The sequence below is a fragment of the Papaver somniferum genome, chromosome 3, assembly GCF_003573695.1.
Source record: "Papaver somniferum cultivar HN1 chromosome 3, ASM357369v1, whole genome shotgun sequence".
NCBI lineage: Eukaryota > Viridiplantae > Streptophyta > Magnoliopsida > Ranunculales > Papaveraceae > Papaver > Papaver somniferum.
Window position 1 is genome coordinate 92,478,305 of NC_039360.1, and position 72,089 is coordinate 92,550,393.

The 72,089-nt window shown below is 36.8% G+C and overlaps 2 protein-coding genes across 2 annotated transcripts; both read right to left on the reverse strand.

The window, feature by feature from the left end:
- Window positions 1-26,564: 26,564 nt before the first annotated feature.
- LOC113361481 lies at window positions 26,565-27,521 on the reverse strand. Its single transcript, XM_026604720.1, has 2 exons — window positions 26,922-27,521; window positions 26,565-26,820 (listed from the first exon to the last, which is right to left on the reverse strand). The coding sequence occupies exons 1-2, from the start codon at window positions 27,453-27,455 to the stop codon at window positions 26,749-26,751; spliced, it is 606 nt and encodes a 201-aa protein (XP_026460505.1). The 5' UTR covers window positions 27,456-27,521; the 3' UTR covers window positions 26,565-26,748.
- A 3,336-nt stretch (window positions 27,522-30,857) lies between these two features.
- On the reverse strand, window positions 30,858-38,889 carry LOC113356830 (protein CHROMATIN REMODELING 25-like). The gene is made up of 21 exons (XM_026600055.1): window positions 38,580-38,889; window positions 38,074-38,451; window positions 37,701-37,784; window positions 37,359-37,599; window positions 37,159-37,284; window positions 37,008-37,064; window positions 36,828-36,914; window positions 36,631-36,726; window positions 36,436-36,486; window positions 35,784-35,858; window positions 35,581-35,667; window positions 34,955-35,043; window positions 34,739-34,871; window positions 34,076-34,195; window positions 33,887-34,000; window positions 33,695-33,778; window positions 33,506-33,583; window positions 33,321-33,379; window positions 32,540-32,720; window positions 32,353-32,451; window positions 30,858-31,402 (listed from the first exon to the last, which is right to left on the reverse strand). The coding sequence occupies exons 1-21, from the start codon at window positions 38,765-38,767 to the stop codon at window positions 31,028-31,030; spliced, it is 2,802 nt and encodes a 933-aa protein (XP_026455840.1). The 5' UTR covers window positions 38,768-38,889; the 3' UTR covers window positions 30,858-31,027.
- Window positions 38,890-72,089: the final 33,200 nt, after the last annotated feature.

Consider the following 72,089-nt stretch of genomic DNA (forward strand, 5'->3'; position numbering starts at 1 on the left):
TGCCTTGACCAAGGCATCAATCCATTACATCATGATTAGTAATTATCTTAGTAGACACCAAGTAATATCTTAAGTTGATAGATCCCGGATAAGTAATCACAGACAAATGAGATTTGAAAAATATACCATCAAGCTCAAATAAATAGAAATCCATTTGAATTTGTCTAAGGAGGGTAAGAAATGAAATCACAACAATAGGAGAAAGATAAAAAGTCGTGTGAAGGATGTACATATTACACAACTGGAGCTAGGGAAAAAGTATCAATGATCAAGGATATCTGAGAAATGAAGTCCAATGACTGGAGCGCAAGTCGAAACCCTTGATATATCGCCAAAGCAACCAGGGGATCTAAATGTTTGAATAGTACATTCTCATATAAAATTACTTCTCATCCAAATAAGAGGGCCCAACAAAACCCTCAAATACTAGTAAACCCAAAAGTAAACTTCGAAATTAACCCTAGACTCATAATTAGAATAAGCCAAACTACAAGTAAAGCTTAAGTCAAAATAAGTGACTTGATCAAAAACTAGGTCACCTGAATCCCCATACTTCACTGCCTGAAAACTGTTATAAATCATAGTTTTATCATTCTCTTCGGGACTCTTCAAGTCTGTTATCATGATGACATGCTTGGACCTTTTGTCTACTTTACCGATATCTACGTCACCGAAAAAATTGACTTCAGGCGCCGAAATACCGATATAGTTCTCAGAATCTTCGGAAACACACATTGAAAGAGGTTCAATAACTTCGCCAGTAATAGTATCTTGTCCAGAAATCAGGTCACCAAAGACCACAAACCCTTCAGCTTGAACATGATTATTAACACCATCGTCTATATGGAGACCCTCAAAGATATTACATAGAAAACTAACCTCAATGAAAGAAATTAGAGATTGTCAATGGGAAACATATTCAAAATCAAGGTTCTTAAACATATAACACATTAACTCAACCTTCATGATGAACTAAAAAACAAGACCTTTATTGAGCTTTATTAGAGGCTCAAAAAGAAAACATGAGTCATTGTTCAAAGATGATTACTTCCACCAACAGATCTAAAGAAACCGAGAGAAAAGGAAAGAAAGATAAGAAAATGGTTTTTTAAAGGGGTACTGAGAGGAAGTGAGGTGATTCAGGACAAACCTAGCGGTATTGGGATAAGGCTAAGTGGCTCCTGAAAAGATACAGAGGTTTTGACCGGAAGTTACATAGGCTAGACTGAGATATTTAGGGACGGTGAAAAGTGTACGACTTCATCTCTATGTTAATTTGTTGTATTGATCCATGTACAATATCATATTTTAAATGCATATTCGGGATCCAATTCATAATAAAACTAATGATTGTGAAAAGAAGATGGTGCCCAAATACACAACAATCTTTTAATTTTTCAACCTATAAGTCCTTTACCAAGTGTGGTCGTCTATGGACAGAGTCGAGACAATACAACAACTTCGGCACACACTTTGTGTGATCGTCTATGGATACGAGATCGAGATAATAAAATAACAAGATCACTTGTGTGATTGATTATGGATTCAAGATCGAGACGATACGAAAACAAAGTGTTCACTTGATAATAGGTACGTTACTAAACCACAACTCTATGGGATCAATATCAAGTGTTATGGAGTTAACGTGTGTGTGTAATTTACTTAATTATAATAACAATTATTATGCGAAAAACAAAGTAAATAACACAACAAGATTTTGTTTACTAGGAAACTGCAAATGCAGAAAAACCCTGGGACCTAGTCCAGTTTTGAATACTTCTCAGAATTAAGCCGTTAATACCAACTTCGTATAGTTGAGACCAAGTAGACTACCCTTAGCTACTTAGTTTCCTCGGTATCCATGCGCCTTCGACTTCTGTTGTCACGCACATGAATAACAAGTTTCTTGGATCGTGTTCCAAACAAAAAAGGAAGAATATGTTTGGTAACGACTCTAATCAATCTTTACTATAAAGATATGTGAGTTGTTGGCAAAGGCTCTTCCGTTTAAACTAATAAACTCCTTTGTCTAGTTAGATCAATCTAGACTTTGATTACCGAAATAATCAATTTCCAGATTCGCATACAATCAATATATATCTCAAAGAGAAACTATAAGGCGATGTCAATCTCACGCAACTAGCTAATCAAGTCTATCAAAGATAAACACGATTCTAGTTGGATCCCAGCCGATCAAGGTTTGTGCACTAAATACACAAGATACTGAAATGACGAGGGTACCCAAGTATAACAAATCTTTTCGTTTGATCATAACATGTTCAAGACCCACCGTGTATAAACTTATTTAAGCAACAATCACTAAAGGAATATTTCAACACGGGGTCCACTTGGAACAGGGTTAGTCCGGTGTATTAGTTGGTTCCTGTTCACCTTGATCTTTGTATCAAAAATAGAACAAAAAAAATAAAATAGATATATCTGTGGGAGACAAATTGTTTATAAGTCTTCGAGTTTTGGTCGTAGAAAGTCTTATTTGTGGGTGATATCAATTAAGGGAATCAACTGCGAAGAATCCGGCGTGGTTCTGAAGGCGTAAGGAACGCGACTGTACATTAATCGGTGTGAGACTTAGTTAGGGCTCAACTACATTTCAGTCAGAAGTAAACTTGTAGTAGGCTAGTGTCTGTAGCGGCTTAATATAGTGTGGTGTTCAAATCTGGACTAGGTCCGGGTTTTTTTTTTTGTATTTGTAGTTTCCTCGTTAACAAAATTTCTGGTGTCCGTGTTATTTTTTTCCGCATTATATTTGTTTATATAATTGAAATATCACAGGTTGTGCGTAGTTCAATCAATTGATAAATCCGACCTTGATTGTTGGATATAACTTGATTGACACTTAGGCATTGGTCTTTGGTACCGCCCAAATTATTTCTCATATCAATCAGGCTCATAGATTTCTATATGTTTGATTTGCTGATTGTATTGAGAAACAAAGATAAATCTCTTTGATATATCTCTTGATTGAGCTCACTTTTAAGTTGGTGCTCTAGGAATTATATTGGAGTTTAGTCCATAAATATTTCTGAACGAATTATTTATTGGGTGTGGTTGTTATACCCCCGCTTTTCAATTGGTATCAGAGCATGCAAACACGATAAACCTAATAAGTTTGTGTTTGTTTGATCCTAAAGTCTGTCATGATGGGAAATCACCTTGGGAAACTTGTTCTATGCATCTGTAACGCACACCAGAAATCCTTAAAGATTGTTCAGAGTTTATTTTCTACAAGGCCTCCCAAGATAATCTCGAGTCATCTAAGACATTAGAAATCTTAGATGATGGAAAACAATATGAAGGAAAAAGTAAAGGTTCCTCTAAAAAGGTTCGTTGCAGGAAACGTGTAAACAAAAGCTCAAGGATATGGAACCTCACTAGACTGCTTCTCAATCTATTTGAGGGATACTATCATGATGGATCAATTGACACATATATATTTAAGGCTTTTGAAAACGTTTTTAAATCTTTGGAACGACTTAATTCGATTAAGGAAAAGGTTTGTTCTTGTGATATTTTCGATTGTGTAAATTCATGTATCCATGATGTGCGGTCTGGTATTGATGATATCTCTGGTAAAATCGATAAAATGTTTCTGCTAAGTTTGTTGCAAGTTCCAAACGTCGGAAAACTCCATTCCTTAATCGTAAGAAAGAGGAGTCAAGAAGATCAATTAACCTTGAGTATCATCATTACTATGATTATATTTCTGGTACATATCACAAATATCAACCGGAGATGGTGTGCGAGCTTCCTCTTGCCCATCTAGCCTCTTGGTAACAAGATTGGCTCCACCCCATCTGTATATAACTTGAGATGGGGCAAGTAACAGTTTGATTATCTTTGTGTTTATGTATTATGGGTTAGTTTTGCTTTTGAAATGTAAATTTTGTTTTCAAGAAAAGATCCTTTGACATAATTTTTCTGTCCACCTGAGGATAAATAATGTTATACAGTTTTCTACTATCTTATTTACCACACTGTGACGTGATAAAAATATCAATTATTCTTGTGTTTTGAATGTTTTTGAACTGTTCATTGAGCTAAGAATAAATGTGATTATCCTTTTACTCGGATATAAAATTCTCTCAGTGTGCGAACCTCATGGTTCAGGATTTAATCTTGGTTGGTTGAACCATCTAGGAATCCTGCTTTCCTTTTATGGGTCACGGTACATGCACAGGTCCAAGCCCTCTACCGGGTATATAATGGACACGGTACGCATACCTTTCTTCTTCATCTCCTTGTCCGCGTATGTGAACATGGAATTTTCTAGGGTTCGTGTACTATCTCCATTAAAGTATTTTTGGAGGTCTAGAGAAGGTGAAGGAAGCAATCTCTCAAGGAAGCTCATCAAGTGAGTTTCTTATCTGGTTCTTCTTATCTTAATATTCTATTGATTTCTATAATTGAAAGGTCCAACGGTGATGATAAGAAATCAAGGAAAACTTCTAAGGATTTTGTTTCATCCACTCTCTCAAGTAAGATTGTTCCAAAAGACCAAGACTCTATTAGAATTATATTCATCAATAATTCTTGTAGTAAGACCTTTGAAAAGATTTCTTCTAGTGGACTCATACTAGAGAAGAAATTGGTAAAGGAAAGTGGTCATAAAGAAGACTTGGTGTATTTTGAGAAATATAATCTTGGTAACATCTTCAATATAATCCATGATGTTAATATTGATATCTTGGAATTCAAGACTATGATAAATAGTAAAAAGATTCTAGTTGATAGAGAGTTGATTTCAAAGATTACCAAAATCCCTTTGGGTAATTTTCGTATACCTAGACCACGAGAAGAAATACCATCTTAAGAGGCCATTTCCTTTGGTCTTTGTCGCAAGAAGTTCGATTGGATTGAAGGGAAATTTCCTACTCAAGATCTTAGTATTGCCTTGAGGATCTTCGGAAAACTTGGCATTTCTAACCTTTGTCCCTCCACGATTGAGAACTCTCGTTGGAGTCGTGAATTTGCGGAGTTGGTCTATTTCCTTGAAATGGGTGCTCAAGGTATTGATATTTGTGGATTTATTATTCTTTAAATAGTATCGATGGCGTCACTCAACAAGAAGTTAGGATTTCCATGCTTAATTAGGTAAATTTGTAGTGAACATTCCATTGCTCCCATTGGCAACTCTGTCGGAACTGCCAAACTTGTTCGTCCAAGTATTTTCAATCGTATGAAGATGAACTTCTACAAAAGACAAAGATGTGATACTCTTGACGGTTCTTGTGATTATACCACCTTGGGACTTCTTCAACAAATTCACAAGGGTGTGTGTAAGGTCAATTCCAAGGTAAAATGTGTGCAAGAACAATTGTGTGTGATTGCTACAAAGTTTCTCGAAATCAAGGAAGAAATGGATAAAGTTCAAACCTCTTGGATGAATTCCGATGATGATGAAGATGATGATTAAATTATTTATCTTTTGTTTTATTATGTCTAGGAAACTTCTTATGATAAGTTATTATTTTGTTTTAAGAAGGATAACTAGGGTTTGGAATAGCAAATATTGTGATTACACATAGATATTTCAACGATTTTCATCTTGCAATGTTTTTATATTTATTTATTTATTTAAATTCTTAGTTATTTTGAAGATGATTTTGCAGTATTTAATCTTTATTGGTTTCATATACTACAAACTTTTTTATGGGACATGTTGGGTTTACGTCCGTGAACTATGATTATCTCATATATGCTCATAATCTGTCTTTATGAAAATATTGATAAAAGATAGAATGAACTTTTGAGAATTCCGCAGTATTGATCTTTCCCTGATCCACTTTTATGTGAAAGTACTGTATGGCTCCGTAAGTTTTCTTATATTGAGCGTTTCCGAATAAATTAATCTATAAGGTCTTCTTGTGATCAATTTATTCGAGTTTAATGGATACAAATCCATGTGATTTGTTAATTCCAAAGAAATACTTATTTTCTTGTAAAAGTAAGGTCGCTCATGTTGTTCTCTTGGGAATGACATCAAATGGGAGAGAGTTCTTATTTGAACTTGTGCTTAATTGCCAATTTTTTTTGGGGAGTGCGGCTGTGGAATATTGTAGGAGTTATCTTGTATCTTTATAAACTCCTTAGTGAATACACTAAGTTTCGACTATGTGAAATCATCGAAACAACGTTGATATGTTCTCTTTTAGTCATGAATTATCTATTTGATAATTTCATCATGATCCCGTAGTTTTCGTACCTTTGCCAATTTATATTGACAAAAGGGGGGAGATTTATTTGGTAGTTCACACTACATACATATGGTTTACGGATCATTATGTAAGGGGGAGTGGTTTTCATTGTGATATGGAAGTATTGACTAAGGAGAGTGATACATATCACCATAGTATTATCTCAAAGTTGTGATGCAATTAGACTTTGATTCTTATAATAATATTATGACACTGTATAACAATGATTGAGAACATCTGTTTTCCTATTATTATGGCTATGGATCTTCAACAACAATGATGCTGAGTTGAACACGATCAGAATCGTTGGAGTACTTGGAGTAGCGAAGAATTCAAGGAATGTTTAAGAGCCAAGGAAATCAAGCATGATGGATGAGAAGCTACAAAGTTTATTTATTTTGTAATCCATATGTATTGATAGTTTTGTCACTAAAATTGACAAAGGGGGGATTCTTCTTAGAGCACTGCTCGGTCGAACTCGCAAGCGTTGCTATCTCAAGCATGTTTGTCAAGTTTAGTTGATCAAAACTATATACTTGATTTCTAGTCTACTTATATCTATGTCTCGGATTAGGATAGAATGTGTAGTTGAGGTTTAGATTTCACGGCGTTCACCAATTGAAAAAGAAGATCTACTGAGGGGAGCTTAGAGGAACTTCATCAACAAAAGGTATGTGGAGACTAAAAATTATCTATCACTCAGAAGTCTATTCTATTCTATCTTATAATGAGACTAAGTCGTATATAGCTATATAGATTTTTATATTAAACACATTTGATATTTCGAGCCGAGTTTATCTCGCTTATCTATTTCTCGAAATATGTGTTGGAAGCTTTTTGCTTTAGCTATGTTCATCATATTCTTTACGAGTTTAGTTGGAAACAATTTATTTGTTGGAAACTAAATATTAAGTCAAAAGATGATCATGTGAAAGTTACCTTGAACATCTTACATGATTCATGTGAGACAGTCATTTGATGTTTGCTTGACAAGTTTCGTATTGATCATTCGATCACTTGAAAATAACTTATAAGCTAATGGTATGTGTGAGATATCCATTGTCTTCTTTTAAGGATGTTTCAATGATTGAAACGAGAGTTCAGAAAAATTACCTATGTCTGGATGCAACACGGTATGCATACCTAGTATGCGAACTTTTTTGTAATGATTCAGGTCCAGGAACCTTGTTTGCGTACCTAGTATGCGAACGGTTTTATCTGAGTTAGGTCCGGGATGGCTATTTGCGAACCGGGTTTGCGAATGGCTTGACATGCCAAGGTCCGGAGCTACTGTCCGCGTACCTGGTTTGCGAACACAGTGGTTAAGTTCTAAAATCGGTTATGTATGATTCTCATACTCATGAACTAAAACATTTATGATTTAAGGAATGCAAATTAACTTTGCAAACCTTGGCTTAATGTTCATGAATTGATTCTTGTATAAGTACTTTGTACAATTACGAATCAATCCGATTTTGTTTCAATTTGTTCATATATATTTCTATGAGATAGTGAACAATTGAACAACTCTATTTGAAGGACAATTAGATTCATTTGATTATCTTTCATTGTTGATTAATCATCATAATTGATCTAGAAGTATTAGATGAATAAGGATAAGACATAAATGTTCACATGGCTAACTTCAGTTAACTATTATTGAGCCAACTCAATATACACTTTAGGTACGGTTACCCATATCTAAATGAAGGTATATTTCATTTGTGTGTAACAAGCTAAGACAACCTAATGATGGAGATTAATTGCTTAATTTCTAAGGAGACTTAGCTTGAATCTTAAATCAGGATTTCATCTAACGGTGAATATTAAATGCTTTGTTACTAAGCTATCTTAGATTTGATTATAAGCAAACCCTGATTTGAAAGACTATATAAGGGAGAACTCTAGCAACTGGAAAACCTAATCCCGGCACTTTCCTGTGTCCTAGTTGCGTAATAGAGTCGATTCTCCTTTAACCTAGGTTCTTCCACAACCATATTAGGTTAACGACTTGAAGACTTCATTTGGGATTCGTGAAGCCAGATCCAACTATTTTCTACGTAGTTGCGTATTCTGATCTTACTTGTTCTATCGTGTTGAGTATTATCTTCTCTAAGATTTGATCGAGATTTATCTCCGATAGGTAAGATATAAAAAGTCATCACAATAGTTCTTCGTCTCAGATTTTGTGATTCTGCAGTAACTTCTTCTATCACCATATAATTAAGTTATCGTGAGGTGAATGATATTTTTAGGCTGCTTTTTGGGAATATAAGACCGTATTATCAATTGGTTCATGTTCACCTTGATTTATCAAAAGACGTAACAAAAAGAATAAAGGATAGACATATTTTTGGGAGACAAATTTGTTTATAAGTCTTCGACATTGGGTCGTAGCAACTCTTAGTTGTGGGTGAGGTTAACTAAGGGAATCAAGTGTGCAGAATCCGGCGTGGTTCTGGAGGCGTAAGAAAAGAACTGTACCTTTATCGGTGTGAGACTTGGTTAGGGCTCAACTACATTCCAGTCTGAAGTTAACTTGTAGTAGGCTAGTGTCTGTAGCGGCTTAATACAGTGTGGTGTTCAAATCTGGACTAGGTCCCGGGGTTTTTCTGCATTTGAGGTTTCCTCGTTAACAAAATTTCTGGTGTCTGTGTTATTTCTTTTTTGCATTATATTTTCTGTATAACTGAAATATCACAACTTGTGTGTAGTTCAATCAATTGGTAAATCCTGACCTTTGGTTGTTGGATAAAAATTGATTGACGCTTGGACATTGGTTTTTCATACCGTCCAAGTTATTTTCATACCAATCAGTTTAGGGATTCATTCATGTTGATTTGTTGACTGATCTGAGGAAGAGATATAACTCTTGGATATCTTTCCTTGATTGAGTTTGACTGTCTAGTTGATTCTCTTGGAATTATATTGGAGTTAGTCCATACATATTTGTGAATGAAATATTGGGTGTGGTTGTAAGACCCCCGCTTTTTCAATTGGTATGAGAGCAGGCAAAGATACTAAGACCTCATAAGTCTATGTTTGGAGCAATCTTATTTTTATGGACGGAAGTTTATCTCGTGATTACGCACATAAAAATGTCCTCCAAAGTTTTTGATTATGCCAAATGTCTCGGGCTTACCTCAAAGCTTAGCTGATTCTTCTGAATTCCGAGGTAAAAAAATTTTGCTATCAGATTCTGATAACAAAGTGACAGGTGGCACTATGTCTGAATCTGAAATGGAGCTCACCAGAACTTTAAATATATCTGCGGAGAGTATTGATATTCAAGTCTCTAAAATTATATCTCTTGAAGAAAAATATGCTCAACTTGCTCTTTGATGAACTTGATAAGTCGCTTAATAGAGAACGGGAACCTTATAGTATCGTTAAGTCTTTTTCTAACAATATCGAAAATCTTGTTCAAGAAACTACTCTACAGCGTGAAAAGATGAGTATGCTTGAAGATATTGTTAAAGAAGATTCAATTAGAGAAAAATGTTTAATCGAGACTCATTCATCAGAATTGAACAACCGTCGTATTGAAAAAGAGAAACTTCTTGCATCTCCTTTACTAGCCCAAAAACAGTGCAACTCCTTAAAAAGGAAAAACTATGTTCTAGTAAGTAAGTCTTCTTCTGTGCATATTTCTAATACTCATGTGGTATTACCTAGCATGAAGAAATTTACTTCTAAGGAATTTTATGCTAAGAAACAGTTACATGACTTACAGATTCTCAAAAAGTCTATAAGTTTGAAACAGACTGCCGTTAGTCTAATTGCAGAGTCTTTGAGCGAAAGAGAAAAGGGTAAGTTCCCCAGTCAACCACTACCCAATTTCATAGGAATTCATGAACTATCCTCTAGAGAGAAAGAGTCCAATCATGTGAACTCTATAACAACCCTTAGAAGTGGTAAAACAGTGGACAACAAGGTAGCCATGCCTGATAGTGGACATACTGTAGTTCCACCCTCCACTTATGAAGAAGAGCCCATAGCTGAACAGATTGATAAAGTTTCTAAAGAGTCCAATGCGGTCCCTGATAGGACTACCTTTGTTCCTAGAGCCCCATTTTCGCAATTGTTATCTCCAACCAAGAGGGAATCGACTTTCAACGAAATAAAGCAAATATTTAAGCAGGTGAACATTAACATTCCATTATTAGAAGAAATTAGGCAAATGCCTGCTTATGAAAAGGTACTTAAGGATATTTGTACACGAAAACATAAGCTTAATGTTCATAAAAAAGCATTCTTAGTTGGTCAGGTAAGTTCAATCCTTCTGAACCAAACATCCCCTAAGTATAAAGACCATGGATGCCCCCACTATATCTTGTGTAATCAGTAATCATTCAGTGGATAAGGCATTGCTTGAATTAGGAGCTAGTGTTAACTTACTTCCATATCATGTGTATAACCAACTAGGTCTTGGAGAGTAGAAGCCGACTAAAATGACACTGCAATTAGCTGATAGGTCTGTCAAAGTCCCTCGTGCTGTCATAGAGGATGTTATGATTGAGGTTGATAAGTTTATTTATCTAGTATATTTCGTTGTTCTAGATACCCAACCTGTTCAGGACCCTAGTGCTCAAATCCCGGTGATTTTAGGTCGCCCATTTTTAGCCACTTCTAATGTTGTCGTCATCAATTGTAGAACCAGACTTATGAACATATCTTTTGGTAATATAACTACTGAGCTAAATGTCTTTAATGTTATTAAGTCTTCTGAGACAGATGACCTAGAAGAAGTGAACATGATTAGCACTTTAATGCATGATCCTTTCGCCAGTACCGTGTTTGAAAATCCATTACTTGATGAACCTTTAAGTGTGTTGGAGGAAGTCGATGATTCCTTGCGAGAGACTTTCTTTTATAATCCATTATATGATTTTGATGATGGTGTTCATTAGATGACCAATCCGCAAAAGAAGCTAGGCATTGTGATGACCATATGGACCCTATAATCCATCCAATAGGTTCTGCCCCATTTGAGGATACTGTTCACCCTAAGTTTGTAGGTAATGATGATTCTTGCGATCGTCAAGTATCCCTAATTGTAGTCCCTAACTTGGGACTCGAGCTTTGTTCCTCTCAGGTATTACTTGAGTATCTTCAAACTCTGCAACCCGATCCTCCTGATATTGTCCAGGAGAAAATCCAGGTATTAGAGAACCGTAGCTCGGATGAGTATTTTTATCAAGACACTCATTTTAAGCCCAATTGGGCACCCCATAGAAATATAGTTGTCTTGAATGAAACCTTAGATAAGGTTGTGCTCAGTTTGTTTGTTTATCTAATCAAGTGCATGTCTTTTATATTTGTGTCATCTCTATTTGGTATTGTTGACCCACAGTTGTTTCGGCTATTGGTATATGATTTTGAAAGGTGACTAGCCATTTCATGATATTTGGTGTCTGGCTGAAGACTTAAAATTTAGCGCTCTATGGGAGACAACCCATATTCTTGTTGTACATTAGTGGAGTTCTATATTTATTTATTTTTCTTGTTCCCCATGGAAGGATTTCTACGCTTCATCCAGGTACTATCTTTATGACTTCTCTCTTTATTGATTCCTATTGTTACTTATATTTTGGTACTGCACTTTAGTTTGAAACATTGAGGACAATGTTACATTTAAGTTTGGGGGTAAGGGAAAAACTTTTAGTTAGTTTTTAATAAATAATAAAACTCCAGAGCCTAAAAATTTGTGTCAATTCAGGGTGACATTAACCAATCTAAGTGGATGGAAACATCTTGGTTGTAGGAATTGAGGAACCCACTAACAAAGTCTATTCATAAAAAGACAGAGTTCAGATGTTAGAATGGAATCATCACACTACGTTCTGTTTTTATTTTATTTGGAAAACTTATATGTTTCTCTAAGCATTTGGTGGGGCCCACGCATCGAATTGTTACCGTTGTCGGGATGCAGTAGAATGATTGAGTTACTAAAAAAATAAAATAATAAAGAGACCAGACCAATCAGACCAAACGAAATAATTAAAAAAAAACATTTGGATAGCAATACTGTACGTGTATGTTCTCCCTGTCTCTGTCGTTTAAACAAGCGTGAAACGCAGGATCCATGAGAATTACCATGTAATCTGCTGACAAGAAGCATGCGCTTGGATCCGAAAGATCTAATCATGTTGTTAAAAAAAATAAAAAATTTAAAACTCTAAAAATTAAAAGTTTGTTATTCGATAAAATCGACCGATGGTTCCCTTGTATATGCCAGCTATGTTGATTTAGAATTAAGAAAATCGACCGTTGGTTCCCTTGTATATGCCAGCTGTATTGATATTAGTCCAGACCAGTATCTCAACCCGTTAGGATTCATAGGTTCATCTTGGCGGAGGCCTTCAGACAGATATGGGAAACACCATTCACCTTAGTCAATATTGTTTTAAACTATTTGTCTCTGTATCCATCTTCTTAATCTATTTATTTGTGTGATTCCGATTATAAATGTCCATAGTGTGACTATCTGAGTAGAACTCTGTCACTTATATATATGAATATGATTCGCATCAGGGTATTCCCTCCTGTAGTCAATGAGAGTATGCCAACCAAGGAGATTTTTTAGTGTCATTCCTGATTTTTTCATAGGTAGCTAGGGTTTGTAGTAAAGGTTTTGTGGTACACCTCTTGTAAACCCTCCCGAGACTATAACTCGGCCGCTAGGACCACCTAGGGTTTAAAGGCTTGTTGCACACGCTAAGTGCAACCACGGTACCTGCGACAGTGAGTTAGGATTTTATTTTGTAGATTAGATTTGCTCGAGGACTAGCAAATAATAAGTTTGCGGGTTTTTGATAGACGCATTTATGTGTCTAATTTGTCTCAATTTTATATATTGTTAGTGCTCCATTTTGTATTTATTATGGTTTTTTTATGACTTTGTAGGTGTTTTTGGAAAAGAAACATTTTTGGAGAAATTGGCTCGAAAGATGCGCTAAAGGCACCCCGCAAGTATGTTGGAGATGAGCCAGAAAAGTGTTGAAAACATCCCAGAAAAATTACTAAAGACACCCATGGACATGTGTTATTTGCACCACGTCAGTGGTTAAGGGGCACATTTCTTCACCATTCAAATTTTGATTTTGACGGGAAAGTTTGGACAGTCACGAACAAAACTAGGGTTGGATTTTTGAGAACGAGTAAAAGAGATTAAATTGTTGGATTATGTTTGGTTGGTCTATTTGGACTTAACAGGCTTGGTATGTCTCTTTGATTCGACGGAGATTGGTTAGGACATCAGATTAAAGCGAAACAGGGCTTGAAAGATACTCGGGTTTGTTTAGGCTGATTCCAGATAAGATTTAGAAAGACTCAATGGATGATTTTTTTCGGTCTAGCTATATTGGATATACCAATTATGGTATGTTCCTTGAATAACCTAAATTTGGCTATATACTCGTGCGGAAGAAAACAAAGTCATGAGTTATTCACGTGTTTCTCTGTGTTTGGCGTAAGTTGGCAAAAAGTTTAACAGAATCTGAAACGCGCTGAAGTGTTCTAGGTTGAGGTAAACTACATGAAAGGAATAAAAGGAAAGAAAATCCCGTGAAGGAACTAAAACAAGAAAATATTCCCGTGAAAATACATAGAAGGAAAGAAGAGATTGGCGGAGTTATTACGTGATAATCTTGGCGATGTGGCGTATAAAAGGAGTTCTGGGATGTGCTAGAAGGGGGACGAAGAGTTTGGGGTAGCAGCAGAGAGCTAGGGATCGAAGAGAAGAATTTGCAGTAAACTTCCCTGCTGCTGCTGGTGAAGAAGAAGCTGAAGAACAAAAGCCGCAAAAGACAGTCGCAAAATCTGTTACAAAACAGAACTGTCGTTCTTGCTACAATATAATTCATTGTAACAGTTATTCACAACTCTTATAAACGTTGCAGTTTTCTGTTTTTATTATTCTTCTCTCTTTTCACCATTGTAAACACACTTTAAAGCTATGAATAAATATTTTGAGAGTGTTTTCATCATGTGGAGCTAAACCCCATCACTGGGATGACGGAGGAAGCCAATTCTCATCCATGTGGTAACTTTATTCAATTCTTTTTGTGACTTTTGCATTAATATAATTTGAATTATGATTTTAAATTAATTAGTTATCATTTAGTTTGGTGAGTTATGCTTAGCTTAAGTGTTTTGATAACTCATGCTTAGCATTTCTGATTAAATTAATCATGGGTTCTCTTGTGGCTCCATAAGTTCTCTTGTGGCTCCATAAGTTCTCTTATGTTGAGCATTTCTGACTAAATTAATCATGGGTTCTATTGTGGTTAATTTAATTGAGTTTTCTGGATACATATTCATTTTTCATGTAATTTGTTAATGTCCAAAAAAATCCTTCTTTTCTTGTAAAACTAAGGCCGCTCTTGTTGTTCTTTAGGGAATGCCATTATATGGGGGAGAGTTATTAATTGAACTTGTACTTAATTGTCAAATCTTTGTGGGGAGTGCAGCTGTGAAATATTGTAGGAGTTATCTTGTATCTTTATAAACTCCTTGATGAATACACTTAGTTTCGACTACGTGAAATCATCGAAACAAAGTTAATATGTTCTCTTTTAGTCATGAAGGATCTCTATGAGAATTTCATTATGATCCCGCTAGTTTTTGTACCTTTGCCAATTTATATTGACAAAAAGGGGAAGAATTATTGTGTAGTTCACACTACAAATATATATGGTTTACAGATCATTGTGTAAGGATGAGTGGTTTTCATTGTGAGATGAAGTATTGACAGGGGGGGCGATACATATCACCATAGTATTTTTGTCAAAGTTGTGATACAATTGAACTTTAATGCTGTGTAATAATACTATGACACTGTATAACAATACGAAAACATCTTGTTTTTATATATTGTTATGGCTACGGATCTTCAACAACAATGATGCTGAGTTGAATACGATCAGAATCGCTGGAGTACTTGGAGTAGCGAAGAATTCAAGGAATGTTGAAGAGCCAAGGAAATCAAGCATGATGGATGAGAAGCTACAAAGTTTATTTATTTTGTAATCCATATGTATTGATAGTTTTGTCACTAAAATTGACAAAGGGGGAGATTGTTAGAGCACCGCTCGGTCGAACTCGCAAGCGTTGATATCTCAAGCTTGTTTGTCAAGTGTAGTTGCCAGAACTATAAGTCTTGATTTCTAGTCTACTTATAGCTAATTCTCGGATTAGGATATAACGTGTAGTTGAGATTTATACTTCACGACGTTCATCGATTGAAGAAGAATAACTACTAAGGGGAGCTTGTGGAACTTCATCAACAAAAGGTATGTGGAGACTTGAACTCATCTATCACTCAAAAGTCTATTTCTACTTTATCTCCTATTTGAGACAAAAGTCGTATAACTATATAGATTTCAATTATACACATTTGATATTTTGAGTTGAGTTTAACTCGCTTACATATTCTCGAAATATGTGTTGGTAAGCTTTCGCTTTAACCAAGTTCATCTTATATTATTGACGAAAGTCAAAAGATGATCATGTGAAAATTTCCTGGTAACATCTTATATGATTTGTATAAGACTGTCACTTGGTGTAGACTCAGAATGTTTCGTATTGATCATTTGATCACTTGAAAATTGCTTTGAAGCTAATAGTTTGTGTGAGACATCTATTGTCGTCTTCTAAGAGTGTTTCAATGATTCAAATGGGAGTTTAGAATAATTAACCATGATTGGATATAACACAGTATGCGTAGTTGTATGCTAACTAGTGTAGATATATTCCAAGTCCAGGAACATAGTATGCATACCCGTATGTGTACTGGTTAAACAGCTGAAGTTCGGGAACTTAGTATGCATACCCGTATGCGTACTGATTTCAACTGATGTTGGTCGTGAACGACTGCATGCGTACCTGTTTGCATACTGGCGAACAGACCAGGTCCGTGAACTATAGGTATGCGTACCCGTGCATACTGGCAAACCCAGACCAAGACCGGCTACTTAGGTATGCGTACCCATTTGCATACTTGAGTGGGTTAAGTTCTAAAATCGGTTTGTTCATGAACAAATAAATTTATAAAATAAGGAATGCAATCTTTTGCAAACCGTGACTATAATGTTCATGAATTGATTCGAGTGAATCACAATCGATTTTTCTTCAATTGTGTCTTTTAATACTTCTATGAGAACATAAACAATTAAACAACTCTATAACTAGTTTCATTTGAGTCATTTGAACTAGTTGTGTTAAGATGAACAAGGTTGATATGAAAGTGTTCATATGGCTAACTTCGGTTGACTATTGTCGAGCCAACAAAGTGTACACCTTTAGGTACGGTTACCCATATCTAAATAAAGTCAGATTTCATTTGTGTATAACAAGCTAAGTTCGATCTAACGGTTGAAAGATATTAGCTTGAATCTAATCAGGTTTTCATCTAACGGTGAAACCTAATCCCCACACCTCATGTGTGATACTAGTTGCGACTAAAGTCGATTTTACTTTAACCTAGGATTTTCCTAAAACCATTATAGGTTAACGACTTAAAGACTTCATTGAGATTGTGAAGCCAGGCCCAACTATTTTTTATGTAGTTCGGTGTTCTGATCTTACTTAGTTTTATCGTATTGAGTACTATCTTCTCTAAGGTTTGCTCGAGATTTAATCTCCGATAGGTAAGATAAAAAGTAGTCACAACCATCTTCGTCTCATCGTTTGTGATTCCATAATATCTTGTTCCACTACCATACGGTTAAGATTATTGTGAGGTGAGTGATATTACTAGGCTGTTCTTCGGGAATATAAGTCTGGTGTATCAATTGGTTCTTGTTTACTTTCATTTTTCAAAAGACAGAACAAAATTCGTAGGTATTTCTGTGGGAGACAAATTTATCTATTCAATAGACACTGTGTGAGACAGATTTGTTTATCAAGTCTTCGACTTTGGGTCGTAGAAACTCTTGATTGTGGGTGAGATCATCTAAGGGAATCAAGTGCGTAGAATCCTGTTGGGGTTCAGAGACGTAAGGAGCGCAACTGTACCTTGATTAGTGTGAGATTGATTAGGGATCAACTACATTCTGGTCCGAATTTCATTGGTAATAGGCTAGTGTCTGTAGCGGCTTGATACAGTGTGGTGTTCAAAGCTGGACTAGGTCCTGGGGTTTTTCTGCATTTGCGGTTTTCTTCGTTAACAAATTTCTGGTATCTGTGTTATTTCTTTTCCGCATTATATTTTCCATATAATTGAAATATCACAGGTTGTGCGTAGTTCAATCAATTAGATAATGTAACCTTTGGTTGTTGATATAAATTGATTGACACTTGAACATTGGTCTTTGGTACCGTTCAAATCGTTTCTCATAATAATTAGGCTCGCATATTTCATCGGTTTGATTTGATGATTACATTTAGAAATAGAGATATAACTCTTGGATATATTTCCATTGATTGAGTCTGACTGTCTAGTTGATTCTCTTGGAAATTATATTGGAGTTTGTCCATACAGATTGCCTAAACGAAATATTTGGTGTGGTTGTTAGACCCCAGCTTTTTCAGTTTTAACTCTCGGAGTTGTGTTGAGTTTGTCCATACATATTTCCTACGAAAAAGTTGGTGGTGTATTTTGGTACCTCCAGTGTTTTCAGTTATGTTTCCTGCAGCAATGCTATCAACATAGAAAGAAAGGTATATGAACCGACTCCAACCTAGAATTGATTAAAAAATAAAAAACTAAAGAAATATTTTGTGTTACCTCAATAAAAGTCTATTTTCTGGAATAATTCAAAAGCTCCAGTGCATCCATGTGGCACGTATGCTTGAATGTGCTTCACGCTGTGAAACAAGGCCTATCTAATCACAATTGAAATCATTTTCGTGAATAGACCTTTCAGGCGGTGCATTTCAGGTACTGAGACTTCACTTATTACCGCAAATTTGTGACCAGATACTGATATCTTGATCTCGTAGTCCATCGCAGCAAGGAGTTAATCATCCTTTGAGAAATTCTGAGGATCTTTTCCAAGAAATGTAACTAAACAAAAGTAGTGATGTTTTTCATACTACTTATATTGAAGTTGTCTAATGACGCTATGGATATGTTCTTCTTGATACCTTCTGACTATCTCATCCTTATCAACAAAAGGATTCTCATGACCTTCATAAGGAGAGTCAACTATCCATTTAGAGATCTCGTGGTCGCACTCAACCTTCAACTTTGATGCAAAGAAAAACTTCTTTAGGTTATCTGCTTATTTGGGGACTCGTTCACCATCAGCGTTGAGAGCAAAACAGGAGCCCATTTCTTGTGTATTATTACCAAAAAAAAAATTAGAAAAGAAAACTTTTCAAAAAAATTTAAAGATTAAGCTCAGTAAGAAATATAAAGTTCTCAGTTTCTTTCTGTGTATATTACTAGAAATAACTCGTGACGTAACTGTTAGAGCACTTCTCGGTCGAACTCGCATACGTTGCTATCTCAAGCATGTTTTTCAATGTTAGTGATCAAAACTATAAGTCTTGATTTCTAGCCTATTTATAGATGTCTCGGACTAGGAAATAGATTGTGTAGTTGAGCTTAAACTTCACGGTGTTCATCATTTGAAGACGAAGAACTACTAAGGGGAGCTTGTGGAACTTCATCGACAAAAGGTATCTGGAGACTTACACTCATCTATCACTTGGAAAGTCTATTTCTACTCTATCTCCTATATTGAGACATAAGTCGTATTCCGATATAGTTTTCTATATACACATTTGAGATTTCGAGCTGAGTTTAACTCGCTTACATATTTCTCGAAATATGTATTGGCAAGCTTTCGCTTCGACCAAGTTCATCTTATATCATGTGAAAATTGCCGAGTAACATCTTACATGGTTTGTGTGATACAATCATTTGGTGTTTTCTTGGATAGTTTCGTAATGATTATTTTAATAACTTGAAAATTATTTTGATGTTAATAGTGTGTGAATAACGGCTATTGTCATCCTTTAAGAAAGTTTCAATGATTTAAATAAGAGTTTAGAACACTTAACCATTATTCGATATGTCATATTGTTCACTCTTGCACATATGTAATCCATGTACGGGAACCATAGTATGCGCACCCGTTTGCGTACCTGTTGGTTTGAGAAATCCGGGAACCTAAGTATGCGTACCCGTTTACGTACTGGCGTACAGGTTCATGTATGTAGCGGCTTAATACAGTGTGGTGTTTAATTTGGACTAGGTCCCGGGGTTTTTCTGCATTTGTGGTTTCCTTGTTAACAAAACTTCTGGTGTTTGTGTTATTTCTTTTCCGCATTATATTTTGTTATATAATTGAAATATCACAGGTTGTGCGTTCAGTTCAATCAATTAGAATATCCGACCTTGGGTTGTTGATTTAAATTGACTGACACTTGAACATTGGTCTTTGGTATCGTTCAAGTTACTCCTCTTATATTCGATCCTGAAGAGCTTGGAGGAACTTCATCAACAAAAGGTATGTGGGGACTAAAACTTATCTATCACTTAGAAGTCTATTATATTATATCTTCTAATGAGACTAAGTGATATAACTATATAGACTTTTACATTATACACAATTGAAATTTTGAGCCGAGTTTATCTCGTCTATATATTTCTCGAAATATGTGTTGGAAGCTTTTAGCTTTAGCTAAAGTTCATCATCTACTTGACGAGTTTAGTTGCAGACAATTCATTTGTTAGAAACTAAATATTAAGTCAAGATGATCATGTGAAAATTACCTTGAGCATCTTACATGATTTGTGTGAGACAATCATTTGATGTTAACTTGGGAAGTTTCGTATTGATCAATTAATCACTTGAAAATTACTTAAAGTTAGTGGTATGTGTAAGATTACCATTGTTATCTTCTAAGGATGTTTCAATGATTAAATGAGAGTTTAGAACGACTATGAATGTATGTATACTTTGTATGTGCATTGTGCAGTTCTAATTCAGGTGCGGAACTTTTGTTTGCGAACGGGTTTACCTGTGAAAAGGTCTGGAGCTGTTGTTTGCGTACTCTGTTTGCGAACGGCTAGCCGAGGCTGAGTCCGAAACTGTTGTTCGTGTACTCTGTTTGCGAACGGCACGACAAGGCCAAAGTCCGAAACTATGGTTCACGTACTCTGTTTGCGAACACATTGGTTAGGTTCTAAAATCGGTAAGTATGAAATACATACTCATGAACTCAGGTTCGTTTGCGAACTAAATTTCCTGGAACTTTGATGAAGTAAGGTATATGAATTAGTTTTACAAACCGTGGCATTATGTTCATGAATTGGTTATTGTATAAGTACTTTGTACAATTACAAACCAAACCGATTTTGTTTCAAATGGTTCATATATATTTCTATGATATAGTGAACATTTGAACAACTCTCTTGAAACACATTTAGATTCACTTGATTATCTATCATGATTGATTGATCATCATATTTGATCTGTAAGTATTAGATGAATGTAGCTAAACTATAAGTGTTCATGTTTCAGTTAGCTATTATTGAGCCAACAAGGTATACACATTTGGGTACGGTTCATCCATATCTAAATATAGGTATATTTCATTTATGTGTATCAAGCTAATACAATCTAACGGTGGAGATTGGTTGCTTAATTTCTAAGCAGACTTAGCTTGAGTCTTAAATAAGGAGTTCATATAACGGTGAATATCAATTACTTTGTTACTAAGCTATCTTAGATTTTACTGTAAGCAACCCTGATTTGAAAGACTATATAAGGGAGAACTCTAGCATCTGGGAAACCTAATCCCGACACTCTCGTGTATCCTAGTTGCAAATTAGAGTCGATTCTCCATTAACCTAGGTTTTCCAAAACCATTACTAGGTTAACGACTTGAAGACTTCATTTGGGATTTGTGAAGCCAGATCTAACTATTTTCTTTGTAGTTGCGTACTCTTATCTTACTTTTTCTATCGTATTGAGTTTTATCTTCTCTAAGATTCACTCGAGATTGATCTCCGATATAAAAACCATTTGAAATAAAAACGAGACAAAACCCTATTTCTATTTAAAATGTTTAAATTCAGTTTTTATTACTTTTTAAAAAGCCAAACATGCTCTTCTTACCTTGGTTTTTTCTTCTTATTCTCTCCTTTATTTTTTCTTCTTTCTTCCGCCTCTTTCTCCCCACCACCATCACCACCAGCGGCATCAATAGTTCCGCTGCCACCAAACTAGTGAGAAAAGATAGATTTACATCAACAACACCTCCGTCTCCTCCACCAACAACTCTATAGAGCATAGCTCGGTTGAACTCACCAAGCGTTGGTATGTCAAGTTTGGTTGTCATATTTTAGTATAAAATCTCATTTAGAGTCGCTTGATTAAATACTAGAGTCAACTTTGTTTAGGTTAGACTAGAAAGTCTAGGAATGTTGAGGCATACAAGTATTACTCCGAAGACCCGAATGTGAAGAAGTAACGAACTACAACGACGGCATCATCCTTCCACTTGAGGTTAGTAATATTGACTTGAACTGTTTCATTCCTAACGTATTTTTCAAGTTGTGCTATATTAAAAACATAACTGCAAAGTTGTATATATTGTATAATACTCTAGTGATGTGACATGATCATAATAATATGATCGTAGTATTAAGGAATTGGACTACGAAGTATGACACTTATCTTTTGAACTTCGTAGATATGACATCGACATAATCTTGTATATGTTTTCATGATTATGTGAATGGGTTATGGTGAAGATTTTATCCTAGGAAACTATGTTTTACATTTGTTTAAAGGAAGTACATTCATGATCTTGTTTCGTGAATCTAAAGGGAAATCATTAGGCTTATTGGTTCGGCTATTCATTGCAAATCTTTGGATGACCAATATGTGTGAAATGGTAGAACCAATCTTAACTTAGATTATGTATCTTGGTATAACTAATCACAATGCCTGACTTATGATTTGGTATGACCAGTTTTTGTTAATTGGTGTAACCGATCCTAAGTAATCACCATGTGATGGTATGATCGATCCTTGTAATTGGTGTGACCGATCCTAGTAATTGGTGTGACCGATCATGAGTGTATGTGACTGATCCTTGTAATTGGTGTAACCGATCCTGGTAACTAGTGTGACCGATCACATGTAATACCATGTGTAGATGGAACCGATCCTTGTAACTGGTATAACCGATCCTAGTGATTGGTGTAACCGATCATAAGTATTTCCATAATTAGGTATAACCGATCCTAGTGATTGGTAGAACCGATTGAACCCATGTATGTGATTTTATATGGTCAATCACATAGTAATCTTGGAATACATGCAAACCAATTCTAAACTTGTTTGGAAGTGTGGTATAACCTATTCCAAGAATGCAAATCCATGTAAATATCAAATAAGGATTTGCAGTGAAAATATGTCAACATACTTTGAACACGAGCAGTGAATCTCATTATTTATTGTTTAAAGATATTCCTTGGTACTCAAGGTGATCCTGTGCCGAAATAAATTAAGAATCTTTTAATTAAGGTTTTTGGTTTTATATGCTTTAATTACCAGCAATTAATGCATTTCTCTAGAGAATAAAAATTAGTAATGTGCATTTATTAATTGGAGATTTTCTATTGAGAGATTTCAGAAATATTGGACAAGCATTTATTGGAATTAGGAAAACCGAAATTTGCCATTCATTGCATATCTTGAGAATACTTTTGGTTTTGGCTTGGTCTATAAATACTTAAGTTTGCATTTATATCAAACTACCCTAAGATCCAGGCAAACTTCATTTCTTGTTGTTTCTGGTGGAGACGTATATTCGGAGAGGAAAGTATCCTAATTAGGTGAAATCTCTTACGACCGCTCGTTTAAATACTTTTGTGGGATCAAGAAGCTCCACGAGTACCGTTGGTGGGAAACTAGATAATTACAATGTTATTAGTTTGCAATTGATTTGATTGACTAACAGTTGTTGAAACTTTTATTGCACCTAGTTTGTTTATGCTTGAGAATCTTCTCTTCTGATATAAGATTCACTCAAACTAGATCAGAGTATCGACGGGATCTTTGGAACTGTTGTTAGATCTAAATACATCTTGTAATAATCCATTGTTAACAGACTCCGTTTTGTGCTCACAAGAGATTCAAGTGGTGTTGTGCAGGTTATTGAAAATTAAAGAGGATTTGAAGACGAAGAAGATTTCTTATTAGTTTTCGTATCTTGTGAATTTTGTGCACAGACCTTGATCGGCTGGGATCCAACTAGAATCAGATTTATTCGATTGATTAGTTGCGTGAGATCAACATTCTCTATATTTCTTTTTGAGATATGTATTGATTGAATGCGAATCTATACTTGAATATTTCGGTAGTTAAAGTTAGATTGATCTAACCAGACAAAGGAGTTTATTAGATTAAACAGAAGAGCCTTTGTCAAACAACTCATCAAAATCTTTAAGCAAAATTGATTAGAGTGGTTACCAAACAAATTCTTCCTTTGTTGTTTGGAATACGATCCAAAGGACTTGCTATTCACGTGCGTGACTCTAGAAGTCGAAGGCGCAGGGATACTGAAGGAACCAAGTAGCTAGAGGTAGTCTGCTTGGTCCCAAATATACGAAGTTGGTATTAGATTTTGTATAACGGCTTAATTCTGAGAGTATTCAAAACTGGACTAGGCCCCGGGGTTTTTCTGCATTTGAAGTTTCCTCGTTAACAAAATCTTGCTGTGTATTTTACTTTGATTTTCGAATTATAATTTTTTATTATAATAAAGTAAAATACACGTATACGTTAACTCCGCATTACTTGATACTTGATAGGGATCCTATAGAGTTTGGTTAATACTGAACCTATTATCAAGTAACACACTTTGTTGTAGTATTCTCTCGATCTTGTATCCATAGTCAATCACACAAGTTATCTTGTTGTTATATTGTCTCGATCTCGTATCCATAGACAATCACACGGACTGTGAACCAAATTTTCGTATTGTCTCGACTATGTGCATAGACGATCACATTCGGTAGAGGACTTATAGGTTGAAACAAAAGATTGTGGTGCATTTGGGTACCCTCGTCTTTTCAACCTCTTTATCTTTTTATTGTACTTTTATGTTCATCAAGAATACCTCCGTCACCCATATCCTCCACTAACAACACCTTCGTCTCCTCCACCAACACCTCCTTCTCTTTCTATGTCCTGATTTAACATCAACAACGCCTCCTTCTCCCTCATCGCCTCCCGCTTCTTATGTTTTCTTCCCCACCACTATATGTCCAGATCCGCCATCAACAACACCTATTCCTCCTCCTTCTATCCTCTACAAACATCACCAACACCGCCAGATCATCATCGTCGAAAATCATCTAAAAAAATAATGATACATCATCATTGTCAAAACTAGGGTTTTGTGTTGGTGAAATGTCAGAAAAATGATGAAACCAAATTTGGTTTCATCAAATTTTACAAAAACTAAATAACATTGAAACCAATTTTTTGTTGGTGAAAACAATTAGTTTTGTTGAAACCAAATATGGTTTCATCTGATATTTTCCTACTTTTTATCGTGAAACCAAAGATTAATGGTTAAACAATTCGTTTATGATGAAACCAAAGTTGGTTTCAACTAAATTTTTCCTAGTTTATTCAATTTGGTGTTTTTGGTTTCTTCGTTGAAGTTGTGTTGATGAAATGCAAATTTTATGTTGAAACCAAATTTGGTTTCTTTATTTTTTTTGCCTAATTTTTATTGTTGAAACCAATATTATTGGTGATATTAGTAGTGGTGTTGCTAGTTGGTGGGAGTGCTGGTTTGTGATGGTTAGTGGTGTTGGGTATTGGTGGTGGCGATGGTATTGGTGGTGGTGGTCGTTGGTAGTGGTTGGCGGCGGTGCTGGTTCGAGGTGCTCGTTGGTGGTGGTGCTAGTGGTCGTTGGTGTTCGTTTTGGTTGCTAGTGGTGGTTCTCGTTGGTGGTAGTTGCTGGTGGTACTCGTTGGTGGTGGTGCTAGTTGGTGGTTGTGTTGCTGGTGGTGGTGGAGTGGAGATGCTGATTGGTGGTGGTGAAACCAGAGACAAAGAGTGAAAGAGAGAAACTTTTCCTGAACAAAAAATCTAGATGCTGATTGGTGGTGGTGAAACCAGAGACAAAGAGTGAAAGAGAGAACCTTTTCTTGAACAAAAAATCTAGATCTCAGATCGTGATTTTTTGCTGGGCGTAATATAACTCATAAGGATATTTTCGACTGATTAAATCACATGGAATTTTTGTGGATAATTTATTTTATTGGAGTTTTTGTATATAGATAGTGACACATTTAGGGTTATAACTCGCATCGTGTAAGTTAAAAGTTTTTTTCTTTTTCGAAATTATAGAACAATTGATTAGTTTGTAACTAATGATATATAATATTTTTTTACGTGTCTTAAGATAATAATGTATATGGTAATTACAAAGATAAATATGAAATGCTCCATTTAACTAACATTCAGTTCTTCTATCAAAAGTGCCAATAAAATTTGGATTCTTTCCGCCTAGCATGATTTTTCAAGTCCACTGAATAATCAAAGCTGGTAAAGGTATACCAACCCAAAAACAATAGTTATTTTGTTGGACGACCGAAGGGAGTCCTTCTATGTGTTCATTATGGGAGCTAAAAATGCAATTCTACGCAACGTTTTTTTTTTAATTTTTAATCGCAAAAATTGACTCCAATTGGTGTTTTTTCAACGAAATTGAATCGCCGATCGTAAAATCATCAACTCCGGCTGTGATTAGGTGCAATCAAAACAATCGGAAGTCGAGCCGATTGACGGCAATTGCGGCGTGAAAATGGTCAAAAAACCGTCACCTATACTTTTAATTTTGATCTTGACCGTTGATTATCAGCAAAATTCAGCCCAAGATCTAAAAATGCCGTTGCTATTACATATTTGTTACAAACAATAGTTACAGAATAAGTATCACATCAATGTTACACTTATAAATGTTATTAAACTAATGTCACAAAACCTGTTGCAAATACTGTAACAAAACTGTCACAAAAGCTCATGCCGTTACGGTTCCAACCACACCCAAACTTCGGTCGCCCCCCCCCCCCGCATTGCGGTAATCTACTCTTATATGTCCTTTGGCACACCTCCAAACAAACCGGGCCCCTATTTGCAATCTTGTGGATAATGGACATGATCCAACTCTAACGATGAAATTGAAAAATATAACCATCGCGTAAGCAAAAACGTACACAACAAATGACAAGTTTATTACCTCTATACACACATTGTAATTACTCCCTTTCGAGTAAGAAAAACCAGCCACAACACAACACCACCTTCTACTTAAAAATTAAGCAAACACCAAAAATAGAAAAGAAGAAGATATATATACTCTTAAAATCAACACAGAATAGGACCATAATTTTATTAATCAAACCTTTCATCATAACAACCCTGCTAAGTTTATCCATTAAAACATACTCTCTCTACAAATTAGCAGAAAATTACCAATTAATCACTTCTCTCAATTTAAAAAATTGCCAACATCTCTACACAAAGTTCTTCATCAACAACTGCTTATAATTTATATTCCAATCTCCACATTTTCTCTGGTATTTGTTACTATATTATCATCAGCAGTAGATTTTAATCCTTCCTGCATTACAGAAGAAAATAAATTAAAAATAGATAAAAACGAAGAAAAATCTTATAACGGGATTAACTAATAATGTATAAATCAAGTTAATTATGAATTACCTTAGGGATCTTGCTAACATGTAATTCTTCATCCTCATTTCCTTCGATCACACTCTCCATTGTGAAACCTCCATCACTAACCTTACTAAGATGATGATGATCAGATTTATTCTTTGATGACAAAATGTGGTTCCGTTTATTCAGACGTAAGAAATCCCTCCATCTGATTGGACCTTTAGGTGGTCTACTCATAAGTGAGAAAGTACTGTCGTCATCACCATCTTCATCATCATTAAGAAGTTCATCTCTTAATGTAGTAGTCTTGTTGATATCTTGTTTGAAAGGTAATATTCTTCCCTTACTGAAGATTTCATCAGCACTACTCTGAATCATATTGAAGTTTGAAGTAGAGAATTCAAAATTCGAAGAAACTTTTGGAGAATCTGTTCTTTGTTGTTGTTGTTGCTGCTGCTGTTGTTGTTGGGTATCTACAAAATCGTTTGAGAATGAAATTCTAGGACTCATTGGTGGTGGAGTCGAAGATAAGTTAGTGCATTGGTGTTGATCTGGATTGAACATTTCTAAGCATGCCATTGGATCTTTGGGTGTCTCTCTTTAGATCTCTATATAGCTATCTCTTTCTGACTCTCTCAACGTGGGTTTCTATTGTAAACTTATCTCATCACTATGCTTGTATTTATATAAATGGATGGCTGAAAGGATCAGTCAATATACACAGTACAGTGTTGATGACTATCCTTCCCTCCTAATAAGGCTAATATTTAAATTAGGTAACCAGTCATGTTATGAAGTCTTTTCAGCTGTATTTTACCAAACAATTAATCTTAGATCTAATCTGCCACTCTCTCAAGATATGGTTTGCCTGTAAAAAAAGATCGAAAGATTGATTAATCAACCAATAACAAATAACTACTCATTTTTTAACTAGACATTTAATTGATATTAATGGGAAAATTAATTGCTCTGTCCATAGAACACCATGAGAAATCTTGGATTAATACTGTTGCATACATCATGCATGCATGGCTCTTTAAACCCCACCTTCCAAAACTTGTTTTTTAGGATGCGAGTGAGGTGTGTCAATCTGATTCAGTTCGGGACACAGACTAGTAATTACCAAATAATTACCTTTGGGATCTTGTTAAGTTGATTAGATTGCCTACCATTATCGACAATGAACACAATGAAAATTCGCTTCAAACTTTCAGTTGAGTGGGCTGGCGTAGTGGGACGGACCATCGATCAAATTTGATCAAAGAGTAAAATCCAGACCAAATTTGATCTGGGATCAGGATCAAATCCAAATATAGTCGGGCGTTGATATAATCTACGCTACACATCGGGCGTTGATATAATCTCCGCCATTTATCGGGCGTTGATATAATGTACGCATGAAACGGGGCGTTGATATAATGTACGCCTGAAACGGGACGTTGATATAATGTACGCCCGATGGGGCGTTAATATAATGTACGCATGAAACGGGGCGTTGATATACTTAACGCCCCACTTTCACAAATTTTCAAAACTTACATGGGACGGGCTTTATACCTCCGCCCCATTTTTTTTTTTTGTTTCTGAAGCGTATACTATACCAACGCCCCACTCGCGCGTTATCTTTACCAACGCCCCATTCGGGCGTTATCTTTACCAACGCCTGATCCCAGGCGTAATGTTTATCAACGCGCGACCAAATATACTCTTTTCCCACTACACCACATGACGGACTAAACCCAAATTTAATCTTTTTTTTTACTCTTTGGTCTTTGGTTATAGTCGCACCACTGTGGACGCTCTTAGATTGTACACATATTCATTAACATCTTCTTAGAGTTTATGCTCGTTGTGCATTAGGCGGGATAGTAATTTTCTTTAAGGCTTCATTAGCAGATTTCGACTAGCATTGAGAAGTGGATCATACGCGTACAATAGTGAGATGTCGATGATCATGCAGGCTGCAGCCATAATGGTTGAAAATGTATTAATAACGTGCAGTGTCATGCAGGGCAATTCAACAGCAGAAATAGGGCCGGTGGGGCAGTTTCTATTGCTGGCATGGTAAGTACTACTAGTTTATAACAAAGTGTAAAAGTAGTGTATACTTAAAACAAAAAACGTATTAAATGCTAATAGTTTCACTGCACAATAATTATCATCTTTCATTGACCAACCTTTGACTTGAATTTTGTCATTTAATGTCTGAGCTGGCGTAAATTAACAAGTCATTTGTCGGGTGCACGTGATAGGATTCCCGACAAATCGGTCAAATCAACCATAAAAATAGAACAAGGAAAAGAAGAAAAAGGAAGAGTATCCCTTAATTTGAGAGTATACCATAGTTAGCGGCGTAACTGTATCCGTCGGTGCAACATCGTTTGGTGACTTTAGTCCGGAGAGGGATACCGGATATATATAGGCTGACAATCGCATGAGATCAGTATTTCCTTCAAAAGAGAAACTTTTATTTATTCGGAATAGGGGTATATTTCGTTCGGTTCTGTGTCTGTTCTGCTCCGTTAATCCTTTTTTCTAATCGATGCATGGCTTGGCCTACGTTATTCATGTCCACTTATCGTGTCCGTGTTTATCCACCACCAAGATTTACACGAAGGAATGAGCATGTCTCATGCACATAGTCAAATCGTTGAGATAATGACTTATGGCTGGGTACGTGTAGACTACTATTTGAGATTGTGCCGAATTAATTATTCCAAGTTTCCCACCTTCTCGTTGTATCCGTAATCCGTATAAGGTGCACATGGCTGCTAATAAGGGTACCAATCTAATTGGGGTGTACCGTTCCAAACGTAAAAAAATGTTTCATCTTATTCAAAATTTGGTACACCCCATTAGCAATCTTGCTTCCTGTACTGTGTTGAAACCTGAAACTCATAATGAAGATACCGTATGAACTGAACTTCTATACTCTTTTTTATTGCATAGGAACCACCAATATTTGCATATATAACTAGGTTAATTACTTAGAACTCAGAAGGCTATGACGCCCATCGGCTAAAACAGGAAAAGAAAAAGAAGCATGCAACAATATGACTGCATATGAACCATACCTTTAATGTAAGACAAAGAAAGGAAAAGAGATAGAAAATATAAGTTCTGCTGAGTGGGGATATAATGCATGGTTGTCGCTCACATGGTTTTACCCGAAAGTTGGAATAACATTCTCACTGCCAAATAGTTTTATGACACTTGGTAGTTGGTTCTCGTTATGAGTAAAATAGGGGAAGAGCTCATGGGAAAGACTTGATTCTCGGATGCTGGTTCTCGTTATGAGTAAAGGGGACTCCTATGTGATGGAAAGGAGATGAGAGGTTAGGTTTCAGATTTTGACGGACAATTAGATTTAGGAAGTCAACAGACTCAACACAAATATTTACGACTTTCTTTCGGTCAGAAGTTACATTAAAAAAGAAAAAAAAAACGAAAATGATGATACATGTGCCTCTTATGTTGGCAGTCGATGGCATAGTTGCAGCCAATGGTTTCTTCGATCAACTCATAAATCATAATGGTAAGCCGTGGGTGCATTTGCGAGCAAAAGATAAGGTCAGAAATTGAGATTAGTTCTTATTCCACCATAAAAACAAAATAAACACAATTTCAAGGATTCTAAGTTAACATAACATGCCAATTCATATATCTTACTGATGTTCGATTATTTGGTGACATTTGACCGGCTTAAAAACAAATCATGTTTTTTTCTAGATCATTGTTTACAACCGATTGACTGACGGCAAAAAAAAAAAAAAATACAAAAAAAATACAAAACCGACTAGTTTCAAAGTACAAGTAGAAGTAGATAAGTGTCACCTGGGTGGAGAATACACACACATGCCTTAGGTGATTCATGAGGACATCGATTTAGTTAAAATCCTAATTAGCAGTCTCGTGAAAAATACAAACCTACTCTCAGATTAATTGCTAGTTTGTCTGTTTTTGTTGTATACATATACATAGTAAAGACAGAATAGCCAACTTGCCCTCGTATAAATTTGATAAGGTGTTGAGAGAGGATCAAATAAGACTGTAAAATCTAATGGATCTTACCTATGTGTGCCCAGCCTTTTCTTTGTTTTAAGTTTGAGATGTGTTAAAAGTGAAGAAAGAAAAAAATTGCTAAGATTATTTTACATAAAATCATCATCATGATCATCGGAATGCGACAATAATCTCTTTAGGGGTAACTGTTTCCCAAAACTAGTTCTAGGTTTTGTTGGTATAGGTGTAGTACTTTGTGTGGACATTTTTGTGAATTTCGTAGGTCCCTTTAATGAAGGTCTGGACAAACCTGGTGTTGTCTTACAGCTTGAATTAGAATTTACAGTGGATGAGATTGCTGGACTTGGTTGTGCATGTTCCCGCAAGAATGACGTTGATTTCTGGTTTTGGATCACCCTTGTAACAGCATGGATTTTGTTTCCTTCTGCTCCTCTGGGGGTTGAACGCATTGACTCGATTGGTACAAGCTTTCCGTCTACTTGGTTTGTGAAAACAAATGTGACCTGCCACAGCAACATTGGGAGAAGTGCATAAATATCATGCTCATTTTGCACACCATAAGCAATATTACACAACATAAATGTGGAAATTCAGGATACAGGAGACAACTACTTGCAAATGTAAAAAATACAAAACAAACGGGCTTATTACTGATTGTTGGGGCATCACAATATTGTGTCTGCAACAAGCGATGAAAATGCAAATCACACAAAATAGACTAAGTTGGAGGGTGACAAAAAATAAAACAGATGATCAGAAGACAGTTCTTCAGAAATTACAAAAAAATTGTTTTTAAAGGATAGTTTCAAGTCAAAAAAGAAAGAAAAGAGGGGGATATTTTTAAGTCTAGGTGCAGAGTATGTATCAGTCATGTTCTTGGACTTTACTACGGGTAAGCAAGATCCAAGAACTACCTATAAGCAAAACCTTTTGCCTTCCCTTCTGTATTTACATCTGCACACTAATGTTGGTACATTTCATACCGTTAAGTTGCTTACAGCCCATTTTCTTGAAAACACATAAATTTGCTAGCTTACTTGTTAACATGCAGAAATGCAAAAGAAGTACTCCTCTGTCCATCATAATATCCAGTTATATGCAGAATAAGCACTAATCTTAAATTGAAGGTAGATATTCCATTTACCATATGATCACACTTTTTCAGCAGTGTCTAAAATGTGGTCGCATAGGTAACTCGCTGGATCTCAGTTTACCACATCAAGATTAATTAGTTATTCAACATAATCATTGGGTCAGTAGAAAATAGTCTCTATCAACATCTAATACTTGCATTATGTTCTTGGTAATTTTTAATCTGCCAATAGTGAAAAATTTATTACTAAATGCGGTAACTTATCATGCAATGATTAAAACTTTTATCAAGAAGTGAAAGATATGGACATCCTTTCCTCAGAATAACCAAACCGAACTAAGAGCCTAACTGGAAGCTCACCTCGTCACCTGCAGAAGCTTGAAGAATTGAATCAGGTACCGTTGCCGAGAGAAAATGATGCCCCCAACTTCCGAGGTCTTCTTCTAGTGGAGTGCCCAACTAAAAATTGTGTTCCAAACAGATATTAAGAATTATTGGGTCCAACTCAATTTAGGCTCGAAATGTAAAACAGTGAGCTTCGTCTTACCTGTTTCTCTGAGCTTTTTAACTTATCCAAGCAACCAGATATCTCTTGAAATCCACCTATATCACCTTGGTCATCCTGACTTGCTGCTCCATCTTCAACCTGTCTTGCGATTTCAGGAGCATTATCTTCTAACTCACAAGTTTCGCAACGACTGCAGTTCATATTTTCATGAATTTCAGACCTGCATAACAAAGTACGACGAAACAACAATTAGATGCACTAGGGTAAGAAGTACTAGTTTAGGTTACAAGTTCACAATACTCTAGAGTGAAGGACTGGCACATCCCAGACCCAGGTAAGATTCATAATCACATAGCCAGAAAAACAACCACTAGATGGATGTGAAAAAGTTGTTTGTTCAAGGATAAGGTAAGAAAAGTTGAATGTCATAAGATCATAGAGTAGTTACTTCAAAGTTCAAGTACTTGACTAAGCTGAACCTGGTATGCAATTTTCATACAGCATGCTCCTTAAGAATTGGTATGTGTAGCCTGAAAAGTGTGGCATGCAAATGCAAAGCAGAAATATTTCTTTTGGACATCGAGGTGTGCTCTCTTTGGTTTCAGGCTTTCAGCTTCCAAAACAGTGCGACTGCAAGGAATCTACGCTTTTCTTCGGATCATAAAAGTAAATTAAAGTTTAATGTAGTTCCCTGCCTGTTTATGTTCTCCAAGTTACTGACTAAAGAAATAGATATATCCACATTACTACTATTCATCATGCAGATGAAAGTGCACTTCTAAGATGTGATAAAACTTCTAGCTTTAAAAGATAAAGTTACCTGGATTTTTCATGAAAGGTGAAAAGATCCCGTAGGTCTTCAGTTGAAAGAGCATTTCCCTGCAATAAAAATTGTAAATTTTAAGGGCAATGGAGATAAAAATTGTAAATTTTAAGGGCAATGGAGATAAAATGGTTAATCTTGATCCACCAAAAAATCTAAACCATTAAAAGATGAAATAGAACCTGTGACTTCAGATTATCCCCTTTCTCTTTCTGAATAACTTTTTGAAGCCCTTCTTTTGACATCTGACGCTGATAGACCTATGAAAACATTTAAAAATAGTCAACATACGAAATCAAGAAACTTAGCTTACAAACTAAAGTCTAAAACCAATATGCTTTCCATATAGAGAAACAACAAATGTCGAAAACCTTTTCTTCAATGGTTCCAGTACTCAAAAACCGATAGATGTAAACTCTCTTTTTTTGCCCATCCCTCCAGACTCTTGCAGCAGCCTATTTAGAATGACAAACGGAAAAACATCAAAATGTCGTGACCTTGTGAGAAAGTCAAAATAGAGTTTGTTTGATTCTGCATGAATGAAAAGCTATATCTAAACATACTTGCTTGTCATTTGCAGGATTCCAATCTGGATCAAATAAGACAAGGCGATTTCCACCAATCAAATTAAGCCCACAACCACCAGCCTTGCTACTTAAGAGAAACACAAACTCATCCTGCAAGGTATAAATCAAGACTGGTTAACAATAGCCTAAAGAATCTTACAAGGTCCAGCGTTCAAAAATGCTTACCTTCGATGGGTCATTAAAACAGTTTACCAATTTCTGTCTTTTACTGATAGAGGTGGTTCCATCAAGCCTCAAGTGTGGATATCTTCTTTCCCGACACAATTGTGCAAAGAGGTCCAGAGTCTGGTAATCAAGGGAAAACAGAATTTACAAGAAAAGTTAGTTACAAGAACAAAAACTAGTACAATTAGCTCTTGCAAGAAAAGCTACATTATCAAAAAGGAAACAAGTTCCCTCCAAAAAGAGGTGTCTTCATATCTACGCACTCTCACATATAGTTAGAAACACCTGTTCCAAGACTTATAAACTCATAAATCGCTGGGTTAAAGTCTAGGAGGAAATAGGCGGTTCATAAAACCCAGCTTTTTGTAGACTGGGAACTCCAGTGAGGATGATTCCATGGTGAGTAACCATCCTCACCAGAATTAGTGAATCATCTCTAAGGAGGCCCATAAGAAGCTAACTTCTGCGCACCTGATTTCTTGATATAAACATGATGTAAAGTGATAGTGGAAACTACTTGCATAAAGTAATAGAAAATTAGCATGTGTTGTATGTAAATGCAGGATGGTTTCAATTAAGACAAATTACTGCTAAATGAGGCTTCCTGCTAACTAGAATTTATACAATAATTGGAGAAGTTGCGTTGCTAGAATGAATACTAACCTGAGTATAGTTGGAAACAAGGACAATACGGTCATCAGTTTTGCTACGCAACTGGGCCAGCAACCGAGCTAAAACATGCATTTTCCCAGAAAGTTCAACCCAAACCCCATCACCACCAGTCCATGCTCCAGATCTAAAATTTACAGTGTTTACACTTAAATTAGAAATATTTTGCGGAAGATAGAAGAAGATAGAAAATGTAAGGTAAATATATACCTTCCAGAAAACATTGCAGGAGGAAAAAAGCGAATGCAATCCTCAAATCCCGACGTTCCTGACCCACTTTTGATTGTATCATAGATAAGCTGAAAAGAAGATGTCTACAGTGAGCATAACACTAATTGTCGAAGTAAAGACAATCTAAATCAGAGTAACATAACATATATGATACTTTTTAAGCAAAAACAAAAGCCTTGAAGAATAAATATAGCTAAATAAATAAACAAATGGAGTAATTTCTACAAATTAGAATAAATATAACAAATGAAGCTTTGTTTTCCAGCATCTGAAATGGGAAAAAAAAAGGGAAAAAAAAAAGGAAAAAAAAAAACACTTCATCTGATGAAGGAAAATCAATAAATCAGATATACAGCTTTATGTTGCACTAAACTACATTTCATGCTTTGAAAATGACCTCTACTTGACTACACCTTGCTTCTCTATAATGCTTACTAGTGGTGTAAAGCTGGACATCTGTGGATTATCATAGAGATGATAAATACGTCACAACCAATACAAGAGTACATGAGCTTATTTTGCGTCCGCAGAAGAAGCATAAGTGTAAGAGCACACAACAAATACCAACTGTTAACAAAGAGAGTACTCTCCACTGATAACCCTACCTTAGGATGATTGCAAAGCTTTTTCAAAGCAGCGATATATGCCAAAATTTTTGATTGTTTCGCCTCTTCAGATATTGCTCGCTTAACCTGAAAGAAGAGACCAACGAGAAAAGATAATGATTAGAGAAAAATCAATTACATTAGTTTACCAGCAAGTTTTCTGAACCATTCGAAATGGACAAATGGAAAGAAAAAAGACCTACATTTTTGGAATGTATAAAATGGTTATATAACTCCGACTGAAGAGGACTCAATTTGCAACAGACAACTTCAACTATCTGCAGACAAATTCAATGCAATAAATTTCAGGTGTAGTACAAGTTCAGATGAAGCAATTTATACATTATGGCTACTAGTATCAAGCATATTCTAACTACTTTTTATCAGATCAAGGCAATACTGTGTTATCAAACATATGCCACTCTTGAGAATTTGAGATGATTAAGATAAGGGATTAAGTGACCAATTGTGTGCTTCCCCAGTATCATATGTGAACGTTCACATTCCAGTGATGTTCCCGTAGTAGATGGCGTAGCCTATAATAATCAAAGAAACACTGATATCCAATATTGTTGCTTGGTACAATCCACAAAGCGTGTAATTTGCACCTTATTGCTGATTCGCTGGGGTCATACAGGTGGTTATTTACTCTTGTAGTGTCCCTAAGTCTAACCTACACTGACTCCACCTACATAATGTTAAGGACAAGCTCATAGAGGTGAAGATGGGGTGCAAACTGTATCGAAAATATCTTGAAACATCGCAAAACTGAAAACTAGATAAGTGTATAAGGACATTTGCAAAGGTGAAATGGCGTTGCAAAACACATCAAGTAGACCGAGATCGCTGAATTACCTTTGGTGGTAGATGATTTGATAGCAAAGCATTGGTCCTCCTCAAAATAAACTGAAATGAAAATCCACAAGTGTAGAAGAGACGAGGTTAACTGCTGCTTATTCGAAAACCACAATAGTAGAAACAGAGAAATAAAAACAGAATATCACGAGCTCCGGGGATGGTTATCTGTTTCACACACTGAAACAAGATTACCTGATTTACTTTTGTGCTTAATTCAGCAGATCGCTCCACGCTAAGATTTCTCTCTTCTTCTGTTGCTGTAGGTTCTCTTCCAGAAATGATCGGTGACTTCATTTGATGAGTTCGAAAACAGAGAAAATGTCACATTGCCAGCATCTATCAGCTAGATAATTAATAACAATGAATACAAAAAAAGGCAATACACTCACCTCATAGTATCGTCGAAAATATGCAGCATCTCCCAAGATTCCTGGATTGGTGAAATTAACCATCGCAAAGAACTCTTCCAGATCATTCTGGCATTAATAAACAAATCAACATAGGTAAAACTATATTATCAGAGAGACGTAAATTCAACTACAACAAGAAGCTAGATTAAGGACTGTTACCTGCATCGGAGTTCCTGACAATAATATGCGTCGGTTGCATGAAAGACCAGCTAATGCCTGAATTCAGAACAACCATCTTGGAGTTAAGGATAGACAAACAGTATTTTATACATACCAGGATAATACAAGGAAAGATATATGATAATTGTACCCGATTTGTTAGTGTCTGGTCATTCTTCAGTCGGTGTGCCTCATCGCAAATAAGGAGGTCACAGGATCCACTTTTGTCAAATTTTGACGAATGCATTCGGAATGTCTCATAGGAAACAATTAGCACCTTGTAAAATATAGAATAAATCAGTATCCATGCTAAAAGTAATAGCTTATCAAGACAGATAATCATAGACTTACCTGATATGGACTACGCGGTCTAATGAAACTGTCTATTCCAGAAACAACATCATCCCTGGTGCTCTCACAAAGAGCAATAAGTTGAAGTCTATCTCCGACCCATTTCTTAATTTCAGATTCCCAATTACTTACAAGGCTGGTAGGAGTGACAATTATTGCCTTTTTAGCCATGGGCTCTCCATCAAATCCCTGCCGAATAAGAGTATGCAGTAATGCGATTGACTGTAAAGTTTTCCCCAAACTGCAAAATAGAACCAAATAGCACATGATAAAGAGAATAAGAAGACAATGGACTATAACATCAATGTCTGATAAAACATCTGAAATAGGTAAATTCAGTACCCCATATCATCAGCTAGAATGCATCCAAAAACACCAGGAGCACATACCCCAGATACACAATCAAACATGAATTGAACACCTTCACTGCATCAAAAGTTAAAGTTAATGTATAAGCCAAGGAAATAATAGAATGACATCAGAAGAAAGACATGGATAATTTAACTGCTTCAAAATTTTCTAAAGCAAACAAAGGTGTGCACATTTCACACATTTAAAGGGGTGTATGTTATCTGATTTGTCCTTTATCGAGGGAAGCTACCTATAGCTTTCCCAAGTCAACACTCCAACCACATCAATGGACTAAAATTAGCTTTCCCAACTTAAAAGAGTCTCTTTACTGGTAAAGTAAGAAAAGAACAGAAAGGGATAATACCGCTGATGAGGACGGAGGAAACGAACAAGCACTGGATCTACCATTATCGAGATAGAAGTCACACACTCCTCTCCGGACTCTTCAGATTGCCATAACACCAAAGGCTCTATTCCTTCAGGCAGAGTCACACTTGGCTCCGGAGTGTCTTTCTCAGCACTTGGGGTATCCGTACGGTTGCTTATTCCAATTACCACTGGTCTTGATGAACCCCATGGCACAAATCTTTTACGAGCCCATAATCGGCGAACAAGCTGTTCTTTCTGATCACTATACCCACTCGAACAAGGAGGCTTGAATGGTTTTCTAGCTATTGCTGCACCATCTGATACTGAAAGAACTTTAGGAATCAATGGTTGCCTTTTAACAACAAGGTTACCTCTGGAATCAACAATAACAACCAAAATTAACAACAAATTCATCACAAATCTCAATCCAATAAATGAATACATAAACCCTAATTCGAATTTGCGGTGTATGAGGACAATCGGATTTTCAAGAGGTGTTACCTTACAAGGGCATCAACGTTTTGGGATTTCCGAGTTTCATCAGAAGGAGGAGAATCAACAGGAGATTGTCCACCACCGTCTTCTTTTTCATCATCATCTTCGACATCTCCGATGTAATCGTCACTAGAATCACTAGAATCGCTAGAGATAGACACCAAAGAAACTTCATCATCTTCGACTTCTTCCATTCTTGCCCCTTTTCTCTCTGTCTCTCCTCACTCGTTGCTGCTTCGCTTCCACATATTGTTGTTTTAAAACGAAGGATGAAGCATTTTGGCGGCAAAATGTGTTCTCCGCGGCTGCGTTCTTGAGAAGCTACCTTCCACCATGTTTGTTTTTTTGTTTCGGATCCGAGTCGCATGGGTTCGACACATCCAAATTTAACTGAAATCACGTGACTCATCTGGATCTGACTCAATATATGTGTGTTTTGAGTTAGACCAGGCTCGATTAACATAAAAATACAATAGAAGCTCTATAAATTAATGTTGTCGGGACAATCGAAATTTATTAATTAAGCGAGATATTAATTAACCGAACACAACTTCAAAAATGTTGAATTGTTTTTTTTGCCACCAAACACAAATTAAAAAATTCAACCTTGTGACCAAGGTTCGAAAAACGGGTCACGGCCCAGGTCACAGGTACTAGGCGTGACCGTTATAACGTGTTTTGACGGGTGTGAGCACGTTTTGGGTCAAAAACGCGTTATATAGGAATAAAACGCGTTTTTTTGACGTTTTTTTAAAATAACGGGTGTGATAACGGTTAAATAAGAAAAATAAATAATTTGTGATCTGAATTTCCTATGTAACGGTAATTACAACAGTGAAAACGGTTACAACGGGTCTAAATAACGTTGTTACTACGTTTTTTCATTTTTTTTGGTTTAATTTATTTATTTGATTTTTTATTTATTTGTTTATGGGTTTTTAACATACAAATTTATGGATATCTAGTAAAATTCACAACCCTAAGTCTATGACTTATAATAATGCATTGTAGTTATCGTCTACCGACAATATTTATACACGCATACTATCACTATCCACTTGATATGTTCAAGTTGTCACTCGAATAGTTCAATGCATTCCCCAATATTTCAATAATGCATATTCGGATTCAAAAACAGTCAAAACTTTGTTGTCAAATAATACTCCTAGGCTCTTAGCTACTTGCTACAAGACTAACCAACAAGGAATGCAACAGGAAGAGAGTCAGAGACTAGCTAGAGAAAAAGAGAGTGAGAGAGGGAAGTCAGGTAGTCGATTTATCTTTTTCTTTTGCATTTGGAGGTGTGTACAATATATGATACATGTGGTCTGTACTTTAGAGTTCAGACTCAAAAGTTAAAGAAATAAAACAAAAAAAAAAAGTAAAAAGAGTAGTTGGTTTCATGATCAAATACATAGCTAGCCTGTGCTTATATACGCATGCAACGAGATTCCAAATGTTTCAAGAATATTTCGATTTGCTAGATATTATGTCTTCTTGCCCAAAGGAATGCTTTAAAAGGACAAGAAGAGAATTGAAATGAAATCAATACCTCTGGTTCTCTGCTTCTTGCTCAAAGGAATGCTTTAAGTTTAAGAGGCAATATTAATTATTTTTTGTAGATTTTTCATTCAATTAGAGATATAATTTATTAATACGTTATTAATTTATTTATTATCGTTTTTTTCTTTCATGATGTTAGAGTAGTGAATATAGATGTTTGAGAAATATCGATGTTTTTTTCTTTCATGATGTTTGAGAAATATTTAAGAAATGTTAAGTGAAGAAATGTTCCATTCTATTAACGTATATTTACTTAATAAATGTTTCATTTTTATCTAAGAAATGTTTTAAGAAATATAGATTTTTTGTTCATTTTATTATCATTTATTTAAGAAATGTTTTAATAAATGTTAATATTCATAATTTAATAGTCCATCAACTTGAATCAGTTGGCACGTAAAAAATCATTGTTTCTTTATAAAAAAAATGGCATGATGAATTGATGTATGGTATGTTTGTATTCCTGTTCTCAATCATGAAAAAATGAGAGGCTACACGATCCTTAATTTCAACTTTTAATATTCAAGTTGAGTAAATGACTAATGCAACTTGTGATTTCTAATTAGAATGCTACTCTAACCATTTTTATATTGATGGAATATGTCCACTTAACTTGTATTTATATATGTCACTTATTGCTATGTGAAATTTCCTACTTACAGAATATAATGGAAGGATCAACATCTTCAAAACGAGATGTTTTTCATGCATATTGTACTGTAATGAGTGATGGTAAAAAGTTGAAGTGTAATTTTTGTGAAAAAGAAGTGTCCGCGGGAATTTCACGTTTCAAAATGCATTTGGCACAACAAAGAGGTACAATTACTCCCTGCATGCATGTGCCACCTGAGATTAAAAATTTAGCAAAAATATGGGTGCAAGACAGAAACAAAGCAAAACGGCAACGAGTACCAGAAACTGAATATGAAGATACAAAAATTCAAGATATGTATGAAAATGAACCGTGGAACTCTGTGCTTGATATAGATGAAGAAGAACAAGCGCCGGTAACACAAAAGAAAATGGGAGGGTTATCGAAGTTGAAGAACCTTTTTGGACGAAAAAATAAGAATACTAATGCCGGAGAAGGTACATCACAGCGTCCACAGGCCTCTATGGACATACCTAGTTCTTCAATGCGTACACCACACCAAGCACCTAGGATGTCTGTAGATATGGGAGGAAAATATAATACTAATAGGGATTCTCAACCTAGCATGGCGAATTTTGGGAGAAGTAAAACATGCCGGGAAAAAGTTGATTCTTCTGTTGGACGTTTTTCTATGCTAATGATATTCCCTTCAATGTGGCCAACTCAACTCAGTACCACGAGGCATTCAATGCAGTTGCAAATTTCGGAAAATCATACAGAGCTCCGTCTTCCTATAAGTTTTCGAACCCATTATTAAGGCAGGAAAAACAAAGGATTCAGAAGGATGTGGTGTCGGTCCAACGAAATTATTGGAGAGAGTATGGGTGTACACTCATGTCAGATGGTTGGAAAAACAAAAATAACCATACGATTGTAAACTTCTTAGTTTACAGTGGCCATGGGACATCATTTTTGAAAAGCGTTGACATCGAGCATAATCGGTTGACAGCAGAGTATTTGATGAGTTTGTTCAGACCGGTTATAGAAGATATTGGTCCGACAAATATTGTTCAAATAGTAACTGATCAAGGATCCCAATTCAAAGCCGCAGGTAACTATTACAACTTAATTTAATTACAGTTGTTTATTTTTATATATTATTAATTCATTTCTCATTTTGTTTTAATAGGTATGAGATTGGCCATAGAGTATGGTACATTTTTTTGGGTACCTTGTGCAGCTCATGTGTTGGATTTAATGTTGGAAGATACTGAAAAGTTTCCCTTTGTTAAAGGTGTGATTTCAGAAGCTAGAAAAATCAGTAAATTTATTTATAATCATGGTTGGGTTCTTGCTAGATTCAGACAACATTCTGGGGGACGCAATCTATTGCGCCCTGGCTTAACAAGGTTTGCGACAAATTTTATCGCAATCAAAAGTATCATTGATCAACGTAATGCAATCGAGACAAATTTTCGTAATTATATGAATTTCTATTCACAGTTTTTGATATTTTTAGGCGGGAAGAATGCAAATGATGCAAAGCTAATTTGCATCACCATCAGCAAGATTGGCTGCTCTGCAAGGTGATCCTGTAAGCTGGTGGTTGTCATACGGTGCTCAGTTTCCATCACTCCAGAGGATCGCGGTAAAGATACTAAGCCAGACAAACACATCATCTGGATCCGAGAGGAATTGGAGTGTGTTTGAAAGAATTCACACCAAACTACGCAACCGTTTAGTTTCGTCAAGAATAAACGATTTGGTATATGTTCAGTACAATTTAAGATTGGAGCAGCAAAGAGTTCAAGGTAAAGCAAAGCGACATAACATCGATGTCCACGATGTTCATAGCCTGCTGACAGATGAAAATATGCTTGATTGGATAACAGGGGATGATGAAACACCAGTTTTACCTCAGGAAGAACATTGGTTAAATGAATTGGAAGAGGAAGCATCTAATAATCCAGAACCTCTCCCTCCACCATACGAATGGCATGATCCAGAAGTTGAAATCTCATATCAAAGGTTGCCAGTGAGTAACTTTGTTTATGACTTTGGTAACCTAACATTTGGAGACAATACACAAGGTCATGAAAATGAAAATCCCATATACAATTCTCATTACACTGAAGATCGTCCAGAAGAAGATACCCGAGGAATTAATGAAGACTATAATTCCAATATTAATATCAATAATGAAGTAGATAATCGTAATGATAATGAGGAAGAAGACTATGGTTATGAAGATGACGATACTGTTAACTACGACAACCAAATGCATTACGCGAACCAATATGAGGTGGAGGAAGAGGAGGAGGAATCAACTGAGAGTCGTCGAGAAAACAGAAAATACTTGAATAAGTCGAAAAAAAATGCCGGTACAAGTTGGTTTGTCTAAGTTTAAAATTTCAAGCACTACTGTCACTAGGTTACTTATTGTAAGTTTATAAAATTTGAAGTGTTTAATGATTATTTATGAAATTTTAGTTGTAAGTTTGAAATTAAAAATTGTATAAGAATTTCTCCAACTCAAATTTTTTTTCCTTAAAACGGGTTTAACCGGTATGAAAACGGAAAATACGGTGTAAAAAACGTGTGTTAAAATGTTATTTAGAAGAAAAAAACTGAAATATTAATTTTAGAAAAACGGTAATCACAGGTGTGAAAACGGTTATAACGGGTCTAAATAACGCCATTTTTTCCTATTTATCGGTGTTATTTAGGTAAGCGTGTTGGTGAGCCTCACGGGCACGGTATATGGGCGTGAGCGTTATAACGGACGTTTTTTCGGAAAAAACGGCCGTTTTTCAAACCTTGCTTGTGACGCAGAGATTATAATAGCTTTTAAAATGCATTATCGTCGTTGATATAAAGGTCTTTGGAATGCTATGAATTATGGGCATTAGATGCAATGCATCATGCTTTCATCATTGTAAACTTCGATCAACTGATAACACAAGTTTAGACAATTTTGATGAACATACTGATTATGAAATCACTCAAGACTTGCAAAATTTGATCGAGAAGTTGGGCTATCGCAATTCAATGAACGTCGAAGATGTCCTAAATTATCCGGAAGAAAACGAAGTTACACTGTTGTTGAGTGATGAAGGAATAATCGAGAGCGTTATGGGAACTGATAAAGATGTGGAAGAAGATGATGAAAGTTCTACAATAGAGCCCCTTTACGAAACGAGGATATTAGAGCGGCAATCACATTGAATAATTTCTTGCTGAGCTATGAGCAAACAATGCTAAAAATTCTTACAATGATAAGAAAAATTAGAGATAAAATTCAACGCGATATTGATTTTAGCAAAAAACAGAAGACAATTAAATCATTTTTCAAAAAATCTTCGTAACTCTTTAATGTATTAATATACATATATAATGCATTATTAATTTATATTTCATATAGGGTCTGTATAAGTAATAAAAATGTATTATCTTATAATTTTAGCGAATTATTAAGTTGGCACGTTGTCTCCGACTCGGGACCGGCCAAAAATATTATTTAAGAGAGTTTATTAAATAATCGAATATTAATTAAAAGAATTTCTACTATATATGACTTGGTGGCTTGGTCATACGAGTCAGGATAATTTTTTTACCTGACTTAAACGGGTCCAAATCAGGAGTTGGATCTGAGTCACGTAACGAATCAGATCTGACTGAAATAAAACAAACAGTCTAACATCTGACTCGCGACGAGTCAGGGATTGACTCGGGATTACGATTCAAATATGATGTTCATTTTAAGAATTAGGGTCATATTTTATTTATTTTTGGAAAATAAAATTACAAATAAAGTTTTGTTATGTGAATATAGTCTTGGTGGATGGCCCGCCATTACTCCAACCTAATTATCCTGATGGCATGAAGATAATCTTCACCTTCGCCAGAGATTTTGTGGGTGCTCTCTAAGTTGTGTCATTTTTATTTTGACTAGCTATCTTATAGCCAAGCCATTTGGCCATCAAATTATCCTAATGATAATTCGAATTCTTTTGGCTTATAGAAACGGAAGTCGAGTTTTCACCAATTAGTTTTTTCAATCCACCCCTTAAAAAATATAAATATTAAGCCTAAAACAATGGGGCTCCGGATCTCATGTCCCCTTCTTCCCTATCCTCCCATGTCCCTCCAATAGTGTGTTGACATGTGTCGCTTATTTATTTCCCATATTTCATACGGTTAGAAGATCTAGTTATTTTGAGTAAAAATAGCCAAAAGATAATCACTTTCCTTTCCTGGAATTAAGCAAGCTCCAAACCTACTTTCGGAGCTACATTTCTTCTCATACACATTTTTTTTTTCGGAGCTATATTTCTTCTCACATGCAAGATGTATGGGATTCGTTATCCAATAATGTTTTAACATAAAAAGTTCTTTTTTGAGTTAGTAAATGTTCCATGCTACCTTTAAACTTATTTCAGGATACTGCAGGTCTGCAGCAGTTTGCACTACTCTGCAAACGAAAAAAAACACACTGTAGCACATTGAAGAGACATAAACTAGGTTACAGTACCATATTCTCATAAATAATTGAGACTGCAAGCCAAAACAAAGTGACTGCAGCTGGTTGCAGCGCAAAAAAGAAGACTGCAACCCAATTCATAGAAGTTGTTATACACTGCAGAGTCAGAAATCAACTTGTTTGTTGATTATGAACTTGTAATGATATGAACATTGTGGGAGTTCTAATTTAGAAAATCAACTTATATTTATTCATTTCATTAAAATTTGTTACGTAAAACAAAGCCAGAAATGTTAGAAATGACCAAACCATAACAGTGCAGTTTTTTGTATTGTCGATTAAGAAAGCAGAAAAAGACCAAAACATAAAATATCCTTTATTTCCTTGACTTGACAATTTTTCTATACGCCTTGAAAAGCAACATGAATCTAGTTCTTTGGAGGCAAGTAGACATTACTCCAAACATCATACTGTGACAATCCGAGCTTTGGCTGCTAGTCTTCTCCTCTTACTTGGATAGGCATTGATAACCCTTGTCCATCTTGTATACCTTGTCGTTGCTAGTATAGAAAAATAAACGTCAAAGTTTCCATTTGTTTGATAATGATGATGAGAATGTAGAAAAAAAACAAAGAACAATAGAAATTACCTAAAAGGGATTAATCATGTTGGCCGTATACTGTTGATAATAGCCTCCAATGTTGGGTTGCTAGTAGAATATATACTATCAAATGTAAAAAAAAAAAAGAATCAAATAAATTGTAACATATTTTGTTTACCGTGTAATGGTATAGAACTGTTGTATGTAGGCTCCAGCTTGTTTGCCTAGTTTATCGTCATTTCAAATATAGAGGTATACTTACCACTGTTTCTTTGCTAGTCTAAACTACTATGGTATTACATAGCCAGATATGCACGGATTCTATGATATCATTTTGAACTACTATGATATCCCGTTACGTGAATAATACCTGAACAAAGAACCGCGACGACATTGGGATTTGCAGTTGCATTTGCCCAGTTCCATACCAAGCAGAGTTCTGTATTTAACTCAATTAGTAAACAAAAAATCACACACTTCTACAAATTTTAACATTGTCCAAGAAAATAAGAAAAATACATGTAGGAGTGGAGGTGTTGGTGGCAACTGGCTTTGGAAAGCCATATGTTGGCCATCACCAGTGTTTGGATCTAAGACACTTTTCCTAGGTCTTCTTGGCTTTATGGTTGTTTCTAAAGCTCTTTTTTTTTTTGCTTTGTGTTTACTTCTATTCCTGCCTTTAGCCTTTTGGAGCCAACGCCTACTTCTTTTTCTTTAACTTTAAGTCCCTTCACATTTCCATTATCACCACTGATGGATACATGTACATTTGGCTCGACCAGATTATCAGAAGTTGGCAACGTTTCTTGATTTGTTACTCCTCTCAAACTTTCACCAACCTTGGTCAATGTACTGTTAAGGCTAGATAAAGCAATTTTCATAGGCTTCTTTGGACTCTGATGCTCTTGTCGCCAATTGAATATGCAGTCTACATAACAGTGTCTTGCTATATCCCCTTTAGTGTCATTTGCAACTGTAAGGTTTGGAGTAAGTTTCACATTACCGGACTTTACATCTTTCGTCCATCTCTTTAAAATATACTGAGTAGGAATGCTCTTAATATTGTGCATGGACAAAATTTTTAAAGCATGTGAACACAAGATGCCTGCAAACTCAAATTCCCTGCAGCTACACGAGATGTTACTAGTTTCTGTATCGAAGATGACAATACGATAATATTCTTGTGCATGAGGAATAACTCCATGGTCTATTAGCAGCGCCGGCCATGAGGCAAAGTCAGCAAAGTTTGACTTTGGGGCAGCACGGTCGGGGGCAACAAAAAACTTTCTTCCTAAGAGATGTTTTGTGTCAAAGAAAAACTATGATGGTCTAAATCGTGACTAAATAAAAATATAAGGACATAAAAGAAGGGCGTAATATAAAATTAGAGTTATTATAAGGGTTTGATATAAGGGGATTTATCAGAGGGGTTAGTGCTAAATACCTAACAAGCACAAATGTGTTTCAAAAACAAACAAAATTTTTTCTTAAACATCTCTCTCTGTCGAAAACTCCGTCGGTCCATCTCCAACCTGTTTTCCTACCCAACAACAATCATTGAATGGTAGAAAATAGGCTAATTTGTTGTGTTCTTTATTGAAGTTTGTAGTACTGGCACCATAGAATTTTAATCATAGCATCAGCAAGTCTAATTAGCAATCAAGTTGTAGTAAATGCCCTGTCAATTTGGTTTAGCTCTTTAACTTTGTTCACTTGTCTTGTTACATTTCTTTCATTAACTTTCCAATCTGTAATTTATTAGACTGCTAAAACATGTAATATTTAACTTGGATGCAGCTTAAGTATTTGTGGAAGGGAGTCCATGATTGCACTTAGGTTCTTCGCAGCATCCGGATATGATCACGTTAGTGGTGTGATAATCTCTTCATTCCCTGGTTGTTTTCTTGCATTTTGAATTGATTGAAATTCTAACTGCTAATATGGCAAACAATTAGGTGTTAATGATGAACTTGGGTTGATTATCTTTTCATGTCTCTATTCCCCCTGTTGTTTTGGTTTTTGGGATAGCTTGTGTTACACCTGAAACTTTGTTAGAAGTTTTTGAAGTATAGTTTTACTGAACTCACAGGGAGGTGTAAGGAAGTTGGGAGAAGATGTATGATGCTATTATCTGGCATTGTGGAAGGAAAGGAATGGTCGCGCATTCGGTGCTATACACAAAACGGAGAGGAACGGATGGTTTTGATCAAACATACCATTGTTTTTTGGCTGTCTGATATGGAGAAGTTTAAGCTATAAGCGTACATTTTATGTTATTCGGGAGACTGTTAGCATAGCTCTTTTTGCTGTTTTTGTCGTTTTATCATTAATGTAACCTTCCTTCTAAAAAATGTAAAAACAAACAAAGACAAGATGAAGCTGGTCATGATTTAAGAGCTGCAAAATGGGGCAGCAAAATCTCAGGGCCGTCCCTGCTCCATATTTTCTCACAATTTTGTTCGTCTCCCCCAGGTTTTTTACTGTGTAATCATGAGCTCTACATAATTGTAGCTGAAATAATTTCAAAATCTCCGGAGTGTATATTGTTGCTGCATGTTTTAAGATCTTCACGGGAAACGAAGGTGCAGGGAAGCTCTGACTTATTTTGAAGTCCGCTATCAACTATTTGTAACGGCGATCATCAACTAGCCTTTCGAAAATCTGAAGAAAAAAACGCAACATATTATATTTGCAGTTCACATACCTTTTTACGACATTGTTCAAGCTTTCACTTCTTTGGGTGGTGGTAATTTCTGCACTTAAGGTATTTCAACCGTAAACAAAGCCCATTTTTCTTTTAGATCAAATAATTATCCTTAACCACATTATCTTTGAGTTTATATTTTTCAAGCATCTTCTTCCAAGCGTCTAAAAATTCCTTCTCCTCCTCGTAATCATAAACACAGTTGCTAAATTCCTTAGCAAAGTTGTCGAATTTCTCAAAAACATGGCTAAGATGTTTGGATGCATTTTGGAACATGTGCCAAATGCATAAACGATGACTTATTTCCGGACACTGTGATGCTAATGCTTTTTCCATAGCGGCATCCTGATCTGTAGATATACTTTTTGGTTTCTTTCCGGACATAGTTTTAACAAAAGTGTCAAACAACCATGCAAAAGTTTCCGCCGTCTCATCATACAACAATGCAGCACCCAATATTTTTTTTTTCTTATAATGATTAACTCCAACAAACATCGCAAAAGGCCTCCCTTCTTTGTTTTTCCTATAAGTAGCATCGAAACACACCACATCGCCAAAATAGTCATAGTCTACCATCATTCTTGCGTCGGCCCAAAATATATTAGTTGTTAGATCATCCACATCCACATCCACTTGTATGGCATAGAAAAAATTTGGATCGTTCAGTTTCTTTTTTTTCCAAATATTCCAAGACACCACCTGTATCCCCTATTTTTGATCTCTCTTGTCCGCTTAGTACGAAGATAATTTTTATAATCAATGGTTGAGTAGAGTATTTGATCATTATCTTTAAGTTTATTTTCTTGTTTAAAACATTATACGTTGGAAATTTATTGTGCACCAAAATTAATTCTTTTAAAATTTATAATTATTCTTCTTGATTTAACATTACCAGAAGAGCAACGATAAAAGTAGGATGTCTAATTGGCTTGACTGAAGAGGAGAGAAATATTTTGACGAGTTCATTCAAATATTAGAGACACTGATATATCTCCATTTGATGGAGAATTTAAAGAAGTAATGCAAGTTCTAAGCTTTGTGAAAGCGTAAAGTCAAAGGACTAAACAGTGCTTTGTTGATGGACACATTTTTGTGTCCAATTTGTCTCGATTCTATATATTGATAGTGCTTATTTTTGTATTTATTATGGTGTTTTATGCGTGTAGGTATTTTTGTCCAATAATTTTTTTTGGAAAAATCGGCTCGAAAAGTTGCGCGGGCACCCCGGAGGACAATTGCTAAACGGACCCCAGGATTGGCTAAGGAGCACCCAGGCTATGTATAGCCCAAACTTGTCTGCAGCACCCACTTTTGTCCATATCACCCAAGTCAGATGATAAAGCCAACCCTACTATGGATTAGGGGCAACCATCTTCATTATTTGAATTCTGGTTTTTGGCGGGAAAGTTAACTATCATACATGCAGATTTAGGGTTGAGGTTTTAATCGCATTTTGAGGAGATTCAATGGCTGAAACTTATGGAAAGCATCTGTTAGATCAAAAAAGGGATACTAGGAGTGATTTCGTCGATTGAAAGTGGCTAGAAATCGAGTTAGAAGGAAACAGAGGTGTGAACTTTTCACGGGTATTTCAGGCGAGAGCTGGTGAATTTGTTGCCGGATTCAATGGATGCCGTGGATTGGATATGTCTTGATAGGCCCAAACAGTGTTGGTAATCACTTCAGATTCGGCAAATCAGGGTTTAATTCGTGGGTCAAGCAAAACAGGGGAATGAGTTTGCACGGGTCTCTGCATGATTTATTTTTGGAATTCCAGAAAGACTAAAGGCGAGATATTCTGTCCAAAGATACTTATCTATCTAAGGAAGAGTTTGGGATGGGTTGTACGGTTCAGAAACGTGTAAATAAGTCGGCAAAGATTATTGCCGTGACTTGCACGGAAAGGAAGAGAAGAATTTTAGTCGGGATTTTTAGGTTTCCGAGGGATATAAAAGGCGTTGTCGAGTTCCAGGGTGAGGGATGAAAGTCTAGGAGAAGTTAGAACACTACAGAGTCGAGAAATCGAAGTTGCAGGAAGTCGAGTTTTGCTGCTGCTGAAGAACACGAAGAACATTAGACCCTTCATAGCAGTCGTTTATTCAACAACATATATCTTCTATCATTTCCTGTAATAGCACCTATTGCAACTGTTCTCTGTAACAGTCAGTTTGTAACGCCTATAAAACGTTGCGAACTGTCTGCTTTATTAGTTTCCTCCTGTTATTACCCTTTTGAGCTATGAACACCTATTTTGAACACGTGAATAATATGAGGAGCTAAACCCCTTAGCCGAGGCGACGGAGGAAGCCATTTTTCCATGAAAAGTGGTATATTTCTATTTTAATTAATTCTAGCAATTTCTTTTATGATTATTTGCATGGAACTAATGTTGGAAAATTGATTTTTATTGAATGATTGTGATCCGTTTTGATGGAGCATGCTTAGTCTAAGACTTTTGATGTTTCATGCTTGATGTATACAATTGTTACTTCAAAAATCTACTATAGGCAATATATTAGAATCACTTTAAACGCAAAGAATTGCATGAATATTGATTAGATTAAATCACTTAATTGGTCAATGGTGGAATCCTGAGTCTCGGTGCTTTTTATAATCTTGATAACAATTTCATCTTGAGTTTTTTTTTTTTAATTTAAATCTAAAACAAATCTTCACAAGTCTGAGTGAACGACAACTTTACTACCACTTTCTACAACAACATAAAAACCACATCAATTGTGAACCACAAATGTGTGTACCTCCAGCAAAAAATTGACTTCACTTCCTAACAATGACATGGTTGGAGTTGTGGTGCTGCGATTTACCGTCACATATTTTGAAAGCAAACATTTACTTGATCCCCAAATGTTTGTTGCGCAATTCCTTTCAAAGGCGTAAAATTGAATCCCAAGGCCAAGACTTGGAACTGAAACGCACAAGGGGGCTTTTATCTCATTGGATGATACAAAAAGTTTTGTTTATTGATGTACAACTGTTAAATTGCTAGCTCATTCATCTTTTTTCCCTATGCAAGTGTAATAAGGGTTTCGATTTCTTTCTTTAGTAACTGTATATAACCATGTTGTAATAATAATTCATGGTCATTTTTCAATCAATACTAATAGACTTGCTCTAAATTTTATAGTCAAGAAAGAAGCTAGAAGTCTAGAAACATCCCAGTTGACTTCTCATGTAGTGACCTACTCTCTAAAGAGATTGGTTTGAATCGCTTAATTCATGTACAGTAGTATTGTGATCCACTTGCTGAACAAATACATATCTAATGGTATGTCTACTTCTACTTGAAAGTTAAAATCATTTAAGATAACATCAACATCCATGGAAAAATGAAAAAACAATCCATAATTTGATAGTTGAAAACGTCTATTTCATTAGCATGGAAGGAATATTACACATGAGTCATGCTACTATGCATAGTTAAACTAGTGCTAATACCATCCCGGTTATAGACATTTGACTACTGGCGACTCGATTACCAACTTTTTTTCTCGACTGGACTCACATTATCACTACTTCTACCGATATTATGTCTATCTCCTAGAGTGATATGATTCACATGTTTGACTTTAGAAAACATTGCAATCGGCAGCTTCACAATGCTCTCTAAAACTAAAACAAACACAAACGCTAGGTAGACTCTCCAACAACAAATTACAATTCCTATCTTCCTTCAAAAACCAGTACTTGTTGATTGTTGGATATTTGAACAGAGTTAGTTACAACAAAATTATGAAGTGTTGTGTCTATTAATATAAAAACTTCCAGGGGATGTGTTTCTTCATGGAAGGATGCGACACTTCACGAAAATATTTTTCTAAGAGCCTACTTGCATCTATATAAACCCCACTCACTCTCTGTTGCATTAAGTATTTTTAGAGTCAAAAACTGGTATTATAAAAATTGTAGTTTGTATATTGTCTTCAAGAGTTAAAGAAAAGTTTGTGCCATATTTATTCGCGTTTGATGTTTGGTGATCCTCGAAGTGCTGCAAAGAACATCAAAGGTATTGTTGAATGATGGAGACATATGTCATACATTGTAACAACATTAAGTACAGCGCATTAAATGTCTTAAGTAAAGAGATTATTCGCCTCAATACACCAAACTAAGTTTGCTTATATTTTGTTTAGATTGATCATCTCTTTCTATTTATCTTCTCTTGTAATCTGTTTTCGTGAACAAGTATTATGGGAGTTGTAATACCAGATGAAGACCATTGTTACAATATTGTAATGAAAGGAGGGAGATACTACTATAGTTGTATTATTGTCGAAATCGGTAACGAAGATTATCCAACAATCTTAAAACATTTAAATTTTTATCATGGTTAATGATTAGATGGTTTAGATGTCATTCCCATCTTATAATTATTTCATTCAAGTACGAGAATAATTTTGCAGGTAAAGGTCATCGTATTTGACATTTTAAATTGAGATGTGAAATTTGAAAAATAAATAAAAATAAATACAAAACACGTGATACTGGACTTAGTGCTCTCAACTTAGTAATTTAAATATAATTTGTGGAGAAATACAATAAATCAAACACAGCTCTTGGTTGGTAGCCTAGCAACAAGCTGAGCCCCAACCCCTCTCTGAATAACAACTCCTAATCTATGAGAAATAAAATTACCAAAACCACTACTAGCATCATTATTAATCAAGCAATTATTCAGACGCTTGAAGAAACACAAAGTGTCCTCGCCGAGCTCCCCTAAAGTAGAGAAATCCAAAACACCCAAACCAAATCCCAAAGAAGTGCATTTGTCCAAGTATTTAGTACGCTTTCGTGAAACTGCATTAGAGATAGCCTTTCTTGGAACAAAGGAACGAATCCCATCGCCAGTGAAGGGAGAAACACCAGTGACATCCATACAAACATCCTGAACCCCGTCGCCATTGAGAACAAGAATATTCGCAGGCCTCAAGTCTTTGCCATCTTCTGACTGCATACCAAGAGATACTTCCTTACGCTCAGGTGAAAAAGCGGGGGTCTAACACCACCACCCAATATTTCGCTTAGCAATCTGTATAGACAAACTCCAATATACTTTTTATGAGAATCAACTAGACAGTCGGACTCAATCAATAAAAAGATATATCAAGGAGTGTATATCTCAATCTCTCGATTTGATCTTTACTCAAGCAAATAGAAATATGCGACTCTTTATCAAAGAGAGATAACTTGGACCGTGCCAAAGACCAATGTCCAAGGATCAATCAATATCAATCAACAACCAAAGGTTGGATTTCCAATTGATGATCACGAACGCAAAACCTGTATTATTTCAATTATATAAAATATAATGCGGAAAAGAAATAACACAGACACCAGAAGTTTGTTAACGAGGAAACCGCAAATGCAGAAAAATCCCGGGACCTAGTCCAGATTGAATACACACTTATTAATCCGCTACAGACACTAGCCTACTCCAAGCTAACTTCGGAATGGACTATAGTTGAACCCCAATCAGTCTCCCACCGATCCAAGGTACAATTGTACTCCTACGCCTCTGATCCCAGCAGGATACTGCGTACTTGATTCCCTTAGCTGATCTCACCCACAACCAAGAGTTGCTTGATGAGTGCCAAATAATGTATATATTTATCCCTTTTTGTTGGCATTTTAACTCATCTTTTGTGCATTAATTCTACATTTTATCCCATATTCTGTATTTTCATTGTTTTCAAGAATAAATATTTTTCTTACTTAATTTTGCATTTTTGGTAATAAATAAAGTCTGGATGAATTGCGGAGCGGAATAGAGCAGAAAAGTAGTGAAAAGCCGGGAGGAATTACGCAAGGAAGCCGCAAAGAATGGAGCGCACGTCCAAAAAGCTGGAAGTGGGCTCAAGAAGAAGAAAGTTGTTCTTAAAGAAGAAGTGGGCTCAAGGTTTTCCAAGCCCAAACTCATTTCCCAAACCCATATTCTATACCCAAAAGCCTAAAACCCAAATCCATACCCGCTTGCGTCTTCAGCCGTCAGATCAGTTCTCAGAAGCATCCGACGGTCGCTCCCTTGCTGTGCATCGAAGTTTGATATCTCCGCCTTACACTACAGTACCTAACTCCATCAAGTACCGTTCGTTTCGTTGTATCTCTTCATCCGACGGTCGCTCATCGCCTGCCTCCGCATCGCCGTCAGATCCACCTACCATCTTCCCATCCATCGGTCCAGCTTCGCGAAACATCAAAATACTCTACACCTGCTCAACACCCTAGTACCCGAACCCTACACCCATTAGCCAAACACACCCTTCTCCCAAATCCATCGAATCCATCTTCTTCCCCTCTCCTGCAACAGTGACCCTTCCCCCAAATCACTCCACCATCTTCTCCCCAAATCACTCCACCATCCTTTCCCCAAATCATTCAACCATCACCATAACCTCCACCATCACCCGACAGAACAAACCCCCAAACAATCCCCCTAAACCTAGCTGTTTTATCCTCTCTCACCAACTGTCCTAGGTGAGGTTGATAAAACATCTCGATTTAGGGAAATTAATGGTAGCAGAAGATTCAGGAGGGAGCATAAGGACGATTCAAAGCATGGGTGCTCGATTTCAAGGCTCAATTTTCAACAAATTAGGTAACCCTAATTTCTGATTTTTGGGAAAAGGGGGAAGAACCCTAATTTTAATCTGTGGGTATAAATATGTACTGTTGGGTTGTGTTATAGACTATCTCTGGGCTAGCCAGTGAACAAATTATTGAATCAATTCTCAATTTCCCAATTTCTGTTTAGCAACAGTTGAATGTGTGTTTCTTGTATGTATGCATTTGAATTTAGTCTGTTGGATGAATGCTTTGGTTATACTCATGTCTAGCATGAGCTAATTCACTGCAACTAGGGCTCTGATGAAGCCTAGTGCACTGTTGGATGATGCATGGTTAGGATAGTATTCTTATTGCCTGTTTGCTTGAGCAATGAGAAGTACTCAGTGCTCTGGCATGCCTGTGATTGATTGTGCTGTCAAAAGACAATCAATTCTAGGGGCATATCAGTGAGCAAGCTGATTTTCATCTCATTCTAGATGTATGCATAGGAACTCCAACTAAACCTAGATTGCATTGCTTGATTAGGGCACAAGGTGGATTCAATTGCCTTAGTTACTTCACACAACTCTGCATTTTGCTCTTTGTCAGTCACTATTACTCAATACCCTTGCCTTAGGCTGCTGCCTTTGTTTCACTTCTACTCTAGAAACTTGTCACTGTCACTATAGTCACTGCCATTAGCTCACTGTGAACTTAGCTAGGAAGACTTCTTGTATGCTCCTCTCCCTGTGGACAAACCCCCACTCATCACTATATTATAAATCTTGACCTTGTATACTTGCAAGTGTTTTGTGTGCTCCCCATTTTCACACCATTGCTTCAACCTAAAATTGCAGACTTGATAATAAAAAAATCTTTCTCACATAGAAAAGTCTATCAAAGGATAAATTGTCTCCCACGGATAAATCCTAGGTTTTGTTCCGTCTTAAGATATGAAAATCAAGGTGAACAGGAACCAATTGATAATCCGGTCTTATATTCCCGAAGAACAGCCTAGATTAATCAATCACCTCTCTACAATCCTTCCTGACTACACCGGAGGTTTGTCGAGGAATCACAAACAGTGAGACGAAGATGTTTGTGACTTCTTTATCTTGCTTATCGGAGAACTCTCGCGATCTCAAGCCAATCAATATATTGTACTCGTACGATAGAAGATGCAAGATCAGATCACACAACTACGATAAAAGTAGTATCGGTCTGGCTTCAAAATACCAATGAAGTCTTTAAGTCGTTAACCTGGTTTTAGAGAAGAAAACCAAAGGTTAAAGGAGAATCGACTCTAGCGAGCGCACTAGAATCACACAGACGTGTGGGGATTAGTTTTGCACAATGCTAGATGTCTCCTTTATATAGCCTTCAAATCAGGGTTTTGCCTTAGTTACAAAGCAATCCATATTCACTGTTAGATGAAAACCTGATTTAGATTCAAGCTAATATTTCTCAACCGTTAGATCGAAAACTTAGCTTGTCACACACGCTTGGGTAGATGTTTACTGGGTTTGCGAAAACCATGCCCAAACCGTTGTACGTGTATGTGGTTCAACATAGTAACCCAAAAGGTTAACCGTATGAGCATTTCATATTAACCTTGTTCTTCTTCAACATAACTAGTTCAATTGACTCAAATGAACTAGTTAGAGAATTTTTTAATTGCTATGAGATTATGTAACTACACAAGACATTGAAACAAGATGATTCGATTCGATTGAATCGGCTCATGAACTTATAGCCACGGTTTGCTAAAGCATTCCTCAGTAATTTAAGTTTCATGTTCAGAGAACATCTTTAGATCATAACCACTTAAGTCACAAACAAGTTCGCAGACTTAAGACAATCGGTCTCGGTGGAGTTTTCCAAACTCAAGAGAAAATCTCGGCAAAGAGACTTTCGCCAGTTCGCGGACTTACACGCAAACGAGTTTTTGGAAAATTCCAGCAGAATTCTCGGTACGAGAACTTCCGTCAGTTCGCGACTTGGCAAAGCCAATTCCTCGGTTTCTCTCAATCACAAAGTTCGAAAATTCGGATTAAGGAATACATGTTATGTAATCTAAACTCTCATTCCAATCATTGAGGACATTCTCAAAGGACCTTATATAGCCGTTGTTCACAGACCGTTTCGTGTCAGAGCAATTCTCAAAGTAATTGAAAACTTTTCATGACTTTCGTCACTAGGTGAAGAAAACTTGATCAAAGCGAAACGCTTTACCAACACATGATTTCGAGATATAGATAGGCGAGATATACTCGGCTCGAAATATCAAATGTGTATGATCCAGTCTATATAGCATACGACTTTGTCTCATCAGAAGTAGGAGATAGAAGAGATAGACTTTTGAGTGATATGATAAGTTCAAGTCTCCACATACCTTTTTGTTGATGAAGTTTCACGGTTTCCTTGAGTAGATCTTCGTCGTTGTATGATGATCGCTATGAAGTCCTTGAGATCAACTACACTTTTCTATCTTAGTCCGAGGATTAGCTATGTAGGCTAGAAATCAAGACATAGTTTTGATCATAACATTGACAAACATGCTTGAGATAGAAAACGCATACGAGGTAGACCGAGCTATATTCTAAAAATTCCCCCTTTGTTAATTTTAGTGACAAAATTTAATAATATGGAATACAAAAAAGATAAACTTTAATGGCTCCTATTCCATAGTCTAATCTTCAACGTTCCTGAAATCTTCGTCCTTCCAAGTACTCCAATGATCCCAAGGTTGTAAGTTTAGCATCACCGTTGTTGTGATCCGTAGCTAACAATGAGAGAAATCGAGATTCTCGATCATCATTATACAGTGACATAGTATTATGTAACACCAAAGTCCAATTGAATCATGACTTTAACAATAATACTACGGTGATATGTATCACTTCCCATTAGTCAATACTCCATCTCGATTATGGAAACCACTCCCCCTTACACAATGATCCGAAAACCATATGTATTTGTAGTGTGAACTACATTATTTCTCCCCCTTTTTGTCAATAAAATTGGCAAAGGTACAAGAACACAATGAGCTAATTCACTGCAACTAGGGCTCTGATGAAGCCTAGTGCACTGTTGGATGATGCATGGTTAGGATAGTATTCTTATTGCCTGTTTGCTTGAGCAATGAGAAGTACTCAGTGCTCTGGCATGCCTGTGATTGATTGTGCTGTCAAAAGACAATCAATTCTAGGGGCATATCAGTGAGCAAGCTGATTTTCATCTCATTCTAGATGTATGCATAGGAACTCCAACTAAACCTAGATTGCATTGCTTGATTAGGGCACAAGGTGGATTCAATTGCCTTAGTTACTTCACACAACTCTGCATTTTTCTCTTTGTCAGTCACTATTACTCAATACCCTTGCCTTAGGCTGCTGCCTTTGTTTCACTTCTACTCTAGAAACTTGTCACTGTCACTATAGTCACTGCCATTAGCTCACTGTGAACTTAGCTAGGAAGACTTCTTGTATGCTCCTCTCCTGTGGACAAACCCCCACTCATCACTATATTATAAATCTTGACCTTGTATACTTGCAAGTGTTTTGTGTGCTCCCCATTTTCACACCAAGTTTTTGGCGCCGCTGCCGGGGAGCTGGCTGCCATATTTTTGAAGTTTCATAGCTGTTGTGGCCTTGTTGTGCTTGCATAGTTGTGTGTGTTCATTGCTATCTTGTTCACTTGCTAACTGCTGCTGGAGCTGTGCATTATTTGTTGTTGCTGCCAAGCCTGCTGCAAAGCCTGCTGCTGCTGCTGCTGCTGTTGCTGTTGCTGCTGTTGCTGCTGGTGCTGGTGCCTTCTCTGCCAAGCTGTGCTGTGCTGTTGCTGCCAAGCCAAAGTCTGCTGCTGCTGTTGCTGTTGCTGCTGCTGGTGAACCAAAGCAACTGCTGCTGCCAAGTGAAGCTGCTGGGCTGCCAACTGAAGTGAAGCTGCTGGGCTCTGCCCTCTTCTAGTGGGCTTGTACTTTTCTGAATTGGGCTTCACCAAGTGCTGCTGGGCTCTGCCTCCTTTTGTTGCTGGGCTCGTGGTCTTCTGTGAGCTGGGCTTCGTTGCTGCTGCTGCTGGGCTCTGCTCCACCTGTTGCTGCTGGGCTTGACGTGAGCTGCTTAGGACGATCATAAAGCCCAACTGGGCTGTGCAACTAAAAGGGGACTAAAAGCCTATTTTTGGGCTTCCCTCCAAAAAACAAGTAAGCCTAACCCATGAGTTAACCCACTTGGGCCTCATTTAAATTCAAATTCGGGCTTGTAATAATTAATTTAATTATTTATTTGGGATTGTAATAATTTTTATTTTCTTTTTCTTTTTTTTTATTTGGGACTGTAATTATTTTTTTTTTTTTTTTTTTTTTTCTTTTTTTTCTTTTATGGGCTTGTCTTAATTATTATTATTGTTTTTTTTTCTTTTATGAGTTGTGCTAATTTATGCTAGGTTTAGTTCAAAATTTTTTTTCCAAAGCCCAATTTTTAAACAAAAAACAAAATCCCTTCTTTAAACCAAAACCCATTCAAAACCAAATCTTCATAACCCTTGTGGGCCAAACTGTTTCCGATTGCTCTGACCAACATGTTAAGGTACCTACTAGGACATGATTGTGACCTACAGAGACCAGACAAACAGACTTGTTAGAATTAACCCAGACGAACCTATCGAAATTCTAAGTTCTGAGGGAGACAGTCCAGATCAACCAGAAACAATGGGAGAACCCCGTACCCTCAAGGATTATATGTACCCAACTAGAGCCAGTCAACCTTCTTGTATTGTGCTACCCGAGGCTAATGGCCATTATGAGCTGAAATCAAGCACAATACAGATGCTTCTATTTTTAGAGGTGTTGAGAATGAAAACCCGTACCACCACGTGAGAGAATTCGAGGAAATTTGTGGAACTCTGCGTTTCACTCAAATGACCGACGAAACCCTGAAGTTAAGGCTTTTTCCTTTCTCCCTGAAAGATAAGGCAAAGGCCTGGCTCTATGCTTTACAGCCTCAATCCATCATGACATGGGATGACCTCATAAAGGAGTTTTTCAAAAAGTTTTTCCCGAACCACAAGACTGCGACAATTCGTCAAAGTCTGAATAGCTTTGTGCAATTAGAAGGTGAGACCTTAGCTAGATACCTGGAGAGATTCAATGAATTATTGCTCCAATGTCCCCATCATGGTTTTGAAAAATGGAGACTTGTGCAAATTTTGTATGAAGGTCTAGATGTGTCCACCCGAACAACGGTTGAGTCGATGTGTAATGGTCTATTCGTAGATAAAACTGCTGACGCGTCTTGGGACTTCTTGATTGAAGTAGCTGAAAAGACGCAACAGTGGGAATCCATCCGTGAAACCAGAAAGACTACATCCGAAGCAAAGGCTTTTAGGATTGAAGCGGATTTTGAGGGTAGAGCAAACATGGCATCAATAGTTAGGAGATTAGAAGAGTTAGAACTACATAAAAATTCAAAACCTTCCACCACTACTCTCCGAGAACATGTCGCTGTCGTCGTCTGTTTGTGCTGCTTGTAACGACCCCAACCATCAATTCCAAAATTGTCCAGATTTGCTTGCAGTCCAGGAGTCTAGGCTTGAACAGGCACATGCCATGTTTCAAAAACCAGAGCATAACCCTTATTCACAGACCTACAATCCAGGATGGAGAAACCACCCTAACTTTTCATGGTCAAAAGGACCCACTCAAGGAGGACCATCTCAACCCAATCAGAGCTATCAAAACAATCAGGGATATCAGAACAATCAAGGTTATCAACACCCGAGAAACCCTCAACAACAATCAAACTCTCAACAACAATCATATCCTCAACACAATACCGACAAGAGATTATCCACCCTAGAGGAAATGTTCCAGAGTTTGATGCAAAGTCAGAAAAATCTAGATCAAAAGATGGATCAAATATGTGAGAGAGAAAAGGGTAAACTTCCGAGCCAACCCCAACAAAATCCAAAGAGGATATTTCAAACAGGCACACATCCTGCACTGAAACCTCACCTGATCAAATCCATGCCATTACCACCCTCCGAAGTGGTAAAGTCATCGAGAACAACGTGGGCGAACCTAATGAATCTGATACAAATTCCACGCTGTCTCCACAACCCCAGAAAACCAAAGAATCTGAGCAAGTTGGAAAATCTGACAATTCTACTGCTGTGAATGTCCCTTTGCCAACTCATCTTCCTGTTGCCCCATTTCCTCAAAGATTGATCTATCAACAGAAAAGTACCCATTACAATGAGATGTTAGATCTGTTCAAGAGAGTCAACATCAACATTCCTTTTCTTGAAGCAATCAAGCAAATCCCTGCTTATGCCAAATTCCTCAAAGACTTGTGCACTCAAAAGCGCAAGCTCAATGTGCAAAAACGTGCTTTCTTAGCTGAGCAGGTGAGTTCCATCATTCTGAACAAAACTCCACCCAAGTTTAGGGATCCAGGATGTCCAACAATTTCTTGCACTATAGGAGAACACACGGTCAATAAAGCGTTATTAGACCTAGGTGCAAGTGTTAACCTACTGCCATATTCTGTTTATGAGCAGTTAGGTCTTGGGGAGTTGAAACCAACATCTATCACTCTACAACTGGCAGACCGATCTGTCAAGATTCCTCGTGGAGTGGTCGAAGATGTTTTGATCAAGGTTGACAAATTCTATTTTCCCGTAGACTTCATTGTCTTAGACACTCAACCTGTACAAAACCCAGACTGTCACATTCCTGTCATCTTAGGACGTCCTTTCTTGGCTACGTCCAACGCGATCATCAACTGTCGGAATGGAGTGTTAAAACTGTCTTTTGGTAACATGACGGTAGAATTGAATGTGTTCGATATTAGTCAACAACCTGTGAATCTTGATGATGATGATGTGCATGAAGTTAATATGATTGAAGGATTAATGCAAGATTCGTTGACTAACATTCTATCCGTCGACCCCTTTCAAGCATGTATGGAGAACTTTAACCCTGATTCCTATGATGATGCATACTGTAGTGACGTCCTATCTCTGCTCGAATCTGTACCTCAAATGGACGTCACTGAAAGGAAATATGAAGTGGAACCACCCTACTCTCTGATTCCAAGCTTATTCCATCCATTGTTGAGCCACCCAAGCTTGAATTGAAAACATTGCCTAGTACGTTGAAGTACGCATTCCTAGGTTCTTCTGATACTTTACCTGTCATTATTTCATCATGTTTAGACACGGAACAGGAAAGTAAGCTTTTAGAAGTACTTAAGGAACACAAAGAGGCCTTAGGATGGACCATCTCAGATCTCAAAGGAATTAGTCCCACCATTTGCATGCACCACATTAACCTTGAAGAGAATGCCAAACCATCGAGGGAAATGCAAAGGAGACTTAATCCTAACATGAGAGATGTAGTCAAAGGAGAGATCCTGAAACTACTTGATGCAGGTATCATATACCCAATTCCCGATAGCAAATGGGTTAGTCCCATTCAAGTTGTGCCTAAGAAGTCAGGCATTACTGTTGTTCAGAACGACAAGAATGAATTAGTCCCTACTCGTACAACCACAGGATGGCGAGTATGCATCGACTACAGGAAGTTGAACACAGTAACAAGGAAGGATCACTTCCCGCTCCCTTTCATTGACCAAATGCTAGAACGTGTGTCTGGACACAGTCACTACTGTTTTCTAGATGGCTTTTCCGGTTATAACCAAATTCACATTGCTCCGGAAGATCAGGAAAAAACTACATTCACGTGTCCATTTGGGACGTTTGCTTATAGACGTATGCCCTTCGGGTTGTGTAATGCACCTGCTACTTTTCAGCGTTGCATGATGAGCATTTTTTCTGACATGATAGATAGTTTTCTCGAGATCTTTATGGATGATTTCTCTGTTTTTGGTTCCTCGTTTGACGAATGTTTGAAGCATCTTGCCCTCGTGATATCCAGATGTAAAGAAAAGAACCTTGTTCTAAATTGGGAAAAATGCCATTTTATGGTGAATTCAGGAATAGTTCTAGGACACATCATCTCAGAGAAAGGAATTGAAGTGGATAAAGCTAAAGTTGACCTCATTCAACATCTACCACAACCTTGCTCTGTGAAGGAGATCAGATCATTTCTAGGTCATGCTGGTTTTTACCGGCGATTCATCAAAGATTTCAGCAAAATCTCCAGACCTCTGTGCAGTCTTCTCTCCAAAGATGTTGCCTTCAATTTCGATGCTGCTTGTGTGAAGGCATGGGAGGAATTAAAAACCCTTCTCACCACCGCTCCTATAGTCCGACCACCCGATTGGAAGCTTCCGTTCGAACTGATGTGTGATGCCTCTGATTATGCTGTGGTGCTGTTTTAGGACAGCGAGTTGATAGACTACCATATGTGATATACTATGCTAGCAAAACCCTTAATGATGCCCAACTCAATTATTCAACTACCGAGAAGGAATTGCTTGCCGTCGTTTTCGCATTAGACAAGTTTAGATCTTATCTGATAGGGTCTAAGATCATCATATACACAGACCATGCGGCTTTGAAGTATCTTCTTTCCAAGAAGGATGCTAAAGCTCGCCTTATTCGATGGATACTCTTATTACAGGAATTCGATCTCGAAATCCGTGATAAGAAAGGTTGTGAGAATGTGGTTGCTGATCATTTGTCTAGATTAACTTTAGAGTCTATTGATGAATGTGAGCTGATTAGAGAATCATTCCCAGATGAACAGCTGATGTCTATCTCAGACCTTCCTTGGTTTGCTGATATTGTTAACTACCTCGCTACAGGTAGGATGCCCTCACGTTGGTCGAGACAAGACCGCTCTAAATTCCTGGCTGAAGTCAAACGTTTCCTTTGGGATGACCCATATTTGTTTAAGTACTGTCCAGACCAAATCATTAGGAGATGTGTCCCCAACACTGAACAGAAAGATGTGATATCTTTCTGTCATGACCAAGCATGTGGAGGCCATTTCAGTGCCAAGAAAACCGCTGCAAAGATCTTGCAGTGTGGATTCTATTGGCCATCATTGTTCAAGGATTGCCATGATTATTGTGTTGCTTGTTAACGCTGTCAAAAGCTAGAAGCATTTCGAGGAGAACATATGCCATTGAACCCCATTTGATTGTGGAGATTTTTGATGTTTGGGGGATAGACTTCATGGGTCCATTTCCCATGTCTGACAGCAAGTTGTACATCCTAGTCGCAGTTGATTACGTTTCTAAGTGGGTAGAAGCCATAGCAACCAGAACAAATGACCACAAGGTGGTACTTTCATTTCTAAAGGAAAACATATTTGCACGTTTTGGTACCCCTAGAGCTATCATCAGTGACGGCGGTTCACATTTTCGTAACAAGTACTTTGAGTCTTTAGTACGCAAGTATGGTATAACTCACAAGGTTGCTACTCCGTACCACCCTCAGACGAGTGGACAAGTAGAAGTTTCTAATAGGGAGATTAAGCACATTCTGGAAAAGACGGTCAACCCGTCCAGGAAAGATTGGTCATTGAGATTGAATGATGCTTTGTGGTCCTATAGAACAGCTTATAAGACACCAATTGGCATGTCCCCCTATCGTCTAGTGTATGGAAAGCCGTGCCATCTACCTGTGGAATTAGAACATCGTGCCTACTGGGCAATCAAAGAGCTGAACTTTTCTCTGGACGAAGCTGGAATTCAAAGGAAACTTCAACTCAACGAGTTGGAAGAATTGAGAAATGAGGCTTATGACAGTGCCAAGCTGTACAAGCAAAAGATGAAGATATTTCATGACAAGCGTATTCTACGCAAATCCTTCACTCCTGGTCAGAAAGTCTTGCTGTATGACTCCCGATTACATCTTTTTCCAGGAAAACTGCGTTCCAGATGGAAGGGACCGTACCTAGTACGCACAGTTTTTCCTCATGGAGCCGTAGAGCTGGAGGATGTCTCCAACAAGAACGTTTTCAAAGTCAACGGGCAGAGATTAAAGCCATTCCTTGAGCCATTTCCACCCGACATTGAAACAACCGACCTGGAGGACCCAGTCTATGTGGACTAAACTGGTCCACTCTTTCCCTAAATAACCAAAAAAGTTTTCCAAATTTTTCCCTAAAAACCAAAATCTTTCGTTTTCCCATCAAAACCAAATGTTTCCCAACAAAACCAAATTTTGTTTCCAAAATCCATCCTTTAAAAACCAATTTTCTTGTAATAATGTTTTTAATTTCCCTTTGTGTATATTTTGTGCTCATCCATTGTGACTCCTAATATGATGGATTTTTGCCTTGAATAACGGAGTTTTAATCGAGCTGCCACCGTACAATCGGGTATTCTCTCTCCTTTTACTCTACTCAGCATGTTCCTCTTCATATATTGTTTTATAATTCTTTCCATATTTTGAAACATTGAGGACAATGTTTAGTTTAGGTTTGGGGGTATAGAGTAGATACCATGATAATTTGCCATAATTGAAAAACGAACTCCTTCTTCTTTTTGAAAAAAATTGAAAAATTCCAAAAAAATTGAAAAATCAAAATTGAAAAAAATTAAAAAATTGAAAAAAATCATAAAAATGGAGCTCATTTACCTTGAAATGTTGACTCTTGTGCAAATATGTATTTTTATTAGGAGTCTTAGTCTAGATATTTAGGCACCCTGATTCTAGCACAATTCACATAGTGATAAGAAATTTGCACGCGCACGATCTACCAATACATGTATGGCCTCGATCTTCAAGGTGTTTGATAGGAAGTTACGATTGCCAATCACTTTAGAATACTGAACGAAACTTGACTAGCTTGTTCTTTGGTTGGTTGGGATAGAAGGTGGAGGTTACATTAAGAAAGACAACCATCGAATTTAACTGGGTGCATCAAAAAGGGCTACCTCTTGCAAAGTGTCATGTAATCTTTTGTTTCCTTTTGTATATGTATCAAAAGTGTTATATTCAAAAAAAAAAAAAAAAAAAAAAAAGAGAAAAAAAAAAAGAGAAAAAATATATCAGAAAAATACAAAAAAATCAAGTATTTATCAATTCCATCATCTCTTATTCCAAAAATAAAAAGAGAATAGTCAATGTAAATAAGAGTCATGTAAAGAGTTATTTTGTTGTTTTTTGTAATAAGCAAGGAGGGTGTATGCCATTGATGTACAACGCGAGTAATTGTGAAATACCTCCAACTCATTCACAATTCTCGTAAAGTCCGGACAGCTAGCTAGATTTCGACCTCAGTTCTTAGCCTGAGAAACTATCTCTTGGTGATTAGTAGTCATGACTTCAGATCTTTCTTTACACATGTGTAGATACACTTTACACTCTTATCACATGTCTTTTTTTTTGTTATCAGTGCTAGGATTGTGCCTTCGATAGCTAGATTGACATCTCCATTTTGCTGTGAGCTTAAACTGTTTTGCACATGTCACATTTGATGGAATCTGAGCTTATATTTTGACCTAGAACTTTGTAGGTACGTTCTAAGCAAACCTTCATGAGACTTCAACTCGTCCACTAGGGACACTTAGTGGTTTAAAAGGCTTAGTGCATACGCTAAATGCATTCGAGAGACCAGCGACAGTGGTATAGTTAGGATTTCCTTAGTTTTGTTTTACTTGAGGACAAGTAAAATTCAGGTTTGGGGGTATTTGATGAGTGCCAAATAATGTATATATTTATCCCTTTTTGTTGGCATTTTAACTCATCTTTTGTGCATTAATTCTACATTTTATCCCATATTCTGTATTTTCATTGTTTTCAAGAATAAATATTTTTCTTACTTAATTTTGCATTTTTAGGTAATAAATAAAGTCTGGATGAATTGCGGAGCGGAATAGAGCAGAAAAGTAGTGAAAAGCCGGGAGGAATTACGCAAGGAAGCCGCAAAGAATGGAGCGCACGTCCAAAAAGCTGGAAGTGGGCTCAAGAAGAAGAAAGTTGTTCTTAAAGAAGAAGTGGGCTCAAGGTTTTCCAAGCCCAAACTCATTTCCCAAACCCATATTCTATACCCAAAAGCCTAAAACCCAAATCCATACCCGCTTGCGTCTTCAGCCGTCAGATCAGTTCTCAGAAGCATCCGACGGTCGCTCCCTTGCTGTGCATCGAAGTTTGATATCTCCGCCTTACACTACAGTACCTAACTCCATCAAGTACCGTTCGTTTCGTTGTATCTCTTCATCCGACGGTCGCTCATCGCCTGCCTCCGCATCGCCGTCAGATCCACCTACCATCTTCCCATCCATCGGTCCAGCTTCGCGAAACATCAAAATCCTCTATACCTGCTCAACACCCTAGTACCCGAACCCTACACCCATTAGCCAAACACACCCTTCTCCCAAATCCATCGAATCCATCTTCTTCCCCTCTCCTGCAACAGTGACCCTTCCCCCAAATCACTCCACCATCTTCTCCCCCAAATCACTCCACCATCCTTTCCCCAAATCATTCAACCATCACCATAACCTCCACCATCACCCGACAGAACAAACCCCCAAACAATCCCCCTAAACCTAGCTGTTTTATCCTCTCTCACCAACTGTCCTAGGTGAGGTTGATAAAACATCTCGATTTAGGGAAATTAATGGTAGCAGAAGATTCAGGAGGGAGCATAAGGACGATTCAAAGCATGGGTGCTCGATTTCAAGGCTCAATTTTCAACAAATTAGGTAACCCTAATTTCTGATTTTTGGGAAAAGGGGGAAGAACCCTAATTTTAATCTGTGGGTATAAATATGTACTGTTGGGTTGTGTTATAGACTATCTCTGGGCTAGCCAGTGAACAAATTATTGAATCAATTCTCAATTTCCCAATTTCTGTTTAGCAACAGTTGAATGTGTGTTTCTTGTATGTATGTTGCATTTGAATTTAGTCTGTTGGATGAATGCTTTGGTTATACTCATGTCTAGCATGAGCTAATTCACTGCAACTAGGGCTCTGATGAAGCCTAGTGCACTGTTGGATGATGCATGGTTAGGATAGTATTCTTATTGCCTGTTTGCTTGAGCAATGAGAAGTACTCAGTGCTCTGGCATGCCTGTGATTGATTGTGCTGTCAAAAGACAATCAATTCTAGGGGCATATCAGTGAGCAAGCTGATTTTCATCTCATTCTAGATGTATGCATAGGAACTCCAACTAAACCTAGATTGCATTGCTTGATTAGGGCACAAGGTGGATTCAATTGCCTTAGTTACTTCACACAACTCTGCATTTTGCTCTTTGTCAGTCACTATTACTCAATACCCTTGCCTTAGGCTGCTGCCTTTGTTTCACTTCTACTCTAGAAACTTGTCACTGTCACTATAGTCACTGCCATTAGCTCACTGTGAACTTAGCTAGGAAGACTTCTTGTATGCTCCTCTCCCTGTGGACAAACCCCCACTCATCACTATATTATAAATCTTGACCTTGTATACTTGCAAGTGTTTTGTGTGCTCCCCATTTTCACACCATTGCTTCAACCTAAAATTGCAGACTTGATAATAAAAAAATCTTTCTCACATAGAAAAGTCTATCAAAGGATAAATTTGTCTCCCACGGATAAATCCTAGGTTTTGTTCCGTCTTAAGATATGAAAATCAAGGTGAACAGGAACCAATTGATAATCCGGTCTTATATTCCCGAAGAACAGCCTAGATTAATCAATCACCTCTCTACAATCCTTCCTGACTACACCGGAGGTTTGTCGAGGAATCACAAACAGTGAGACGAAGATGTTTGTGACTTCTTTATCTTGCTTATCGGAGAACTCTCGCGATCTCAAGCCAATCAATATATTGTACTCGTACGATAGAAGATGCAAGATCAGATCACACAACTACGATAAAAGTAGTATCGGTCTGGCTTCAAAATACCAATGAAGTCTTTAAGTCGTTAACCTGGTTTTAGAGAAGAAAACCAAAGGTTAAAGGAGAATCGACTCTAGCGAGCGCACTAGAATCACACAGACGTGTGGGGATTAGTTTTGCACAATGCTAGATGTCTCCTTTATATAGCCTTCAAATCAGGGTTTTGCCTTAGTTACAAAGCAATCCATATTCACTGTTAGATGAAAACCTGATTTAGATTCAAGCTAATATTTCTCAACCGTTAGATCGAAAACTTAGCTTGTCACACACGCTTGGGTAGATGTTTACTGGGTTTGCGAAAACCATGCCCAAACGTGTACGTGTATGTTGGTTCAACATAGTAACCCAAAAGGTTAACCGTATGAGCATTTCATATTAACCTTGTTCTTCTTCAACATAACTAGTTCAATTGACTCAAATGAACTAGTTAGAGAATTTTTTAATTGCTATGAGATCTTATGTAACTACACAAGACACAATTGAAACAAAGATGATTCGATTCGATTGAATCGGCTCATGAACTTTATAGCCACGGTTTGCATAAAGCATTCCTCAGTAATTTAAGTTTCATGTTCAGAGAACATCTTTAGATCATAACCACTTAAGCTCACAAACAAGTTCGCAGACTTAAGACAATCGGTGGAGTTTTCCAAACTCAAGAGAAAATCTCGGCAAAGAGACTTTCGCCAGTTCGCGGACTTACACGCAAACGAGTTTTTGGAAAATTCCAGCAGAAATTCTCGGTACGAGAACTTCCGTCAGTTCGCGGACTTGGCAAAGCCAATTCCTCCGGTTTCTCTCAATCAACAAAGTTCGAAAACTTCGGATTAAGGAATACATGGTTATGTAATCTAAACTCTCATTCCAATCATTGAGACATTCTCAAAGGACCTTATATAGCCGTTGTTCACAGACCGTTTCGCGTCAGAGCAATTCTCAAAGTAATTGAAACTTTTCATGACTTTCGTCACTAGGTGAAGATAAACTTGATCAAAGCGAAACGCTTTACCAACACATGATTTCGAGATATAGATAGGCGAGATATACTCGGCTCGAAATATCAAATGTGTATGATCCAGTCTATATAGCATACGACTTTTGTCTCATCAGAAGTAGGAGATAGAAGAGATAGACTTTTGAGTGATAGATAAGTTCAAGTCTCCACATACCTTTTTGTTGATGAAGTTTCACGGTTCCTTGAGTAGATCTTCGTCGTTGTATGATGAATCGCTATGAAGTCCTTGAGATCAACTACACTTTTCTATCTTAGTCCGAGACTTAGCTATGTAGGCTAGAAATCAAGACTCATAGTTTTGATCACTAACATTGACAAACATGCTTGAGATAGAAACGCATACGAGGTAGACCGAGCTATATTCTAAAAATCTCCCCCTTTGTTAATTTTAGTGACAAAACTATTAATACATATGGAATACAAAAAAGATAAACTTTAATGGCTCCTATTCCATAGTCTAATCTTCAACGTTCCCTGAAATCTTCGTCCTTCCAAGTACTCCAATGATCCCAAAGGTTGTAAGTTTAGCATCACCGTTGTTGTGATCCGTAGCTAACAATGAGAGAAATCGAGATTCTCGATCATCATTATACAGTGACATAGTATTATGTAACACCAAAGTCCAATTGAATCATGACTTTAACAATAATACTACGGTGATATGTATCACTTCCCCTTAGTCAATACTCCATCTCGATTATGGAAACCACTCCCCCTTACACAATGATCCGAAAACCATATGTATTTGTAGTGTGAACTACATTATTTCTCCCCCTTTTTGTCAATAAAATTGGCAAAGGTACAAGAACGGGATCATAATGAAATTTCCACAAGAGACATCTCATAGACTAAAAGAAAAATACATACCAACTTAATTTAGATGCAATCATAAAGCCGAAGCTAAATGCATTCATCAAGGAGTTTTAAGATACAAGATAGCCCCTATAAAATTCCACATCCGCACACCCCGCAAGATATTACCATTAAGCACAAGTTCAAAAGAACTCTCCCCCATTTGATGTCATTCCCGAAAGTACAACAAGAGAGACCTTAATTTCGAAAAAAAAGAAGGATTTTGAAACACAAAAGAGATACTAAAAAAATGACAACAATCCTACAGAAACTGAACTTGGAACGTACCTACTGGAGTTTCAGACTAAATTGCACAAAAGATAAGAATAAAAATTGGGGCAAGAGTCATCGAAACGATTTAATGAACCAAAACAACACAAATAGACTGCCGCAAGTGTTGAAAAGTTGCAGTGTCTAAGGGTTTGGTGAGAATATCAGCCAATTGTTGTTTGGAAGGCACAAATTCCATACCAATGATACCATTTTCATAAAGAGCACGAATAAAATGGTATCTTATGTCAATGTGCTTTGTTCTTGAGTGCTCAACAGGATTCTCAGTAATTCGAATCGCACTGGAGTTATCACAAAAGATCTTCATTATTCCAGTATCAACTCCATAATCAGCAAGCATTTGTTTCATCCATAGGAGTTGAGTACAACATGATCCGGCAACAATGTATTCTGCTTCACATGTAGACAGGGATTGAGAGTTTTGCTTCTTGCTATGCCACGCTACAAGATTGAGACCCACATAGTAGAAGCCCCCTGATGTACTTTTTTTTGTCTTCTACACATCCTGCCCAATCAGCATCAGAATAAGCGGAAAGGTCAGTATTAGTATTAAAAGTGTACGAGAGACCATACCCAACAGTGTGATTTATATATCGTATGATTTTTTTTGCAGCTGCAAGATGAGATTCTCTTGGATCCGCCTGAAACCTGGCACAACAACCAACACTGAAGGAAATATCAGGTCTAGTAGTTGTAAGATACAAAAGGCTACCTATAATGGATCGATATAGTTTTTGATCCACTTCTGCTCCTTTCTCATCCCTGTGTAATTTACTAGTAGTAGGCATGGGAGTCAGCTTAGTAAACGACTTATCCAGACCGAATCTTGACAGAAGATTTCGTGCGTACTTCTCCTGGGATAAGTAAATCCCCTCCTTATGTTGTTGAATCTGTAATCCTAAGAAGTATCTTAATTCACCAACATTGCTCATTTCAAATTCTTTAGCAAGAGAGACTTGAAAGTCTTTTGCGAATTTCTCAGAAGTTGATCCATAGATGATATCATCTACATAGATTTGAGCAATTACAACATCTTTCCCACTCCATTTGGT

Coding starts and splice junctions, on each gene's coding strand:
- LOC113361481 (XM_026604720.1), bottom strand. CDS start 27,455: ATGGCATGCTTAGAAATGTTCAATCCAGATCAACACCAATGCACTAAC. Junction 26,821..26,921: donor ATGTTAGCAAGATCCCTAAG/GTAATTCATAAT, acceptor TCTGTAATGCAG/GAAGGATTAAAATCTACTGC.
- LOC113356830 (XM_026600055.1), bottom strand. CDS start 38,767: ATGGAAGAAGTCGAAGATGATGAAGTTTCTTTGGTGTCTATCTCTAGC. Junction 37,065..37,158: donor ACCAGACACTAACAAATCGG/GTACAATTATCA, acceptor TTCTGAATTCAG/GCATTAGCTGGTCTTTCATG. Junction 34,001..34,075: donor GTTTTAATGACCCATCGAAG/GTAAGCATTTTT, acceptor TATACCTTGCAG/GATGAGTTTGTGTTTCTCTT.